This window comes from Pleurodeles waltl, chromosome 6 (genome assembly GCF_031143425.1).
Source record: "Pleurodeles waltl isolate 20211129_DDA chromosome 6, aPleWal1.hap1.20221129, whole genome shotgun sequence".
Taxonomy (NCBI): domain Eukaryota; kingdom Metazoa; phylum Chordata; class Amphibia; order Caudata; family Salamandridae; genus Pleurodeles; species Pleurodeles waltl.
In genome coordinates, this window is record NC_090445.1 from 267,797,811 (window position 1) to 267,869,899 (window position 72,089).

Genomic DNA, 72,089 nt, shown 5'->3' on the forward strand with positions numbered 1-72,089 from the left:
GGCTGCAATGACAGGCCTGAGACATGTTTTTACAGGGATAATTATGTGGGTGGCACAATCAGTGCTGCAGGCACACTAGTAGCATTTAACTTACGGGCCCTTGGTACATGTGATACTACCTTAATAGGGACTTGCAAGTAAATTAAATGTGCCAGTTGGGTACGAGCTAATTCAACCATGAGGAGAGACCACACACACTTTAGCACTTGTTAACAGTGTAAAGCAGAACTAGGAGTTGGGAAGGCAAAATGTTTGGGAGTAGACCACAGTAGTACTGACAGGTTAAGCAACTGTCTATCACTTGCAGGCATGGATGATGCTATTCATGCAACTACAATCCATGTGCACAATACGTTTGAGTTGAAAGGGAATTTCTAAGATGAAGATTTTAGTAACAAGCCTCTCCTAACTTTCTGTAAATACTGAGCTTAACATTGAGGATGGAATTTGAGACAGACAATTTTTCAAAATTCACAAAATATCATTGAGACATGTAGTTGCAACCAATGCCTTTTACACAGCAATCAGCTACAATATGGGACAGACAGGACTAGGTAGTTTTAACAGGATTTGTCACCCGCTCTTTGTAACAGGGTCCAACTGCACTGGTGTAAAAATGGGGTGATTATTTTGTTCAACACATTTGTAGTTGGTATCATATGTTGAAAACATGAAGTCATCTCTATTACTCTCTCTGCACATCCTTGTCACATCCAGTACAAATGTGACATTTTGCAACTGCCAGACATCTTCATTCAAGCCACAGCTTGTGATTTTTCTCTTTTTCAGTACCAGATTTCCTCTCACTATGCCCCTCCCCTACTTGGTGCCTCTCTATATATTGAGAGGCCACTGAAAACCTCCTGGAGTTCTCTGAGCACAGAAGCCTTCTGAAGCTTCAGACTGTGCAAGAAGTGACGAATGTGACAATAAAATGGAGAGAGACTAATAGATATTGTGAGAAACTAGGTCACTGGTTGACTAGAGTGTGAGCCCTGGTCAAGCAACAACCACAATCCTTGCCAGGGTAGAGCACAAGCAACCTCAAATTACCCCCTATTAGCTTGGCACAGAGCAGTTAGGCTTAACGTAGAGGCAATGTGTAAATTATTTGAGCAACACTTCAAACAGTAAAACACCAGACAACAAGGATCTTAAGTTAGTAAAACAGAGTACAATTTAATGAATATAGCAAAATCAAAATGACAAAAATCCAATCAGTAGAAGCGGAGATATGAGCTTTTACAGAAATTAAAGAAAATAATGACAAAAAGCACAAAGCACCAACTTGGGTTATCTGGTCATGCTCGACCAGCTGAAAGTTACAGCTTCAGACTCATCACAATGGCATGCATGTTGGATACAGTCACCAGGTTAGGCTCGCTGAAGTTTACCTTCTAAAGTTTCTGCCAAGAGTCCAGTTCACGTTGAGGAGGGCCACAAAGAGCAGGGAAAACATCACTGGAGGCTGTTGCCAAAGCGTTAAGAGCTGGCCGCTGTCAGGAGAGGGTGTTGCTGAAGTCCCCGTGAGCAGTCGATTGACAGTGCAAAGAGCTGGGCTGACTTGTAGCGTGACCAATGAATTATCGTTGCAAACAGGCCTTCGCAGTCATGTAGAGCCTGAGAACTTGATTTCAATGCCCTTGAGCCACACTATGAGACAAGGATCAGAGAAGCACCACTTGGGGGTTAGGAACTCAATGCAGCTGGGTCCAGGGGCTAGTGCAGTATCTCAGGGAGCCTTTTAATCCTGAAAAATCAAATCAGGAGGGCAGCACACTAGTCCTTGTAGTCACTTTGGATTCCTGGGTTCATGGTGAAGTTGTAGGTCCTGTTCTTCTTCCACAGGCAAAGGGGCAGCAGGTCCGCACAGTAAGGCAGCAGTTCCTTCAGAGCTGCAGACCAGCAGGGTGGCAGTCCTTCAGCAGCAGCAGTCCTATCCCCTGGTAAATATCACAGGTACTGAAGAGTTGGTGTCTGAGGTCCAGTATTTATACACAGTTGTGCCTTTGAAGTGGTGAGAAGCTTCTAGAGTCATGCCTTTTAGGTGAACAGATGCTCTGCCTCCTCTGGCTCCAAACTAACTCCAAGGGGTATAGAGCCCTTTGTGTGGAGGATCGACACAGCCTATCCAAGTATAAGTAGGGCTGTGGCCAGCTTCTCCCTCCCATCCTGCCAGTAATGGCCGATCAAGTCACACCTAGGCTCCCCATTGTGTGTGGCTGTCTAGGAGGAATACACAAAACCCAACTGTCCCCACACCTAGTCATGTGACCCTGAGACAGGTTGCTTGTACCAAATGGCTATGGCACGGAAATGCCAACTTTGTAAAAGTGGCCTTCTCAGAATGACACTTTAAAAGGTCACTTCACTATAAGTTAAGATTTTAAATTGTGATTTCTGAGACACCAAAAATTAACTGGTTAGCTGTTAATATTTGGAATTGACACTTATAAAATGTTATAAGAAAACTGCAATGTTATCCTAAGAGAAAGGTAGGCCTTGCAGCAATAAAAAGGGTTTTTTCACTACCAAGACATGCAAAACCTAAAAGTGCATGTCCTGCTTTTTAGATATATTGCATCCTCCCCCAGGGCTGTTCAGGGCCTTCTTTATGGGTGTCTTATATGTATTAAAGAGGAAGGTTTGGGCCTGACAAAAGGTGTATTTTGCTAGGTCAAAATGGCAGTTTAAAACTGCACACGCAGGCTGCAATGGCCTGAGACATGTTTAAGGTGCTACTTAAGTGAGTGACCCAATCAGTGCTGCAGGCCCACTAGTAGCATTCAAATAAAAGACCATGAGAACAGGGAGTGCTACTTTACCAGGGGGGGAAAAAGTAAATTAATTATGCCAATTGGATATAAGTCAATGCTACCATGTTTCAAGGAGCAAACACAAGCACTTTAGCACTGGTTAGCAGTGGTAAAGTAGGTTGTGTCCTAAGGCCAGCACAAACAAAGTTAGCAACAAAAATAATGTCTGAAGCCAATAAGTTAGATGGAACCCCCGGCAAGGGTTACAAGTCTAACTGAGATTAACTAATGTAATTGAAACGTTGCATCATCCTTCTTTTTCATATTCATTTTTCATGAGGCCATCACAAAGTTACATGCAAAAGACGGAACAAAATAAAGTCACCACCATTTAAAATAATATGCAACCTTAAAAAACAAAGTTTATTAACAAAATATTTACATTGGAAATGAAAAGCTACACCCAAGCTGTGGCCAGAGCAGAATAAACCCAACTGTAAGACCACCACCAAACGTCATTATGAAAGAATAGTAGATAGGCAGACCCACTCAACAGTCCAGAGTACATCCACCAAAGGAATTTCAAAATCTGGATAATAAGGTTCCTGGTTCATCTACTCAAGCCAAATGTCCTATGCCGATACATTAACAGAAATTAAGAAACATCCAAGCGCTGTAAAGATAACCTAGCTTCACTATCCGAGGCCACAATAACAGGCTCATTGCCCGAAATATATTTTTAAGGGGTATGGCCCTCAGCTATGACCAAACATCAAATCTGTGCTCTAAACCCCAGGAATATTGTGGCATGAGGATACTAAGGACAGAATATTGAAAGGTATGTGCATACACAAAAGCATAGATTTACTATTCCTAACTCCACATCTGCCTACATTGAAAATATATATATTCTGTTGGTACGCATATGTGGAGTAAGGTATAGAAAAACTTTACTTTCATGTCAATATTTTGGATTTTATATTCTGTCCTCAATATTCTGTGTCATCAATATTCTGGTGTCGATATTCAGGTGCATACCATGTGATTCTATGTGAAGGAATATGTGATTTTTTTACAGTACATATTAAAGCACACTCACAACTTTTCACAATCCCAACTTCAAATTCTATTAATTAGATGGAATTTAAAGTGCAAAGATGTAAAGTTGTAAAGTAGGTTGACTTTCATCTTTGTGTATTTTCAAACATGCTGAAGCATTATGCAATACCTAGCTTATTGAGTTCTTTTTTCTTAAACAAACAGAGCCCTCCCTCCTCAGGTGGTGGATGGACAGACTCCACACTCAAATTTGTTTTGCTGGAGGATGTCCTACCTGGGGCATTTGCATTAGGAAACCATCAACCATCACACCTGGAAGACCAGAAAGAATACATTTTAGCTCAAGTAAATTTAGGAAAACTTCATCTGCTTATGTGGAGTTTCCTAATTCCAACCAACTTCATCATTGCAGGTTTCACTAAGTTAAAATAACTTTACAGAGAGATTGGAGCAAATCCTATGACAACATTTTGGGAAATTAGCGGGAAAAAGTGTGTTTTAAACATTTTAGGGATGCAACAATGCTGAAAACAAAATATAATTTGAATGCCATTTTACAGGGAAAGTTGGGAAGGTCTCACAATGAATTTCAGTATAAGTTTGTAAAAAAGGTGGATAGTTCAATTACATTTCATAAAAACCACCAATCAAAACTGAATGGACCTGAAGCAGACTCCGACATTGGCATACACCCCAAATAGTTACAGGCACGTTGTACAAAAGGTACTGTACAAAAGGAGCCCTTTGCTGGACATCGACCAGCAAGGCAGATAAGATAAGAATGGCAAAGTATAGGTGATTGATTGAGCCGAGGATGGGTATTTTTGAGGCCTGTGGCCTGGCTGAGGACACTAGTTCCACCTTCAGTTAGAGGAGCCAGGGATAGACAGGCACCTGCACTGTCTCTAATGCTCTGAGTGGTAGTTTCATATTGAATCCAGGATCCTGCGCTAAGATAACATCTCTATCTGATTCTGCTTGAATGGTACCTTCCATTTTGATGCTACAGTATACTACACTTCCAAAACTATTGACATTCTCTACTCTTTCACATGCAGCAGGGTCCTTGCTTAGGACCTACAAGGTGGCACCCTCTGTGTGGCTAACATTGATTGGGTGACCATATACTTTTCTGAGTGGTGAATGTAGAAGGCCTGGAAGCCTACCATGTGTTCTAGAAATTGAAAATATTTACACTAGAAAGCCAATTCACCCCCTCAATAGAACTTGGACTTCTCAACAAGCAGGTTGTACTTTCCAGCGCCTATACCATCATAGGCATGGCAAATAGGCATTAAAAGAGAAGGTTTCACATTTCTCACCAAGATCATAAAGCAATAAGTAATAAGATGGCACCATTGTTAAGCAATTTGCAAAACAAAATGTGAATCAATTAACAGTGATTAGACCTTTTTAGGATTTGGAAACCACTATGCAAGGAGATTTTTGGATCTTACACTAAGATCCTTTTTAGAAAAAAAGAAGGGCAAAATTCACTCTCGTTTAAAATCAGATTGGGCCAGTTGATTTTCAAAAACATGATAAGCCATAAGTTCCACTTAAAATCTGAATCACCAATTCTCTGTATAACTAGCTCTGATTTTACTCCTTTATGCTCACTCTTATTTTTCTATTGTTTCCAATCTTCAAATCTCTACCCCCACTGCCACTCTCAGCCTTTTCCCCATTATCCCTTTCTGTTTGCTACTGCTGTATCTATCTTCCCATTCCTGTCTCACCTACTCTTTTTTGTCTTTTTCTGTGTTCTCCTTTTTTCTCACAATCTTCTCTCCTTTTCTAGAATCTCTTCTCCCTATCTTCTCTTCTATCTTCTCTGTACTTCTCAATCTTTTTTACACTCTTTCTAGCCTTCTTCTCCATAAACTCTGTGTGACAACTAAAACGTTCTCTTGGCTGTGCTTGCCTATTACCAGCACATGCCATCTTTCTTTGACTACTGTGCTTTTAGCTGATCCCGAGCCTTAGAAGCAAACCATCCAGAGGGCCTCCAGGAACTGATGAAGTCCCCAGTGATCATGGAACAAAGAAGTTAGTGCAGTGTGGCCATCAAACCCCTTCAGCCTGCTACCAATTCCTGTTGGACAGGGCATGAGGCTGCATGGTTTTAGTGGATTTAAGTGTTTTAGGGCACACAACCCATTGACATCCATCACACTACTTTTAAAGTATAGTGTACTTTAGTAGGCCTTCAACAGTACTAGAAAAGGAAATGTTTTCAGTAAACACAGCAGAAACATTTTCTTTTCTAAATTCAAAGTCAGCATGGGAGGGAAATGCTTCCCATAAGTCCCATTTCTGATTTTTTGTTTTGCTGTATTGCTCCGCACACTGGTGAAACCAGACCGCGCTAATGGAATCTGCATGGATCTACAAATATCCTATCCCACAGCATTGCTACACTCTTCTTGCTAATAATAGTACCCCATTTGTGTGACTGAGCTCTAGCCAATAAAGGGAAATGCTTTCTATAGCCCTCAAGACCAAGGAAAGATCAAGATTTTGCCTTGCAAATTGACCGATTCAGGTTATGTGGGTAGTTGCAGTATTTAAGCTAGGGCTCAGCTGGCACCAAGAGAAACCTGCCAGGCACAGACATTGCTGAAAACAAGCTAGCTAGTGTTGCCTGGGGTGGTGAAGCTTGTGTGAGTACCTTTACTTACTCAGAATGCCCTGCATAAACCTAACTCTGGCTAAATCACAAATTATCCTCATAATTCTGTGAATCTGTGAGGATCCATACGGTTCCTACTACCAAGCATTCCCACACTCCTCCCAATTACAATACTACCTTAAAGGATTACCAATTATTATGCATTTAGTACAATAATTACATGGGGCCTCATAACAGCAATTTATTTGTTATGAGCAGGAATTAGATAAAAATGAAACAGAATTTCAAAGGTGTCAATACATTTAAAAAAGCAGATTCATGCCACACATATCCTAAAGTACAATACACAAAAATCAGAACATTTTAATTGATGTTCTGTGGAGATGTCTAGAGAGGTCAAATATGTATGCTTTGAGCCTCATATGCCCTTATAATGGTTTCCACAGTATAACCTGGCAGGGTTATCTAGAAATTAAACAGTTTTTGAAAGATAGTCTGTTATAGCACCCCTTTGTGATACAGCAGGATAGATTGGGTCATTTCAGATTCACATCACTTCTAATCAGGGTATTTGCTGTCCTTTGCAGCAGGCACATTAACCTAAGATTTATCTGGCTCCTGCAGACAGAATTACGATCTCTAGAGCAGATACATTTTCAATCAATCAATCAGGAATTTGTAAAGCGCACTACTCACCAGTGAGGGTCTCAAGGCACTGAGGAGGGGTAGGAGGATAATGGGGGTGAGGTGCTCGAACAGCCAGGTCTTGAGAAGTTTCCCAAAGGTAAGGAGGTCTTTGGTCTGGCGCAGGAGGGTGGGAAGAGTGTTCCACGTTTGGCAGTGAGGTGAGAGAATGATCTACCGCCCGTTGTAGTTCTGCAGATGCTTGGGCAAGTTGCGAGGGCAAGGTATGAGGAGCGGAGATGCCGGGTCGGGGTGTAGAAGGAGAGTCGTCTGTTGGGGTATTTGGTCCGGTGTTGTGCAGTGCTTTCTGAGTGCGGGTTAGGAGTTTGAAGGTGATTCTCTTGTTGACTGGGGGACAGTGCAGGTTTTTCAGGTAGTCTGTGATGTGGCAGTGGAAGGATGTCCAGGATGAGGTATGCGGAAGCGTTCTGGAAGTTTTGCAGCTTCTGGTTCCTGCGTAGAGGGCATTGCCGTAGTGCAGTTTGCAGCTTACGAGGGCTTGGGTGACTGTTCTTCTGGTTTTGGTGGGCATCCATTTGGTGTTGAAGCAGGAGGAGGAGATGGCGTTGACTAGTTGGGTCATGGATGGTGAGGGGTCCAAGATGAATCCTTTGTTGCATGCGTGGTTGGTGGAGTCGGAGTGCTTCCGAGAGTGGCAGGCCACCATGAGTCATCCCATGCAGAGGGGGTGGAGCTGAAGATGAGGACTTCCGTCTTGTCAGAATTGAGTTTGAGGCAGCTGATCTGCTCTTCATCCATTCGGCGATGGCCTTCATTCCTTCCTAGAGGTAGGTCTTGGTGTTGTTGAATGCGGCCAAGAGGTCCAGGAGGATGAGGGCTGTGCTTTCGCCGCTGTCCAGTATGGTTCTGATGTTGTCGGTGGCGGCGATGACAGCGGTTTCTGTGCTGTGGTTGCTGCGGAATCCGGATTGGGAAGGGTTCAGGTTGCAGTTTTCCTCGAGGAAGCGGGTTAGTTGTCTGGTGACCGCCTTCTCGATTACTTTTGCCAGGAACTGGAGCAGGGAGATAGGCTGGAAGTTCTTAAGGGCCTTTGGGTCCGCCTAGGGTTTTTTGAGGAGGGCGTTGATCTCGGTGTGTTCCCAGCTCTCCGGGAAGGTGGCGGACTTGAAGAAGCTGTTGATAATCTTCCGTAGCTAGTGTGCGATGACAGAGCTTGCTTTGTTGAGGATGTGGTGAGGGCAGGGGTCAGATGGGGAGCCGGAGTGGATGGTGTTCATGATTTCGATGGTGTTGTTATTGTTGTTGTTGACAGGGTCCAGGAGTGCAGGTTGGTTGGAGGTGAATCTGTAGTGTTGTGTTTGCCGAGGGGGTTTGGGTGCTGAAGCTGTCATGGATGTCTGCAATCTTGTGGTGGAAGTAGGAGGCTAGGGAGTCGCAGAGGTCTTGGGATGGCAGGATGTCATTGGTGTTGGAGCTGGGGTTGGACAGTTCCTTCACGACGTTGAAGAGCTCCTTGTGGCTGTGTGCGTTGTTGTTGATTTGGTCTTTGAAGGCGGTTCTCTTGGTGGCTCAGATGAGTTGGTGGTGTCTGCGGATGGCGTGTTTGAAGGCTGTTAGGTTGTACAGAGTCTGATCTTGGGACCACTTTCTTTCGAGCCCTGGGCAGCTTTGCTTAGATTTGTGAAGGTCAGCTGTAAACCAGAATGCCTTTCTGTTGGTGCGTCTGTTGGAGGAATTCTTGATTTAGGTGAGGGTATTGGCACAGTGGTTGACCCATTGCCTGAAGTTTTGGGTGGTGGTGTGTTGTGAGTTTCTTGAAGGAGAAGTGGATGCAACGGTGGTCTATCCAGCGGAGTTCGGTGGTGTGGTTGCAAGAGACGTGATTGCTGGCGGAGAAAATAGGGTTGAATGTGTGTCCCGCGGAGTGCATTGGTATTGTGACGAGCTGTTTGAGGCCGAGGTTGGAGAGGTTGTCGAGCAGGGTGGTGGTGTTGTTGTTGTTGGTGTTCTCGAGGTGGAAGTTTAAGTCTCCGAGGAGTATGTAGTCAGTGGATTCAAGAGCATTTGTGCTGATGATGTCGGTAATGGAGTAGGTGCACTGTTGTCGTGGACCGAGGAGCCTGTAGATGAGGATCCCTCAGAGGGTGGAGTTTGGGTCAGTGTGGATTTGGAAGTGCAGGTGTTCGGCGGTGCTGAGGATGTCTTCGGTGTTGGTTGTGATCCTGAGGGTGTTCTTGTGGATGATGGCAATGCCTCCTTCTGGTTTGTTGGAGCGGTCCCTGCGGGTGATCTTGTAGCCGTCCGGGATGACTATGGTGATGTCAGGTAATGAGGAGGGGTTCATCCAGGTCTCGGTCAGGAAGGCGACGTCTTGCTATATACACCAAGATATATTTCACATCAGACCAGCGTGGGCTGGAGCAATGTCAGTCAAATATAAGTTGTAACTGGCTTGTGATAACTCTACCCCAGCACAATAGTCTAATCAAACACCATGGTACATTGGAATCTGAAGTTTCCTAATTGGACATTGCTTCTTAATGACTGGTAGGTTCAGGTAGTCTCAACCATTTATGTATCAGGAATAAGAAATGTCATTAAAGTTGCTGGCTTAAGAACAATTTGACTTAATGAATTGTACAATTGGGCAATCTCTTCACACAGCAAATTGAAGTTTGACATATCATATGTGAAAGGTGAGAAGGGAATTCAGCTAATACCCATCGAATTCTTGGCCTCTCAGGTATGATAGTGAACTAGTGTTGATATCACCTTTCATACCTTCTGCTCACATACAACACAGTGGCTCTACACAGGGATCCATCAAATGCCATCTATTATTACCTAAATTCCTCACCAAGCCTGATTAAATCATTTAATCTCACCTGTTACAACTATGCAAATAACACCCAAATCCTTCTAAAAATGGATGATGTGGAAGATCTCTAAAATGTAAACCTTGATGTGTGCCTTTGGGTCATAAACACGTGGGTGATGAATAACAATCTAAAGTTAAATACCGGAAAGACAGAGCTTATACCTGCAGACAATGACAAAAATACCAGCCTACTGCTTTATGGCCAAAAGAATGTGAAATCCCTCCAACAATATCAAGAGAAGTCAGAACACTAGGGTTAGCCATGGGTTCAGATCTATGTTTGATACAATATGGTAAAAACATAAAACAGAGTTCTTTTTACACAATGAAAACAATATGATGCATCCTCCCCTACCTTGACCTTGAATACCGACAGAAATTGCAAGCCATCCTCAGGTCTATATGTACAAAGCATTTTTGCTGTCGCAAAGGGCCCGATTTCTAAAGTCAGGCTGTTTGCAACAACAAAAATGCTTTTCCAAACGTACAAACACACAAACTTTGATTCTCCAGAGTTAGAGATTGGATGTACAAATTGCTATATGGAAGGGGCATGTTTAGGACGTCCCTTCCAAATAGTGATTAAAGTATTACCAAAATGTGGTTGCAAAACCTTCATATGTTACCACTAACTCAAAGGTAATGGTAATACGTTCGCAAATGGGAAGGGGTCCCTTTGTGACCCATTCCCCTTTGTGAAAATTGCAAAATATTTTAAGGAGCAGGTATAATCTTAAAAAATGAAACTTCAAAGTTCAGTTGTTTTCTTTTTAAAGGCAGCCTATTTTCCTTTATGGAATTCCCACATCACACCACACCTCAGGCAACTTCGTTGGATCCCCATGCAGAAGAGGTGCATATTCAAGCTGCAGACCGACACATACAATGCTCTACACAATCAAGGACCTGCCTACATTAGCCATCATCTGAATGTCCACCAAACATCAAGATTACACTTTGATTTCCTAGTGCTTTCCCACACTCCGAGCATCCACTGAGGCGGAAGTGGAGGACACACCTTCTCCCACATAACACCAAAAACCTTGATCAACCTCCCCACACATCTCTGGGCCATCTCCTGTCATCCGGAATTCCATACAGCCCTTGTGACCTGACTATTCGAAGGAGCTGCTCAGACCTGCAGGCACCTGGATACCCTTAGGGGTAATTGGTCTCACTTTTCAATCCCGTTTGATTGAGTGATTGATTGATTGATGTAGATGAGGAGGAACAAAAAGAAGATTGTCCTGAAATCTGCAAAATGGGCTCCAATGTTGGAGGAGAGAACAATGCAATAGTTTTGGACAATGGCAGTCCCAAGACACCAGAAAACTGTGGAATCCATTTTTGGTTTACAGGAGGCATTCAAGTCTGAGTAAGGGATCACTGAATATTGAATAGCAAACAGAAGACACTCTTGTTGTTAACAAATCAAAGTACAGCAGATTGAGACCTCATCAACCAATCACTCAAGTAGAGGAAAATATGCATACTCTCCTAGTGAACACAACCATTCAGAGAAGACAGCACCTTGGTTAATGCTCTAGATACTGCCCTCAACACTGTGTATGGCTGAAAAGCAGAACAATGAATGGATAATGCATATTATGTGCAGCGGATAGTGAAACTTCACCAGTTCTGAGCCAGAGGAATATAGAGTTATGGATCATGCTTACAGGCATATGTCACAAGTCTACAAAACGTATCAATGGAATAACCTTTTGAAGAGACACCATCTTAAAGAAAATACATTTGTTGAAATTATTAAGGGGAGTCACTAACAAGATCACACTTGCAACCTTCAGGATCATGAATTCAATTGAGCATAGTCCTGTTCCTCCAGGCCAGAAGGTACTGTACCTCATTTCTATCAAACACTTGTTTACATAGTCTTGAGGTAAAGGAACCACTCTCATTCTCAAGTTCCAAAGGATGGATATAAAAACTCTGATCAATAACCTAGAGACATCTCATAGATTTGAAATGAAGGTTCTCTGTGCTTCCTGTAGCATTCAAAGATACCCACACCTGGGGAAAAGACATCATGAAAAGAAGATTCAAGCTTCTTTCACCTTGACACTGGAAATTATGTTCTCCCCTTCAGAGAAATGAAACAAATTTGGATTGAGCACTTCCAGAGGACCCAGAGAAATACAAATGGGTATTTTTTTATTTCAAAACACTGTTTTCACCAGCTTCTTCTAACTCTGGGCCGAACAGTTTATGATCCCTTAACGGAAAATGAAGCAACAGGTTCTTCTGTCTAGTGTCATTCTTCTTAGTGCATACCTATTTAATGCTTCAGGTCATTGTTGACCTATACGTTGCTTTGGGTTGCTGCAAGATAAACACTACTTTTGTTACTGAATGAAAAACCACATCTTCCAAAGATTTCACCTGCTGGAATAATTCAAACAATAACTCAGGACAGCCTGCCTCATTTTACATCATGTTGTGCAAAGCAGCAAAATTATTTTTCAGAAACCTTTCCACATTAGCAGAGTAACCTCCAGCAAACAGTAAAAACACAGAGTCCACTTAAATCTTGTTCAGCCCGCTCACCATCTTACAATCCATCAAATACTTAAGCAACATTTCCTGAACACACATGGTCTATTACCATGCATAGCTAGACAACATACCATTTACAAAGAAAGAATCTGCCACACCCAGTTCATCATCCAGGACAGTTTTTAAAATAATTTCGGAAATTATAGTTTCTCAGTGTCCCTTCACTCATGCTAAATAATTGCGTAACAGGTAGGCAAAGATGAAGAGGGTTGAATATACTTATCAAACAAATCCAGGTCCCGAATAGCAGGAGTAGTACAGGAGGGATGCTCACATTATCATGAACATGCACCAACACCAACTGCAATATGTCTGTAGATAAAAGTTTAATCTGGAGAGTGATTCTTAAACCTTCCGGATACCAGACTCCTTTAAAAACCCAAAGACTAGACCTCCTGACATGGTCAGCCGACATAGCTTCCTTAACGGCTATAGCAATCACTGCCTTCAGCTACTCAGGAGTATGAGGTAAAATCAAGCCCTCTAAGGCAGGGAAGGTTGGCTTCACCTCAGTGAGTGTCTCCTGGAGCAGGACCTGATACTTAGGTAGGTCCTGGAGTAGAACTTTACTGCTACCCCTCTCCCCCAGTAACAAGCACTGAGATTGGGGTATAACTTCAGCTCAGTGTCAGGCATACACTCAAAAGGTAACAAATGCAATACAGGTAAAGTGACACTCCGTGGCAACATTACTGCATCATCATGAAGTTGTGTTATGCTAACCCCCACGGCTCCTTGAAAGGACCGACTCAAATGCCTCACGTCAGGCTGGGCTCCAACAGTTGCTCAGATAGAAGAAATACAATAAGTGCCAGAGGGCACAGCCCTATAGCCTCTCTAGCAGTGCCGGCCTTAGAGGTGTGCGAGCCATATGGTCTCACAGGGCCCACAACTTAGGCAGCCCCGAAAATGTCTTGGAAAAATTCACAGAAATTTACCTTCAAAGTCAGAGTGCCTGCCCCTCAACTCTGATGCTCGCATTGGTCAGCGCTCTCAGCTGAAGAAGAGCTGGGCGTAGTCATCAATGAAAGCAACTGAGGATCAAAGGGGCGAGGAGGTGGAAGGGATTTTGTGCACCTCAGAAGCCCTGTAAACTGACACATCCCACAGAAAGCAGGTGGTTTTTCATGGTTTCTGTAAACATCGGCTATGCCACTACTAGCTCCTTGATTGCAGAACAATAGCAGGTAACATAAGGGCACATTGCCTCTTATATTACTGGTGGAACGTGCCCTGTGTGTAACGTCACTGTCATAATCTGCTGCACCACAGCAAGGGTGGCAGCCTCCCCTACATTGGCCTGTATACTTTCAAAAACGCACAGCAGGAAAAAAAGCAGTTGTGTGCATGGTGCATTGTGCATGGCTCCCTGCCAAGGGGCAGAGGGATTTAGGAATGCATGTCTTAATTCATTCATATCCAGTAAGTACACTTTCCCATTATGTGAAACATGAGAAGTTCAAATAACTTGTTATAATGTGCATCACGGATGCCAGATCTTATTGTTTTAACTTGTAGCCTTGGGCGTCACTCATTTTAAAGCACAGGCTGCGAGGGGTCAGCTGTTTCCTGCCTTAGATTAGGAGCTTAAGCTGTTGAATGTGGTGTAGGATCTACCCTTCTTTTGCAGCAGAGCACCGTAGTTTAGGTCCTGCCACCTTTCCAATGTGTTTTCAATGTACTATAGACTCCTCAGTGGAACTCACTAAGACTTCAGAAACACAGACTCACAGAGAACAATACCCATGACACTGCAAGCTTGCATAAAATTTAAAAAGGTCAATTTATTTTATTCTATTACAGGTGCACTTGCATAGTTCAATTTTACTTGTACTTTATAGCAATCTACTGAAATAAACTGATTAGCAATGAAAAACAATTTGACTTGTGTCATGGGGGGGCGTACAGTTAATTCTGCACAGGGCTTAAAATATTCTAAGGCTAGCACTGCCACCAGGCAACAAAATAGTAGACATTGGGCCAAGTTTACTAAAAAGCAGTGCAGCGTGGTGCTGCTCCAATATTTTCAGTGCCATGCTGCATCACTTTTGAAATGAAGGGATGCGCTGTATTTACTAAAATATGGCACACCCCTGTGTTTCCCCCTGCACCAGCGCTCAATTTAACTGCCAATGCCATAGTGCAAGGGTGTCTGCGTTGAGGGGATTGATTGTTTACGTGCAGGAAGGTGTCCCTTCCTGTACATAAACAATCTAAGATCGCAATTTGGCACTTCTATGTGTGCTGCAGAATGAAGCACACATAGAAGTAGCATATTGTCATTTTTGAATGATTGTTTATGTGCAAAAAGGGACACCTTCCTGCACATAAACATTCATTCATGGCCTTTTACTCTATCTATGCGTGCTGCAGAATGCAGCACACATGGAAAAAGCAAAAATGTGGAGAAATTACTGTATTCCTCCTTGTTGTGCCATGCTAACGCCATTCCTGGGGTGGCATTAGTTTTTGGTGCTGCCGCAGATTTATGCCTTCTTGTAAATCTGGGGCAGCGTCAAAAGCAATTAGTGTTGCGGTGGAATGCCAACAGCAAAACCCATTGCACGCCCCTCTGACGCAGATAACTGGGGGCCCTTATATACAAGGCAGCATTAAACCACAAAAAGTGGCTTAACGCTGCCTTATAAATGTGGCACAACGCACAGCGTCACAGGGGCATCACAAAAAGTGACGCTCCGGTGGTGCTAGGGTCTTGTAAATGTGGCCCATTTTGTCTAACCCTCAAAGAAAATTCTAGCGCTCCGCTAAGTAGCCATTTACAAAGGTACAACACATAGGGAAAAGACAAACTCAAACTAGAGGCTTTGAGGATTCTGCTCACAATTATGAAGCTATCCAGAGTGCTAAGCGGAGAGGGTGTCTGAAGAAGAAAAAGATCAAAGGGTCAAAACGATAATTCTCCCAATTTGTGCACAGTGCAACGTGAATTCAGTCTAGTAGTGCTGGCGGCACGCAGACAGAAGCCGCGGAATGATACTGTATGCTAAGCAGTGAAAGTCACCAACAATCAGAGTTGCAGTTTGAATCGATTGAGGCTGGAGCACTGAAACGAAGCGTTATAATTATAACCTCAAACTTCTTCGAATAACAAAGTAGATGACAGGCAGGCAGTTGAATCTAGGAGCTCATTTTTTCCCGCTTTAAGATTACAAACAAAGTCAATTACGACCGAGTGGCACTTGGAACGCACCACGATGATACCGGTTTTATCTGTCACTCTATCAGCCAGAGTAAATATAAAATGTTTTCTCCTTGTTTCGAATGCACGGTTACCTTGCTGAAGCGGTAGGGCAATGGTGTGTGACGTGCATAATCAGATATAAAACCCAGGCCTGTATCAACTGGCAGCAGCAGTAGCTCAGGAAGTGTTCACCCTGCTATGGATCCTTTTGTTGACGGGAAGCCAGTGCAGGTGTCTCAGGTGGGCGGAGATGTGGCTGTTGCGGGGTATGATGAGGATGAGGTGGGCGGAGGCGTTTTGAATTTGTTGCAGACGTTTCTGGAGTTTAGCGGTGGTTCCTGCGTATAGGGTGTTGCCGTAGTCCAGGCGGCTCGTGAGGAGGGCGTGGGTCACGGTCTTTCTGGTGTCGGCGGGGATCCAACGGAAGATCTTCCGGAGCATGCGGAGGGTGAGGAAGCAGGAGGATGATACGGCGTTGACTTATTTGGTCATGGTGAGAAGTGGGTCCAGGATGAAACCGAGGTTGCGTGCGTGGTCTGAGGGGGTTGGTGCGGTGCCAAGGGCCATGGGCCACCAGGAGTCGTCCCAGGCGGTCGGGGTGTTTCCGAGGATGAGGACTTCCGTTTTGTTTGAGTTCAGTTTCAGATGGCTGAGTTTCATCCAATCTGCGACGTCTTTCATTCGATCTTGCAGGTTGGTCTTGGCGCTGGTGGGGTCCTTGGTGAGGGAAAGTATCAGCTGAGTGTCGTCGGCGTAGGAGGTGATGATGATGCTGTGTTTGCGTACGATGTTGGCGAGGGGGCTCATGTAGACATTGAAGAGAGTCGGGCTGAGCGAGGAGCCTTGTGGGACGCCGCAGATGATCTTGGTGGGGTCTGAGCGGAATGGTGGGAGGTAGACTCTTTGGGAGAGGTTGGAGAGGAAGGAGGTGATCCAGTCCAGGGCCTGTCCTTGGATCCCGGTGGAGCGGAGGCGGGTTATTTGGGTGCGGAGGTCGAGGAGAATGAGGGCGACTGTTTCTCCGTTGTCCATCAGGGTTCTGATGTCGTCTGTGACTGAGATGAGGGCGGTTTCTGTACTGTGATTGGCTCGGAATCCGGACTGAGAGGGGTCGAGTAGGTTGTTGTCTTCAAGGAAGTTGGTAAGTTGCTTGTTGACGGTCTTCTCTATGACTTTGGCAGGGAAGGGGAGGAGCGAGATGTGGCGGAAGTTCTTCAGGTCGCTTGGGTCCGCCGTAGGTTTCTTCAGTAGGGCGTTGACTTCAGCGTGTTTCCAACTCTCGGGGAAGATGGCAGAAGAAAACGAGCTGTTGATGATTTTCTGGAGATGCGGGGCGATGATGTCGTCGGCTTTGTTGAAGATGAAGTGTGGGCAGGGGTCCGAGGGGGCACCAGAGTGGATGGAGTTCATGGTGGCTTTGGTCTCTTCCGTGTTGATGTGAGTCCAGGTGTTGAGGGTGATGGCTGGGGTTGTAAGTTCTGTGGTGGTTGGCTGGGTTTGGTTTCCGAAGCTGTTGTGTAGGTCAGAGATTTTATGATGGAAGAAGGTGGCGAGGGAGTTGCAGAGGTCTTGTGAGGGCGTGATGGCGTTGGCGTTAGGGTTGGAGAGCTCTTTGACGATGTTGAAGAGTTCTCTGCTGTTGTGACTGTTTTTGTCCAGTCTGTCTGTGAAGGAGTTTCTTTTGCGGCGCGTATCAGTTGGCAGTGTTCACGGGTAGCGTTCTTGAGGGCAGTCATGTTATCTACGGTGTGGTCCTTGCGCCAGGCTTTCTCGAGGGTGCGGCAGTTTTTTTTTTATTCCTTGAGGGTATCAGTGAACCAGAGAGGTTTTTTGGTGTTGGTCTGTCTTGGGAGGCGTCTGAGGGGAGTGAGGTTGTCTGCGCAGTTGGTGATCCAATGCGAGAGGCTGAGGGCTGCGTTGTTGGGGTCGGTGGAGAAGGTGGGTTGGTTGTCGCTGAGAGTGGAGAGAAGCTGTTCTGTGGGGATTTTGTTCCACTGTCGGCGTGGGATGGGTTGTGTGCGGAGGTGGCGAGTCTCGCTTCGGAAGGTGAAGTGGACACATCTGTGGTAGGTCCAGTGTATAGTGGAGGAGTGGCTGAAGGATACGTGGTTGCTGGCGGAGAAGATGGGATCGAGTGTGTGTCCGTCGATGTGGGTGGGGGTGTTCACCAGTTGCTTGAGACCGAGGTTGGCGAGGTTGTCGAGCAGGGCGGTGGTGTTGGGGTCGTTGTTCTGTTCCAGGTGGAAGTTGAGGTCACCGAGGAGGATGTAGTCCGGCGAGGCAAGGGCGTGCGTGGAGATGAAGTCAGTCATAGAGTCGCTGAAGAGGGCGCGTAGTCCAGGGGGTCGGTAGATGAGAGTTCCTCTGAGGGTGGTCCTGGGGTCGGTGTGGATCTGGAAGTGCAGGTGTTCTGCGGCGAGGGGGGTGTCTTCGGTGGAGGTGGTGACGTTGATGGAGTCCTTGAAGATGATGGCGATTCCTCCTCCTACTTGGTTGGTGCGGTCTCTCCTGGAAATCTTGTAGCCGTCGGGGATGGCTATGGCAATGTCGGGGGCCGAGGAGGCGTTCATCCAGGTCTCAGTGATGAAGGCGACGTCCGGTGCGGTGGAGTCCAGGAGGTCCCAAAGTTCAACGGCGTGCTTGTGGACGGAGCGTGCATTGATCAGGATGCATTTGAGGTGGTTGTTGGCGCGTGGGCTGGCGGGCGTGGTGGTTTCGTGGTGGAAGGTGAGTTTGCAGGTGTGACCTACGAAGGGTCCGTGGGTACGTTTTGGGTTGGCTTGGAAGCAGGTGCTGGAGCGCCCCGGGTTGAGGGCGTGGAGGGTGATGGGGTCGTAGCGGTGCTGCGGGGTGTGGGAGTGCTGGGGGCCAGGGGTCGTGGCACTGGGCACGGTCCAGGCGCGGACGGGCGCAGACGGGCTTGCCTTTGGTGCTCCTTCGGCGCGCCAGCAGCACGGCCGCGCAGTGGCCGCTAAAAGAGGGAGGAGAAGGGGAGGAGGGGTCAGCTGGGGGCGGGGGGCGGGAGTGGGGTGACGAATGGGCTCAGGGGGGGCGAGCAGGAGGTGGTGGCGGGAAAGCGGAGGGTGGGGGGTCAGGTAGAACGGAGGGGAGAAAAGATAAGGAGGGGGGGTTAAAGGTGGAGGGGAGTAAGGAAGAAAGATAGGAAGATAGGGGAGGGGGGTTACAGAGGTGGAGGGGAGTAGGGAAGAAAGATAGGAAGATAGGGGAGGGGGGTTACAGAGGTGGAGGGGAGTAGGGAAGAAAGATAGGAAGATAGGGGAGGGGGGTTACAGAGGTGGAGGGGAGTAAGGAAGGACAGAGAGAAGAGTCAGGAGCAGAAGAACAGAAGAGAGAAGGGCCAAGAAGAAGGTAAAGAAGAAGAGGAGTCAGGAGCAGAAGAACAGAAGAGAGAAGAGCCAAGAAGCAAGGTAAAGAAGAAGAGGAGCGAGGAGTTAGGAGCAGAAGAACAGAAGAGAGAAGGGCCAAGAAGAAGGTAAAGAGGAAGAGGAGCGAGGAGTCAGGAGCAGAAGAGCAGAAGAGAGAAGAGCCAAGAAGAAAGAAAGGTAAAGAAGAAGAGGAGCGAGGAGTCCAGAACAGAAGAACAGAGGAGAGAAGAGCCAAGAGGAAGGGTAAAGAAGAGGGGGAGAGAAGAGTCAAGCAAGAGGAGTCAGGCAGAAGAGGAGAGACCTGAGAAGCAGAGGATATGGAGAACACAGAAGAAGAACACAGAAGAAGGACCAAAGAAGAAGAGAGAACACGCAGGGCGGGGTGCAGGGAAGAAAGAAGAACACAGATGAAGAACACAGATGAAGAAAGCACACTCAGGTCGCGGTGCAGAAGAGAAGGAAGAAACACAGATGAAGTACACGGAAGAAGTACACAGAAGAAGAACACAGATGAAGAACACAGATGAAGAACACAGATGAAGAAAGAAGAAAGAACACGCAGGACGGGGTGCAGGGAAGAAAGAAGAACACAGATGAAGAATACAGAGGAAGAACACAGAAGAAGACCAAAGATGAAGAAAGAAGCAGGAAGAGAACGCGGTGAGGAAGAGGAGCGGGCCGAGGAAGAGCAGAACACGCAGCAAGAGGGCTGCAGAAGAGGAGCAGAGAGCGAAGGGACGAAGGAGGGCGGAGGAGCGGAGAGAGGTAGGAGGGGAGAGCAGAAGGCAGAGGCACAGGAGAAGAGGTGAGTAGCGCGGGGCAGGGCGAGGGGCTGGGCGGGGGGAGTACTTACTGTATTTTCGCAGGACTTGCTTGGAGGTTTCAGGAGCCTGGGCTGGTGGAGCTGCAGCAGCAGGGGGAGCGACCTACCCTTGGGTCAATTTCAGGGTTTTGATGTAGGGGTGTATATTTACCTTCGGTTTCAAATACAACATAATCTAGGAAAATCCTCCATAATTTCTGTGACGAAACTCCTTGCTCATGCAAATATATTTTTGTATAAAGAAAACCTAGCGGGGCGATTGATGGAAAGGAGAAAGCAGGTATATAAATAATAAATATGCATCATTGTTATGGTAAATCAGCAACCCAGTTATGTTAAGTGTATTTGTAGAGCGCAGGACTCACCCAGGAGAATATCCTGGCGCTGTCAATCAGAGACTGATCAGATTGCGTCTGAGGCAGCTCATATGTGGAGGTGAAGTCCTTCCAGGCTTTGGGGAAAAAGAAAGAGAAAGCTCAGTCGCCAGGGGATGCATGTGAGCAAGAGTCCCGCAGATTGGAGGTGTCTGGTAGGTGTTTGAAATCGGGTGTGGGCGTTGAAGTAAGATGGACATAGGTCCTTTAGGAATTTGTTTGTGGAGCCATGAGCTCGAAGAGTGCGCTTTACTGTATTTGGAGTTAGTGAAGGTGTTTGAGATGCGGGGTGATGCGTGTGCAGGCAATGGTAAGCCTAAGTGTTAGTCTGGTAGGTTAGTTATGGTCGGTTTGCAGTGCACTTGTCATTCATATTGACATAGACTGTATTGCTTTACTCTAGATGGTGCTGCAAATGTAGTAAAATTATCAATGCATTAATGAAAAGACAAACACAACAAAGTCTGACGTTGTTCGAACAAAAAAAGTCAATTGCTTTTTGATATCTCAGAAATATGATGTGATGTGGGAAAATAATTTCTTAACCTTGGTGAGCTTTGGAAAGTACCAGATTGGAAATGCATGCCTCCCTGGCTAAAGAGATATTGAGTTGATCTATGCGTGAAATGCCTTGTTGTGAAATCCACCAGATATTTGCAGTTCAGAGACTAAGTAAAACGATTGCTGTAAAATTGAGGTCTTATAAGTAATGTTATTAGCACTCTTATCTGTAGGATTGTGTGTAGTGACTTGAAACTGATTCCATCTTGGCACTGTAGAGGATGATGGATGGGCGAGCCTGCTTAACTAAAAAAGGATGTTGGCAATTAACTGACTTTCTTATGCGTCAGAAATAGTTTTTTTTGTGAAAAACAGTGGTACATTTTTCTTCTGTCAATACATTATCACAATCTATATCAGGGTGCCTGTGCCCTACACATTGAAAGATCTGGATCCCTTTACCAGCTGGACCCATGGCGGACTATGGTGGGTATGACAGAGATAATCCTTTCAGCTCACTGCTATGAACAAAAATCAGTGTCATCTTAAGCATGTTGTTGAGCCCTAGGAAAGACATATATTGGGAGTCCTTGTTTAGAAAAGCTTTGAATTGTATAAAACATTTTTTGTTCATTCAAGCCCACCTATTGCCAAACAAACTTTCAGAAATGGAGGTCACTCAAAAAAAAGTAGAAATGTGCCTTGCTCAGAGCCTTAAAAAATGTTCCATGCCCCTGGGACAAGAGAGACAGTGTTAGAGGTAGGGGGAGACAGAGAGAAGGAGAGTGTCTGAGATACAGAAATAGACAACAATAAGACAAACAGAAAGTTTTTTTTACTGGGTGTCCTTGAAAGGTAGGGTGCTGTGCAATTGTCCACTTCGTCCATGCCTTAAAACATCTATATCAGAAAGCAAGTATGTTTGACTACTATTGGTGGGCAACTCAGATTATCTAGAGCAGGAATGGATAAGCCAGTTGAAGCCCCACTATATATGTTTAATGTTGTCTTCAGTTATACTTTATTTTTTCGAATTATTTTTTAGGTTATATTTTTTCCACTTAATTTGATTAGAAAATGTGATAAAGAAAAAAACATGAAGGAGGCTAAGACTGAAGGGTTTACTTTGATTCCTACCTTATTTTGAATTTTAGAGTGAATACCCGGATACCTGGAAAATGTTATGTGCAAGAAACCTACCTGTTCTGCGTCATCACCCTATATTTAGCATCTTTTTCTGGACTCTATTTTCACAGGTCCTTTACTCCTGTTAACAATGCCTGTGCTCCAGCTATGAAAATGGGTCAACTGGCTTATTCCTGTTTGGCACAGTTAGCTTGCATCTAAGTGCTCAGAATTTCTGTGGAATGTGCACCCAGGGCCTGAAAGGTGAATGTCATGGGTGAGCAGTAGCACCTATCGTGTCATCCACCATAACAATCACTTGTGGTGGGTGGAACTCACGGAGTTTCACTCCGCAGAATTCTGCGGAGTTACATTAAATCTCTGTACGATTTTGCAGAGTTCAGTCCCCCTCCCCCAGCAAACACATGGGCACTAGTCTGAAAGGTAGTATTTCTTACAAAGCATATCAGCTCGCTGCTTTGCCTCCCGGAAATGAAATGCACTGCCATGCCTACCAGAAGGCATTGCCTGACAGCAGCCTTGGATTGTGACCGCCCAAACAAAAAGAGGCTAGGCCAGGCTAGAATGCGCTTCATAGAAGCATATGCAGAGGCAGACGTTCATCAACTGAACCAGCTATCCAGAACGATTTTGCTGAGTGGGGCTACATTGAAACGAATCCTCTAAATAGAACCAGAAGCCCAGAAGAAGTAACAGTAGCAATGATAATAACTATTAAATAGATGTATAGTCCTAGCTCTACCAACAAATTTGAAGCATCAACTGTAGTAAAGAAATATCCTGATTTCTCCATGGCACTGACTCAGCGTACTACATAACAGTTCATAACTTTCTGAAAAAATTCTAGAAAGAATTTGACACAAAGACAAAATAGGTCCAACTCAAAGACAGCAGTATGAAATCTGGATTACACATTTAACATTATTATCAATTAAAACTAAAAGAAAGATGTTAAGAAACAAAAACAGTACACAACACATGTACTGAACAGAGAATTCTGCCACAGTGAAGGCAACAGTTACTACTTTCAAACAAGCTGCAGGGAGCCAACCAGCCTTGCACTGGTACGGTGGGTGCACAGTGCACTTACAGGAGTCCCAGAGGTCTGGCAGGAGGGCGCTGGCTGCCACAATCCACCAGACAACTGGCAGCAGCCAGGGCTGACACCGGGGAAGCCCCTTCATCATGGTCCTTTCAGAGGGGCTCTCATAAGATAAGGCTGGTGACCCTATGCGGTTTGTGGCTCGCTTCTTTGTATCCTCTGGTCTCCCTCTGCATCCCGAGAGAGACCTTGATTCCAGGAGAGGTTGCCTCCCAGTCCCCCAGTCCTGCCAGTGTATGGGTGACTCATGGTTGAGAAATGAGCACTGGAATGGAAAAACAGGAATGTTCAACTTCGCAAACTGCCTGTTATAGACCCAAAGCACTTTTTTTGTCTTTTTTTCCTTTCATCCATAGATAACCTCACCCCTTCCTGTGATCCCTCCAGAGCTAGCCGTTTTTTCAAAGCCACACCCCTACCAGCAATGATCTGCCTTTAACTATTTCAGCTCCTCGCACTGTGCATTTTTTCACATGCCTCCAGCTATGTCACGCAGCATGCGCTTGAATTCTTGGGTGCATGCGGGCGTGGCCGTTTCCCTCCTGATGTTTTTTTAGCCCATTTCAGATTAAAAGTTTGCCACAGGCTGTGAATGAGTGCTGAATCTGATTAATTCCACTGGAGGAGAGGAGCAGCAGAATTTATTAGTGATTCTGCGTGACAAGAGTAACACAGAATTACTAATTTCCTCTGATTCAGGCAGTGGAGTAAAACATTCCACACACCCACATTAGTGATAATGTAAATAATGCTACAAGTCTATGTTGTGTAGCTTGATTATTGCATTCAAAATCTTCAATGTGATTAGTAGGTGTTAGACCTGACAGCCCTATGGTGGCCACTCCTAACTTTTTGCCTGCCTCCCTCTACTTTTTGACACTTTTTTTGCTGGTTTTAGGACTCTGTGCACTTTACCACTGCTAACCAGTGCTAAGGTGCATATGTTCTCTCCCTTAAAACATGGTGACACTGGCTTATTTAATTTACTTGTAAGTCCCCAGTAAAGTGCACTACATGTGCCCAGGACCTGTAGATGAAATGCTACTAGTGGGCCTGCAGCACTGATTGTGCCACCCACATAAGTTGCCCCCTAAACCGTGCCGCAGGCCTGCCACTGCAAGGCCTGTGTGTGCAGTATCACTGCCACTTCAACTTGGCATTTAAAGGTACTTGCCAGGTCTTAAACACCCATTTTTTTTCTACATATAAGTCACCCCTAAGGTAGGCCCTAGGTAACCCATAGGGCAGGGTGCTATGCAGGTAAAAGGCAGGAGATGTACCTGTGTAGTTTATATGCCCAGGTAGCGTAAAACTCCTAAATTCATTTTACACTGCAGTGAGGCCTGCTCCTTTCATAGGCTAGCACTAGGGCTACCCTCATATATTGTGTAAGTGGTAGATTCTGATCTTAAAGGAGTAGCAAGGTCATATTTAGTATGGCCAGAATGGTAATACAAAATCCTGCTGGCTGGTGAAGTTGGTTCTAATATTACTATTTTAGAAATGTCACTTTTAGAAAGTGAGCTCTTTCTATGCACTTAAATTCTTCTGAGCCTTACAATCCACGTCTGGCTGGGTTAGTTGACAACTTGCGCATTTCACTCATACAACCCCAAACAGAGGATGCTCAGTCACACCTGCACACTTCTGCATACTGAATGGGTCTTCCTGGGCTGGGAGGGTGGAGGGCCTGACACTTACATGTCAAAGGACAGTGGCCTGCCTTCACACAATGGACTGCCAACACTCCTACTGGGACCTTGGCAGACAGGATGGAACTGAAAGGGGACCTTATGCACTTCTAAGCCACTCTTTGATGTCTCCCCCACTTCAAAGGCACATTTGGGTATATAAACTGGGCCCCTGACCCTACCAATTCAGACACTTCTTGACAAGATATCTCCTAGGAAAAAAACTCTGAACCAGAACCTGCAACCCACCAAGAGAAGCTGCCTGGCTGTTGCCTGCTGCCTTGCTGGCCATGGGCTCTGCTGAGAAGTGCTCTCCAAGGTCTTGGATTGAGCTTGCTTCCTGCTGCTGCAGTCTCAGGGCCAAAAAGACTTAACTTTCTGCAAAGAAATCCTTGTGCATCAAAAATTCAACACACAGCCTACTGGAAACGATGCACAGCCTGGACCGCAATGAGGAAATCACCGAACAGCCGAACCTGAACAATGCAGCCTGACTTCCCAAGTGAAGATCGACGCAGTGCCTGCGTTGTGATTGGGAATTGGCCACACCCTTGATTGATGCACAACCGAGCCAGAATGATGCAGCATGACTTCTTGGACAGAGAATCGACGCAGCGCCTGCTGTGCGACAGAAAATCCGATGCAACGCGCTACTGGAATGACGTAAGCCTGTGATTTTGCCTCGCACACCCAGGATTTGTACGCATCGTCCCTGGATGCAACGATGATCCCCTCACCGCAGTGAGGAACCCGGATCAAACAACGCAAGTCCCGTGTTGCGGGAAAAAAACAACGCATCGTCTGTGGGCACCGGAAAATCTGACCCACACACTCTCTTTTTCCACGCAACCTCCTCCTCTGCGATCCTCGTGTGTAATCTTTGACACATACCAGGTACTTTGAAAACTAAGCATTAATTGTCTGTTACTTATTGAAAGACTGTCTTTACAACTCTTGAAATTCATATTTCAACTTGTACTTATTGCAAATCTTGATCGTTTTGACCTTAATCTACTCAGATAAATATTCTATATTTTTCTAAACCTGTGTGGTGTATTTTTGTGGTGTTTATATTGTGTTATTCAGTGCTTTAAATGGGCCGGTACTCACCGGTACTGAGTACCGGCACTTCTTATTTTTTTCACTCTGAGTACCGGCACTTCTCTGCTGCCAAGGAGAGTACCGGTACTCATGAAGGGTAGGCTCATTAGCTGCTAGTGCTAGTGAGCACTGGGCTCTCAGAGTTCAACCCGCCTCTGACAGCAAAGGTGCTTCTGTCGCCCTAAACTGAGCCCCGCTGAGCTATTCAGCAGGGATTATGTGCCTAATGTCTGGGTATTTCCAATCACGCTGTGTTTGTCAGAACAGGGTCCATTCAGGCCGTGTGCTTTTGTGTAAACACAGGAATTGAGGCAGCCCAGCTGTGACAACTAAGAAAGCCATGGGAGGAAAGTTTAAAATGGCTTTGATCCCACCTGAGTCTCTTGAACGAGGGTCTACTTATGTATGTGTGTTTGCCTGCTGGTATGTGTGTGTCTTTGTGTGAGAGAAAAGCGAATGAAAGAGAGAGAATCGGGGCACTTTAAGGAGGACTGCGTGGAATGCTTTGAGTGTGCGCCTCTGCTTGTTTCTTTCTGTGTGTGCACGTTCAAGAATATATAGTATTGTGCAAAACAACAGCAAATATGTTTGCCAGTAAGATAAATAGCATTGTGTTTCGCTTACATTTCGTTTAATGAGTTAACTTATTTTGTTTGTTCAAACACATTTCTCATGGGCCTTGACATGTGCTGCAACTAGTATATAAGTCAAAGTATCCCATGTCTTGCTCTTAGCCCCGCCCCTAGCCCCACCCACCACACTACTAGTATATGTTAATGAGTACCTGCACTTATTTTTTCCCATTTAAAGCACTGGTGTTATTGCATGATTTATTGCACACATACTCTACACATTGCCTTCTAAGTTAAGCCTGACTGCTCAGCGCCAAGCTACCAGACGGTGGGCACAGGAAAATTTGGATTGTGTGTGACTTACCCTGACTAGAGTGAGAGTGCTGTCTTGGAGAGGGGTAACCTGACTGCCAACCAAGGACCCCATTTCTAACAGTAGGTCACAGTTATGTTGACCTTGTAGCTTAAAAAGCAGTTGTGTGATATTATTAAGTGGGACAGGTAGAAAATTTATATTATCGTGTCCCTACAGTGACAAAACCCAAAAACTATTTTTACTATGGCAGGCCTATCTGTCCTGCAGAAAACCAGAATGCAGATTAAAATACTAATCCTTCATCCAGAGAATGAGACCAGCTAGAAAAATAAACAACTCTTTTTAATAATTATTAAAAATCCAATTCAATTATAAAGTTGGATTACTAACAACTCTTAAGGAAAAGTAACGTTTAAAAATTACCTTTACCCTTCCTGAATTTCCAGGAGGCAAATTTCCCTTGACTGTTCAGAAACTCCCAACATGTTCTCACCCCCAGAAGAGATGGGAAATTCCTCACAGGGGCACGCAAGAGGCTGATCTGAATGAGCAGAGATGACTCCTTTGAGCTTCCAGGAATTTGCATGTTGAGGTATGTAGGAATTTCTCTGAACCCACAACATCAAAATCTGCCTAGCAGTTCTGCTGAGCCACATATAACACTGTGACATGCTTGGAAGTGAGAGAACATGATGCCAGAACAATTCGGTCTGGTTGCTGAAAGACACTGCTATGGTCCCATCAGACTTCTGTCTATAAGGTTTTTATGGGTACAGTGACTGTTACATACTGGACTTTACTATAGACATGGGTGGAAACAAGTGACTATCATAGTACAATACCCTACACACTCATAGCCCTAAAAACCCGGGTTTAGTAAGGCTGAAGACTTTCACTATCTTGAAAATGTCCTGACACATGACATTTTGGACCAGTTTGCTGTAAGGTAAAGAGGAACTACTAAAAAGCGGAAAGGATTGCCAATGGAAACTTTTACCATATTGTTGGAAAATGGGTTATTGGTAAGGGCAGGTAGGTACCTACACCTAGCAACAAGCCACTAACCTCCACCTAGGTACAGTTAGTTCTCAGTAAATTAATCCCAGCTCAACCCTTGGTAGCTTGGCAACGAGCGTCAAGGCTTAACTTAGGAGACAAAGTGTAAAGCATTCAAATATCACAAAACAGTAATCAAATAAAACACAGGAAACAGTTTAAAAATCCAAAACCAATTTATAAAAATAGTTTATATTTTTATCTTTAAAATGACACCAAAACGAATAAAATCGGATAAAGGGAACCGGAGATATGAATTTTTAAAGAATTATTACTTTTCTAGCGCTTAGAAACAAAAAGCGCCAATCGGGTCATCTGGTTGCACCTCGACCGGGGCAAAGTCAAACTTTCAGGCCGACCGCGATGGAGCCTTGCTCGGCTACAGGTCGCGGGAGGCCTCGGTTAAAAAGTTACCTTCTGACTTAGTCTTTATTTTGAAGATTTTTCTTCAGCGGGACGAACCTGCCAGTCGAATCAGACCTCCTGGAGCCCTTGTCCGGATACGCGATGCTGGATTCCTCGGTGGAGATTTTTACCTTCGGACTTAGTCGTTTTTTCGAGGTGAAAATCCTTCGACCGAGGTAAACCTGGATCTTGATCCGACGTCTGTGGAGCCCTTCTCGGATACGATGGCTGGGAGGTCCCGGTCAACTTTTTACCTTCGGACTTAGTCTCTTTTTCGGAGATTTTTCTTTACCGGGACGAACCACCAAATCAGGCCGGGTCGCGGTTGAGGCAAGCCGGCTAGAATTTCCGCAGCGGGTCGGTCCCTCTATGGAGCTTTTTTTCAAAAATTCTCAAATCTTCTCCAAACTTCTGGGGCTTCACCCAGATGTCCTTTTAAGGTTCTTTTGGGGTCCACAGCTCACCCCAAGGGTCCAGAAGTTCTGTGATGGTCCTTGGGGGGTGCGGACTTCAACTTCCAGAATGCACCTGGGGCAAACTCCTTTTTGCCCACTGGGCAGTGGTCAACTGGTCTCTTTTTTCAGGAGTTGGTGCAGGGGACTCTGGATAGCAATTTTTCACCTGTAGCAAACAGGGAGTCCCTCCTTGAACCAGTTGAAGCCAGGCAAAGTCCTTCTTGTGGTGAAGCCCAAGTGTGCAGCTGGTGCAGTCCTTCTGAGTGCAGGTTCCAGGTGCAGGCCAGGGGTCCAGCAGGGCAGTCCTTCTTCTCCTTTAGTTCTTTTCTTCTTGAAATCTGGCAGGGATCTGAGGTGTGGGGGCAGGTCTGCCAGTTTTATCCTTGCTCCTGGGTGAAAAGCAGGGGGGTCCTGGTCCTCCAATCAGGTACAGGGTCGTCCCCCTGTGATGACCACTTCCTGGGAAGTGTGGCAAAAATCCATCCCAAAAGGCAACAGTCTCTAAAAATCCAACATGGCTGAATCTGATTTTTGGAGGTTACATCTGGCTGAGCCCACCCACTGGTGTGGTTAAAAATCATAAACACACCCCTCTCCTGCCCTCTCCTAATCTAATCAAGGGGGCACCTAATTGTCTGGGGTTGCAGGATGTGGGGGTGTTGCTGGGTGCTGCAAATGTCCTTCTCTGCCTTTGAAGACCAGTTTGGCAGCCCTCCCCCTTCCTGCCTCACCATCTGCTGAGGGGAGATTCTCTCCCCCAAGCACATTCCTTTGTGTGAAGCCAGGCCACTTCACACCTCATCAAGGCAGCCTGGCAGAAGCTGCTGCAGGCTGGCCAATCAGAGCACAGCAGTAAAAACAATGCAGAGCTGAAATTGGCAACTTTTTAGGTAAAGTCTAAACTTTTTACCTGAACAAGTTATATTAAATCTAACAACTGGAAGTTGTGGGATTTATTACAACAATTAATTTGATACCAAATTCTTGGTATGTAACATTTAAGGAGACTTTAAAATTTTAAATAAAGTCTGCCCATTCTAGCCTATGAAGGCTATTTACTTCAATGAGGGAAAAACGAATTTGGCTGTTTTTACCTCACCAGGGTTTATAAATCTATTTTTATAAAGTCCCTGCTTATAGTTACATGGCACCCAGCCCTAGGGGCACATAGGGCACACCTTAGGGGTGACTTATATGTAAAAATAAGGTAGTTTAAGACTTTGGAACTACTTTTAATTCCAAAGTCGAATTTGCATATAACTTTAATTTAAAAGCAGCCAGCAAGGCAGGCCTGCCTTTAAAATGACACTGGGCACCTCAGCAGTGCACCTAGGTGTGCACCACCTATGCTGTGGTCCCTAAACCTACATGCCCTACCATATACTAGGGACTTATAGGTAGGTTAACTTAGCCAATTATAATTAGCCTAATTTGCATATCCATTTTACACAGAGCACAGGCCCTGGGACTGGTTAGCAGTACCCAGGGCACCATCAGAGTCAGGAAAACACCAGCATAAAGTGGAAAATGGGGGCAAAAAGTTAGGGGGCCTCTGCAATCAGCCCTGTTTTCTCACACAAGCCCCCCCCAGCCCACACGCCCAGGAGACTCAGCCCAACCCTGGGAGAGTCTTCCTGGCTTGTTAGGCGAGGAAGACAGTGAAGAAAACTGTCTGTCCCTTTGCAGGGCCTACTCTGCCTTACATCCTCCTGTCATGGTCACTCCCTCTGGGTAGTGAAGCCATCCCAACAGTGAAAGGACCCATCTCAAACTGAAACTTCCCTCTAGGGGGGTCTTCCTCCTCTCCCTCTGCCAACTTGGGTAGTGAGGTGCCCACCTCCCCTACTCCTAACTTTGCTAGGGCAACACCTAGCTTACCCAAAGAGGTCACCCAACACTTGAGCAACCCCACCATGACCAACAGGGTCAGGGGGCCTACTTTGCTATTGGCCCTGGGGTCTGCCTCCCAGGCCAAGTACAGTGCTGCCAGGAAGGCTAGCACCCAGCAGAGGCTACTGACAGCTGTCAGTACCCAGAACCACACCCTAAGCTCTCCACTGACAGGTGGCTGAGCTGCTTTAGGGGCAACTTTGGGGTCCTGGCACCCCTCTTGCTGTCTAGAGTGGGGGGCTACCACCTCCTGTGGCAGACACCCTCCTTCCACTCTCCCTTCTGTCAGTGCAGGGGCAACACCCTGCATCTGGACAGCTGCCTGACTACTCAGGACTTCCTTGGGGTCAGGGGAGGCCTCACCAGTGCCAACTCTGGGCTCCCCCCCTACTGGGGCAGAAGGCCTTTGGCTCCCTGGAACTCTCTTTAAGAGTGGCCTACCCTTCCTTTTCTTCTTTCCTTTTCTTGGGGACCCCTGTCTCCTAACTGTAGGGACTGACTCCCCAGGACTTTGGGTTGGGGGGGCGCCCTGGGCGACCGCCCCATCTGGGACCAGACCCACCTCTGGGAGGTCATTGCCCAGGATACAATCTAGGGGGAGGTCAGCACTGACTACCACCCTAAACCAGTCAAGGATACCCTCCCTCTCTAGGGGCACTATGGCTACAGGTTTGGAGGTGACCTCCCCTGTGGCTATCCTGACTTTCCTTGTCTCTCCTGGGACATACATGTCTGGTGTCACTAACCGGTCACTCACTATAGTGTGACTGGCACAGGTGTCTCTCAGGCCAGTGATAGGGATCCCATTCACTTGAATGTGGTGGAAGTGCCTACTCCCACCCTCAGGGATCACCAGCTTACCATCTGGTCCTGTCTCCCAGCTCAATGGTAGGAGGACTTCATCATCTGAGGAGTCCTCCTCCATGGCTACAATGGACAGCCCACTGCTAACCACCATCTTTGGACAGGCTGCATCTCCTCTGAAGTGACCTGTCTGCTGACAGTCAAAGCAAGCCCTACTGTCCAAGAGCTTTTTTAACCCTGGGTCTCCCTGTCTCTGCTTGTCAGAGTGGGAGTGGGATTTACTCTCCTCCTTCTTAGGGTTCTGGGGTACAGAGGGAGTCTCTGTGGTGGGCTTACCACCTCCCTCCTTAGGTTTTTGGGGACCTGACCCCCCCTTCTTGGAGTCTCCCCCCTGGGACTTGACAACCACCCTGGTTCTCAACCACTCATCAGCTGCCTCCCCTAGCTCTCTAGGGTTGGTCTGCTTAGAGTCCACTAGATGCTGGCGTAACCTTTCTTGGGTACAATTGGTCAAGATGTGCTCTCTCATGATCAGATTGTATAACCCCTCATAAGTGTTTACTTTGTTACCAATAATCCAGCCCTCTAGTGCCTTAAGTGAGGTGTCTACAAAGTCAACCCAAGACTGGGTACTGACCTTCTGGGTGTCCCTGAACTTGAGCCTATACTGCTCTGGGGTCAGACCAAACTTTTTAGTCAAGCAACTCTTCATACTGGGGTACGAATCTGCCTCCTCCCCCCTTAAGGTCAGAAGCCTATCCCTCCCTGAGTTGGGGACCAACTCCCACAAAAGGGAACCCCAGTATTGAGGCCTAACCCTTCTCATTTGGAGTGCCCTCTCAAAGGCCTCCAACCATTTGTCTATATCATCCCCCTCTACATAGGCAGGAATCACCCCCTTGGGTAATCTGGGGCAAACTCCCCCACCCATGGACACCTCAGCTTCTTTATCGCTGCCTCCATCTCTTTTCTCTTTGTATGCCCACTTTTTCTTTTCTAGGGCCAGCTTGTCTGCTTCCAAAGCTATGTATGCTAGCTGGGCCTCCAGCTCTCTTTCTCTGATGGATGGGTTCTCTCCTCCTGAAGGGAACCCCTTCCCACCACTAGCTTTGGATCTGCCCCTAGTGACTGTATTTACTGAGGACCGTTCTTCCTCGTCCTCACTTAGGGTCAGATGCCTTCCCTCCCCTGAGTGGTTAGAGCTAGCATCCTCCCCTACTTCTCCCTCCTCTGGAGCTTCTTCTGACTCTACCTCTTGGGCCTCAGCCCATGCTGTCAGGGATTTGATCAGGATTTGCTTCCTGAGATCAGTGGTTGCAGGCAACCCTCTTTCAATACACAACCCCCTAAGCTGGACTACTGTCAGTGTGGGTAGGCTAGCCAGATCAAGCTCCATGGTTCCCTAGTTTTGTGTCAACAAAAACTTTTTGCAAAAATTGGAAACAAGAATTTAGCAAAATTACAAAAATTCAATAATTGAAATTAATCCAAATTAAACATTTAAAAAAAATAATAATAATAATAATTTTTGCACTAGGACAATTTAAAGGATTTTTAATTTGTTTTACTTAAAACTGTAACGTGATATTGAACACAAGTACAGGATCCCGTCGCTGCTTCCAAAAATGTTGGAAAATGGGTTATTGGTAAGGGCAGGTAGGTACCTACACCTAGCAACAAGCCACTAACCTCCACCTAGGTACAGTTAGGTCTCAGTAAATTAATCCCAGCTCAACCCTTGGTAGCTTGGCAACGAGCGTCAAGGCTTAACTTAGGAGACAAAGTGTAAAGCATTCAAATATCACAAAACAGTAATCAAATAAAACACAGGAAACAGTTTAAAAATCCAAAACCAATTTATAAAAATAGTTTATATTTTTATCTTTAGAATGACACCAAAACGAATAAAATCGGATAAAGGGAACCGGAGATATGAATTTTTAAAGAATTATTACTTTTCTAGCGCTTAGAAACAAAAAGCGCCAATTGGGTCATCTGGTTGCACCTCGACCGGGGCAAAGTCAAACTTTCAGGCCGACCGCGATGGAGCCTTGCTCGGCTACAGGTCGCGGGAGGCCTCGATTAAAAAGTTACCTTCTGACTTAGTCTTTATTTTGAAGATTTTTCTTCAGCGGGACGAACCTGCCAGTCGAATCCGACCTCCTGGAGCCCTTGTCCGGATACGCGATGCTGGATTCCTCGGTGGAGATTTTTACCTTCGGACTTAGTCGTTTTTTCGGGGTGAAAATCCTTCGACCGGGGTAAACCTGGATCTTGATCCGACGTCTGTGGAGCCCTTCTCGGATACGATGGTTGGGAGGTCCCGGTCAACTTTTTACCTTTGGACTTAGTCTCTTTTTCGGAGATTTTTCTTTACCGGGACGAACCACCAAATCAGGCCGGGTCGCGGTTGAGGCAAGCCGGCTAGAATTTCCGCGGCGGGTCGGTCCCTCTATGGAGCTTTTTTTCAAAAATTCTCAAATCTTCTCCAAACTTCTGGGACTTCACCCAGATGTCCTTTTAAGGTTCTTTTGGGGTCCACAGCTCACCCCAAGAGTCCAGAAGTTCTGTGATGGTCCTTGGGGGGTGCGGACTTCAACTCCCAGAATGCACCTGGCGCAAACTCCTTTTTGCCCACTGGGCAGTGGTCAACTGGTCTCTTTTTTCAGGAGTTGGTGCAGGGGACTCTGGATAGCAATTTTTCACCTGTAGCAAACAGGGAGTCCCTCCTTGAACCAGTTGAAGCCAGGCAAAGTCCTTCTTGTGGTGAAGCCCAAGTGTGCAGCTGGTGCAGTCCTTCTGAGTGCAGGTTCCAGGTGCAGGCCAGGGGTCCAGCAGGGCAGTCCTTCTTCTCCTTTAGTTCTTTTCTTCTTGAAATCTGGCAGGGATCTGAGGTGTGGGGGCAGGTCTGCCAGTTTTATCCTTGCTCCTGGGTGAAAAGCAGGGGGGTCCTGGTCCTCCAATCAGGTACAGGGTCGTCCCCCTGTGATGACCACTTCCTGGGAAGTGTGGCAAAAATCCATCCCAAAAGGCAACAGTCTCTAAAAATCCAACATGGCTGAATCTGATTTTTGGAGGTTACATCTGGCTGAGCCCACCCACTGGTGTGGTTAAAAATCATAAACACACCCCTCTCCTGCCCTCTCCTAATCTAATCAAGGGGGCACCTAATTGTCTGGGGTTGCAGGATGTGGGGGTGTTGCTGGGTGCTGCAAATGTCCTTCTCTGCCTTTGAAGACCAGTTTGGCAGCCCTCCCCCTTCCTGCCTCACCATCTGCTGAGGGGAGATTCTCTCCCCCAAGCACATTCCTTTGTGTGAAGCCAGGCCACTTCACACCTCATCAAGGCAGCCTGGCAGAAGCTGCTGCAGGCTGGCCAATCAGAGCACAGCAGTAAAACCAATGCAGAGCTGAAATTGGCAACTTTTTAGGTAAAGTCTAAACTTTTTACCTGAACAAGTTATATTAAATCTAACAACTGGAAGTTGTGGGATTTATTACAACAATTAATTTGATACCAAATTCTTGGTATGTAACATTTAAGGAGACTTTAAAATTTTAAATAAAGTCTGCCCATTCTAGCCTATGAAGGCTATTTACTTCAATGAGGGAAAAACGAATTTGGCTGTTTTTACCTCACCAGGGTTTATAAATCTATTTTTATAAAGTCCCTGCTTATAGTTACATGGCACCCAGCCCTAGGGGCACATAGGGCACACCTTAGGGGTGACTTATATGTAAAAATAAGGTAGTTTAAGACTTTGGAACTACTTTTAATTCCAAAGTCGAATTTGCATATAACTTTAATTTAAAAGCAGCCAGCAAGGCAGGCCTGCCTTTAAAATGACACTGGGCACCTCAGCAGTGCACCTAGGTGTGCACCACCTATGCTGTGGTCCCTAAACCTACATGCCCTACCATATACTAGGGACTTATAGGTAGGTTAACATAGCCAATTATAATTAGTCCAATTTGCATATCCATTTTACACAGAGCACAGGCCCTGGGACTGGTTAGCAGTACCCAGGGCACCATCAGAGTCAGGAAAACACCAGCATAAAGTGGAAAATGGGGGCAAAAAGTTAGGGGGCCTCTGCAATCAGCCCTGTTTTCTCACACATATTGGTTAGGGAGTGTCCAGGATTCACTATCTGGTGCTAGAGGTAAATGTTGCACCCCAATGCAGCTAGACAGGACACAATCTGGACACTTTATTGACCAGTGGAAGGACAGAAAAGGATTGGAACTTCCTTCTGTGATATGATAGGAGCTCTGATGAAATGTACCTGTTCTCCCTTGTATCACGTACAAAAATGTGGATACCTCTTGTGTAATTAGAGGAACACAACAAGCAGTATGGGGCCTTTTTTCTCAGGTTCAAGATGACCAGAAGTAATTGGACCTGGAATGGACCTTGTTTGTGGCCTCTGCAGAAGTGAATCTTGGCCCTTCAGTGCTGCACCTGAGGACATGGGAGCATTGCAAGTGACCCAGAAGAGCTGCTCAAGAAACCCAGAAAAGTCTGGACTTAAAAGACAAAGAGCCTGATTTAATTATTGACAGAGAGGGTACTCCGTCGCAACAGTGCTTGAGTTCCCTCCTCACGAGTATAGTGGTCCACCTATCAAATTAAATTGCAGGTGGCCCTTACGTTTAGTTATGGCAGAGACTACTCTGTATGCAGTGTCCCCAAATTTTTCCACCGGCCCTGGGGAGTTAGGGTAATTGGAGAAATGGCTATATGTCTGCCCGTCCAATTTAGATGGGTTTTTACTATTTCTTTCTGCCGGGTAAAACCTGGAGGCTAGGAGCAATGAAATTATTATAATGCTCCCCCTGCCACGGGAGAAGACTCCCTTGGTGAGGGGAGCATTCTGCTTTTGTTTTTCAAAAAGCAAATCCTGTTTCAGTATTCTCTTTCTGAAAAAAAAATGAAATACTCTGTGCTATATGGCGGCTTCCTGCTGATGCAGCCAAGATAAAATGCATTGACCGGAACCACCATCACAGTGGTTCTTTGCAGTGTTTTAATAAATGATTGTCTGCCTGGCAGTCATGTATAAATCTGGCGGGAAATCCTTCCATCAGAGCAAGGAAGTAATTTACTGTGTTGCCCTGTGAACCCACAGGCCATCCGCCAGGATTTAAATCAGGCCCTACGTCAGTAGGCAAAAACCTTGACTGAAACAAGCCTGGAAGTAGGCCTGAGTGAAATTTAGATTAAGTAATTTTATTAATTTGTCACTACTTGTTATGTGAAATCCCCAAAATTACACCAATACATGACTTTGCATAATTACGCACCATTCACTGTTAATAGTTACTGCAACTGCATGGGAACAGCAAGTGTCTATTTTCAGTCTATTTGTTCAAATGTGTACTCCCGGCAAAAAAAGACGATAGCAAAGATTTCATGCTAAAATAAACAGCAAAGTTATAGGTCACCATTTCATGCAATTACATATAATTTTCACAGAAAGTTTGCCTAACTACGCAAAAGTAAGGTATATGAATTGAACACACCCTTAATTGATTGGGATATCCAACCAGCACACCATTGCGGTCAGCCTTACATTCTGCCTTGGTTTCAGTCTACTGCAACTAAAGAATATCAATGCTTTTTGAAACTATGTCCACTTAAACTTAAAAATTCACATTTCCAGCTGTCCTTATTGGATTTTTGTAATTTTTTCTAATTCAGTTTTACCAGGGGGATTATCTCAGATTCATTTGGTGATTTTAAGGGTTCACTGTGACCGGGGTGCTGATTATTCCTTGTAATGGGCACGAGCCCGCTCCAAATAATAATACAGCTTCTTACATTATTCTTCCACATATGCAATCTGAATATGGAGGAGTCATTTGCCAATTTTGAGATGATGTCCTCCATCAATCAAACTCTAAATGATCCTCGAAATTTTTTGAGGTTTTGGGATGTGTTGCTTTTAATAGTAAAACATTGTTAGACCTGGGATCATTGGTGTGGTCTCCCCTGTCTTTTAGCCTCTGCTTCCCAGGTTTTGGCTGTGTGCTGGACTCTGATTTTGCTTTTAGTGGTACTCTGGGCACTTTAGCATTGCTGACCAGTGCTAAAGTGCAAGTGCTCTCTGTGTAAAATGCATGTGTGATTGGTTAACCATGATTTGCATATTTGATTTACTAGTAAGTCCCTAGTACAGTGCACTAGAGGTGCCAAGGGCCTGTAAATCTAATGCTACTAGTGGGCATGCAGCACTGGTTGTGCCACCCACCTGAGTAGCCCTGTAAACATGGCTCAGACCTGCCACTGCAGTGTCTGTGTGCGCAGTTTCAAACTGCCAATTTGACTTGACAGGTGTACCCACTTGCCATGCCCAACCCTTCCCTTTTCATACTTGTACAGCACCCCTAAGGTAGGCCCTAGGAAGCCCCATGGGCAGGGTGCAGTGTATGTTAAAGGTGGGACATGCACTGATGTGTTTTATATGTTCTGATAGTGAAATACTGTCAAATTTGTTGTTTCTCTGTTGCAAGGCCTATCTCTCCCATAGGTTATCATGGGGGCTGCCTTTTAAATAACTATTAAGTGCAGATTTTCTTTGGGAGCAGATAGAAAGATGAAGTTTAGTGTCTCTGATCTCACAATTTAAAAATACATCTTTTGGTAAGGTTGGGTTTTCAATTGTCAGTTTGAAAAGGCCACTTTTAGAAAGTGGGCATTTTCCTGCTTAAATCATTCTGTCACTCTGCCTGTTTGTGGATTCCCTGTCTGGGTCAGGCCGACAGTTGGGCTGCTTGTGAATGCCCAATAGATAGTGAGACAAAGGGAGCTGGGGAGTAGCCTGCATAATCTGATGGGCCATCTGAGCTACAGTGGAGGGAGGAGTGGTCATTAACATCTGAATGGGCTATGCCTGCCCTCACACAATGTAGTCTCCAACCCTCTGGTGTGTGCCTTGGGCCTGGCCTGGGCAAGGCCGGATCTTGTGAACAACAGAGACTTTCCTTTGAGATTTGCCTACTTGATAGACAGATAGGGGTATAAGTTTTGGGCCCAAAACCCTAGACTTTTAGATTACTTCTGGGATCAAGAGGAACCTCTGCCAAGGAGAAGAGCTGAAGAGATGAGTAGAAGTGCTGCTCCTACCTGTGATTGTGTTTTGGTGGGCTATCCTGCAGTTGCCGCCTCTGCCTGTGAAAGGGGACAAAGACTGGGCATTGTTGGCATTCCGTCCCTGGGCCCTCGAAAGGTGAAGTTGACAGAACAAGGACTGAAGTCCACCATGCCGGCAATTTTCGACGCACCACCTGTAATGTGGCTGAAAAACAACGCGCCACCCTCTTTGCGGCAAAAATCAACTCTCCCCCTGCATTGCAGCTGGAATATCGATGCATCGCAGCTGGAGAAATTACGTAACACCTGCTTGCGCTGCTGAGAACAACAAAAAAAACATGCAGTGCAGTTTTCTAACTTTGTGTGACCGGATTTCTCACACATCGTCCCTGGGCATCAGAGTCACTGTGAACCTGCGTGGATCCGAGGTGCCCTGTCTAGAAATCGATGCATCTATCTAATGCCGGTGAGAAAAAGAACAAATTGCTGACCTGACCGGAGAAGAAACGACACACAGCCTCACTTGCGAGTAAGAAATTGACGCATCAATGACTTTTCTGATGCACGCATGCCCGTTGGCTTTATTTGTGATGCAAACAAGGTACTTTTGGTAAAATCAATGTTTTAATTGTTTTCTATAGAGTAAGACTCTTATTATTCAGAAAATTCATTTCTTGACTTGTGTTAGAAATGGGGTCTTCGGTTGGCAGTCAGGTTACCCCCTGTGCAAGCAAGGACCCTCACTCTAGTCAAGGTAAAGGAGACTCACCATCAGCTAACCCCTGCTTACGCTCTTGGTAGCTTGGCACGAGCAGTAGGCTTAACTTCAGAGTGCTAGGTGTAAAGTATTTGTACCAACACACACAGTAACTTAATGAAAACACTACAAAATGACACAACACAGGTTTAGAAAAATAGAAAATATTAATCTAAACAAAACAAGACCAAAACCACAAAAATCCACAATACACAAGTCAAGTTCTCAAATAAAAACCAAAAAGAGTCTTCATGTAATTATAAACACAACACTAATGCTGTTAGCGTAGACATGTACCTGGGTGCATCAAAAATAACCCATCAGGGGTGAGTGTGCATCAAAAAGGGCTTGTGATGCGTTGATATCACTCACAAGCCAGACTATGCATTGTTTCTCCCTTAGCCGAGTTGGCGTGCGTCATTTCTTCTCTCCGCAGGAGAGCAATGTGTCAATTCAAACCACACTCTTGGGTCGGGGCAGGCCTTGCATCATTTCTACATATCCAGCGATGTTTGTGTCGGAAATCCTATCGCACAATGATCCAAAAAACATGCAGTGCGGGTTGCAAAGTCACCAGTCCACAAAGCACAGGCAGGGCAGCTCTTCTTCCTCAGCTCTTCAGCTCTTCTCCAGGCATAGGTTCCTCTTGGTTTCCAGAAGTGTTCTAAAGTCTGTGGTTTTGGGTGCCCTTCTTATACCCATTTTGCCCTTTGAAGTAGGCCTACTTCAAAGAAAAGTCTCTGTCATTTATGAAATCCCGCCTGGCCCAGGTCAGGCCCCAGACACTCACCAGGGGGTTGGAGACTGCATTGTGTGAGGGAAGGCACAGCCTTTTCAGGTGTGAGTGACCACTCCTCCCCTCCCTCCTAGCACAGATGGTTCATCAGGAAATGCAGACTACACCCCAGCTCCCTTTGTGTCACTGACTAGGGAGAGGTGCATCCAGCCCAACTGTCAAACTGACCCAGACAGGGTATCCACAAACAGGCAGAGTCACAGAAATGGTTTAAGAAAGAAAATGCTCACTTTTTAAAAGTGCCATTTTCAAACACACAATCTTAATATCAACTTTACTAAAAGATGTATTTTTAAATTGTGAGCTCAGAGACCCCAAACTCAACATGTCTATCTGCTCCCAAAGGGAATCTACACTTGAATCAGATTAAAGGTAGCCCCTATGTTAACCTATGAGAGGGACAGGCCTTGCTACAGTGACATACAAATTTAGCAATATTTCACTGTCAGGACATATAAAACATATTACTGTATGTCCTACCTTAACCATACACTATACCCTGCCCTTGGGGCTACCTAGGGCCTACCTTAGGGGTGTCTTATATGTAAGAAAAGGGAAGGTTTAGGCCTGGTAAGTGGGTACGTTTGCCAAGTCGAATTTACAGTTAAAAACTGCACACACAGACACTGCAGTGGCAGGTCTGAGACATGATTACAGAGCTACTTTTGTGGGTGGATCAACCAGTGCTGCAGGCCCAATAGTAGCATTTTATTTACAGGCCCTGGGCACCTCCAGTGCACTTTACTAGGGACTTACTAGTAAATCGAATATGTCAATAATGGATAAACCAATTACATAAACATTTTGTATAGGAGCACTTGCACTTTAGCACTGTTTATCAGTGGTAAAGAGCCCAGAGTAACAAAAACATCAGAAACAGAGTCCAGCACACATCAACAACCTGGGAAACAGAGGCAAAAAGTTAAGGGAAACCACACCAAGGATGAAAAGTCTAACAACTTGTGGATGTTGGATTTTTGTCATATTGGTCTTGTTGGAGTTAGATAAGTATTACCTATTTTTCTAAACTGGTGTGGTGCCCTTTTTGTAGTGTTTTCACTGTATTACTGTGTGTGTTGGTTCAAATAGTTTACACATTGCTTCTGAGTTAAGCCTGTCTGCTCATGCCAAGATACCAAGGGGGATAGTAGGGATTAACCAGGTGTGTTTCTCCTTTGCCCTGACTAGAGTGAGGGTCCTTGTTTGGACAGGGGGAAACCTGACTCCCAACCAAAGACCTAATTTCTAAAAAACATTGAAATTAATATTAGTACATTTAAATAAATGCACATTGTTTATTAGTAGAAATGATGTTGTTTTCTAAATAGCGGATGGAAAGTTATATGTGATAACATTTTAAAGGTCATACAGTGTACGTTGACAATGCAACAAAATCTTTTGATGCCTGCATGTATTACAGAGGAGAAAAAAATGTATTATAGTTCAGTGCTTCCCAAATGTTTTAGAACTATGACACAATTTTCAGAACAGCAACTTTTTGAGAATCACCTTCTATTAAGGTACATGAGGCAGGTGATTTTTAATGTAACTAAAGCATCGTTTGGTAGTGCCAGTCATTTACACAGAGCACATTTTTGTTGAAATGGCAACTAAATTTGCACAAATATACATGTTGCTGATAAAGCTATATTGCACACAAATGATAATGTGTGGAAATCAAAACTTCAATTGATATTTGTCATTTGTGTATCACCGAGTAACGTGTCTTGATTTATTTTGATTGTGTTAAAATCGTTGTTTCCATCATACTTCAGAACTGGAAAAAGGTGCTTCATTTTCATTTTCCTGACTGCTGAATATCTGCAGGTCATTTACAGGTATTTACATTTTGTTGTGTGTTTCAAAAAATGATATCCTTCATCCTGTCCCAAAATTAACTTTATTGTCTTTCTCTGACTGCAAAGTGAGAGGAGTTTGTAAACACCAATCCCCATGTTATAAACACGAGCAGCAATTTGTTAGAAGACATAGCCTGACATTGACCTCTGTCTTTGAAGAGCAGCAAATGTGACAAGATAAATACAAACAACAACATTAAATATAGAGGGAACCCTATGGACAATCAAAAAGAGTCTTTTTGAAAGTTCAGTATATCAAGGTGGTCATTCTAGTTGAACTAGAAAATAATTTCTCTTCTTCTGGTCTATCATGAAATGGGAGCCATAATGCAGTATCAAAAAGCGATTTCATTGTTATTCTTTAAACATTGCAATCCAGCCCAACCAACGTGTTTTGTCCCAAGGAGGACCTCATCGGAGCTGTTATGTAAACACATATAAATAAACATCCTTGAGATTCCATAATAACATTAACTAAATAAAAAACATGTACATGCCATCATGACTTCCCTGAACACCCACAACACATATACAGTGGAAAACATTTTTTATTCAGAAACAAAATATGTGACTCAACTTTAACCTATAGCAAAAATTGTTACAAAAAACTATCATACTTTGTATACACTTATTACAATAACACACACACATTTTATTAAGTTAATCAACACTCCAAATATGCAAAACACATCCAATACATAAAAATGTCCATATCACTACTGGGCACAGTTAAGTAAGACTGAACATGCAGACCAACTGTACAACCTATTACATGGAAGAACTATATCACAATTCACTCACTTGATCAATCCTTATGCATGCTTTTTCACGGTACTCGTAACTTAGCCAAGAAGTAAATATTAATTTTTATAGGGTTTCTCCTAAGTGGGTTCTAAAATTAATATAACAAAGAGCCCTTTAACTGCCGTCCTACTCATATACATTTCATATTTACCCTTCATGTATATTTCAATCTACGCTGTTTCATAATAAATGATTACTAAGGGCTTAAAAGTAAATCAAATATATATGCCAATTTTGGAGAAGCCAATGGTACCATTAGTGTACAGAGCACCTGCACTGGCCGGCAGGGGTAAAGTGCCCAGAATCCTAAAACCACCAAACCAAGGTCAGGAAATGAGGAGGAGGAGGGCAAAAAGTCTGGTGATGACCCTGCAAATAGGGCAATTTCCAACAGAGGGATAGTCCCACACTGAAGAGAAGCAAAGGAAAACATGAGTGGGTTGGCGTTTTTCTTAAACGGTAATCTGCTGGAGAAAGGTTTAAAAGAATTGCCAGTTCTTGGAAAATGCACCAGAAAATCTGAAAAATTATCTTATTCCGTTTGCATCAGATTTCCACTAGCTGCTCCTAATGTTTAATCCCTAAACTTTACTGTACTCCTAAATTATGAACGGAGAGACTTAAATGGACAAGATTGTTCAAGACCTCTTGTGGGCAGCAATATTCCAGGGTCTCATGCCAGTTAGCGGGCTATCGCTCCGTTCTTGTAAACCAGGACTTTGTAGATCAGACACTGTCCCTACATTTTTGCAATTTGAGATCCGAAATCATAGGAGCAACCAGTATTTTGCACACCTGCATACGTCTTCCTGTGCATCCAATAACCGATGAATGAAACAACCAGCTCCTTCAGTTCAGAGAGGCTTCCGAGCACGTGGGAGACTTTACCCTTGATATAAAAATAAATGAAGACTTTATTATGCTGATCAACGGCAAATGTGATTAAAGCATTCTAATGGATTTTTTTTATTGAATCACAGCTGGCAGGTGGCAGCAATTGATATGAATTTATCTCAGCCGCCCGTTATCGTGCTCACTGCCTTACCTTGTTTCCCTTCTAGAAAGATCCCCGCAGTTTTGCTCATTGGATTAAAAAACATCATTACATTTTTTTGCAGCATTTTTAATGCCTGTGGCATTTGGCTGTTACAGTGTAGCACAGTTAAAGCAATAGCTGAAATCGAAGTCTTAAATCCCTAAATTCCTGCAACAAAAAGTCATAGTACCCAGAGGCTCTACAATCCAACTTGGACATTCAGACAAAATATACCCTTTATTATCAACCCAACGACATCATCGTAAACAGAGTTAAATAATAATATGTTAATGAAACTAATAAACTCTCATTCTGCTTTTTAAATAGGATAAATAAATAGGAAAGGTAACATTCTCTTAGCGTTTGCGTTACTGCTCTAGTGACTCAAAACATCATATATACTTCTCCCGGGGGACAAACAGATGCGATGGAGGAAATTTCACTGTGGAAGCTGTTTTAAGCGTAATCTAGACTCATACTGCGCTCAGCCACCTTTGTTCTACCCTCTTGTTAATGTAGGCAAAGGTAAGCGTGGCTTCAGCGATCCAGGGAATAAAACCATAGGTTTTATCACAAAGCCAGATCTACTAAATCTGTATGATCCGGCGTTGCACAAAATCATAACGGCAAGTAAAAGCAGATGCAAGGTAGGTGCCAGGGTGTCATATCACCGGATACACCTACCTGTAGCGTACGTGACTTACTGTAAAGAACGGATCTCACAAGTCTGATCCCTTTGCTTTTGATTGAAGAATTTGTACTGGAGCGAGTTTATCAAGTACAAATTCCAGTGTGTGCTTCCATACAAATGATAGTTTAGACGCTTCTGACTGTTAAATGGAACAGCACACACAGAGCAACCACATTTAGCACATTTAGCCCTGGTCGTTTACTCAGAGGGAAACTCTTATTAACCCTGGTGCTGTGCTATTTTCTGCTCTTGGCTCCATATGGCTCTGCAATTTTGATGCAGCGCTTTGTTGGGTGAAGGACAGAAAAATTCGAGGCGAGAATCAGACTGCTTCCTAGTGGTAACCAAATTTTAAATCAGGACGTCAGTAACCTGTACATTGTACATGTCTCGGTGCTTTAAGCTGCACTGAGCAGTCTCTGAAGGTTTGACTAAAGTCCATAGGATAAAGATGTCACTAGTGGACAAAATTGTACACCCTCAATAATCGGCTGACGTGAATGCGTAGAAATAGGGAAAGGAATGGCATTCCACACTTTGATTCTGGGTAGCTCTGAATGAAAATCTAAGTGTGGGAAAATTATTCATGACTGAATCTATGTCTGTACCAAGAGGGTTTTGCTGAAAGCAATTCTGCTTCAATAATATTAATAAGGCTGGATTCTGATTCAAATAGCCATTGTGTGGTTTGGAAGAGTTCCCCTCTATGGTAAAATGAAAGCCAAGTATCAAAAAAATAGTTGATGTGCAAACCACCGACTGCTCTCAATTGGTAATACTTCTCCACTTACTCAATGATCTTTCAAAAATAGTTGGTTTGCTTGAAATATAGCTATCTGATACATGTAATGGTGTGCCAGTGCAAAAGGTTCACTAAACATATATTGGGGGTCATTCTGACAACGGCGGTCAGAGACCGCCTGGGCCAGGGTCGTCGGGAGCACCGCCGACAGGCCGGCGGTGCCCCGCAGGGCATTCTGACCGCGGCGGTTCGGCCGCGGTCAGATGCGGAAAACCGGCGGTCTCCCGCCGGTTTTCCGCTGCCCATGTGAATCCTCGCTCCGCCGCCATGGGGATTCTGACACCCCCTACCGCCATCCTGTTCCTGGCGGGTCTCCCGCCAGGAATAGGATGGCGGTAGGGGGTGCCGCGGGGCCCCTGGGGGCCCCTGCAGTGCCCATGCCAATGGCATGGGCACTGCAGGGGCCCCCGTAAGAGGGCCCCACTTAGTATTTCAGTGTCTGCTATGCAGACACTGAAATACGCGACGGGTGCCACTGCACCCGTCGCACCTTCCCACTCCGCCGGCTCAATTCTGAGCCGGCGTCCTCGTGGGAAGGATGATTTGCCCTGGGCTGGCGGGCGTCCTTTTGGCGGTCGCCCGCCAGCCCAGGGCAAATCCCAAAATACCCTCAGCGGTCTTTCGACCGCGGAGCGGTATTTTGGTGGGGGAACTCTGGCGGGCGGCCTCCGCCGCCCGTCAGGGTCAGAATGACCCCCATTGTGTCTATTTGTAAGTTTTCTCACACAAATGAGAAGTTCAATTGCATAAATCAAATTTAGGAAGATCGGATGTAGGGTAAAACAAGCATTTGCAAGAGTTAGAGCTATTGGCTTTCTAAATCAAAATGTCTTATTTATGTATTTTGGTTTGGAGTCTAGGGGATGTATGTGGTGTGGAGTGGAGATTTGTGGTTTGTATTTTAATTGTTACTTGTGTAATTGTGCATTGTGGAAGTATGTGGCAGGAGTGTATTTACGTAGTTGAATTATGTCGTATGTTGAGTATATACGGGTGAGAGCTGCACAGAATAGATAGAAAGGAAGACAGAGAGGGATAGGTAGTTTACTTAGGAATTGATGCAAGCGTCCCACACAGGGAAGGTACAATGCAAGCTTCCGTCACACAGATGGTACAATGCATGCTTCCCTCACAGAGAAGGTACAATACAAGCTTCCCTCACACAGAAGGTACAATGCAAGCTTCCCTCACAGAGAATGTACTATGCATGCTTCCCTCACTCACAGCAGATACAGCACAAGCAACAGTGCAAGCTTCACTTACACACAGAGAAGATACAGAACAAGCAGCAGCTTTGCAAGCTTCCCTCACAGACAGCAGATATAGCACAGCAGCAGTGCAGGGGCAGATACAGCACAACAGCAGTGCAAGCTTCCCTTACACACAGCTACAGCACAGCAGCAATGCAAGTTTCCCTCACACAGAGCAGATACAGCACAGGAGGCAGCAGTGCAAGCTTCCCTCACACACAGCAGATACAGCACAGCAACAGTGCAAGCTTCCCTCAAACACAGTGCAGATACGTGACAGCAGCCATGCAAACTTCCCTCACACACAGCAGATACTGAACAGGCAGCAGCAGTCCAAGCGTCTCTCACACACAGCAGATAAAGCACAGCAGTAGTGCAAGCTTCCCTCTCAATGAATGTACAATGCAGGCTTCCCTTACAGAAGTAACAGATACAGTGCATGTAACAGTGCATGCTTCCCTCATACACAGCAGATACAAATAAAACAAAGTTGCTCTGATGTCAAAATTTGAAGGATACATGTCATTCACAGATTTGCCAAGTCATCTTTTGCTTTTCACACGATTTCTAATCTCTTCATACAGGTGAAAAGCTGATATCATATAGTGAACAAAGGCTGAGCTGGAAACCCATCCACAGAGTGGGGTTCTCCGCTCCTTTGTGAAGGTGCTGTACACACATCATCTAATATGGCTTCTGATGCAGCAACCCATGTGCCTGGGGTATGCAAGGCTGCCTCTGAAATGTCTGTTTGTGCTTTAGGGCAGTGGGTAGGAATAGGTGTTGATACAGTGTCCACAAAAAACCCACCCCATTTGTCTGCCCGCACCTGTATGAAGCTGATTAGGTAGTGACTGACTGCAGCCATTCACCAGGGCCTGCTCCTGCATGGCAGCTCACCCTCTCTCGTACAGTACCATTTTTTTAAAGGTTGGCACGTCTGCATCTATTTGAAACAATGGTAAAGAAGCTGTGCTCTAAGGATGGGTCAAAATCAAGAAAAGGAAGGAGGATCATAAATTAAATCACACTGAACTGAAATAGACATGAATGCCACTCAATTATGAGAAAATAGCTGAGACAAATTCCATGATGTATTGCAGTGTTGACAGTAGATCTTCGACAGCAGACAGCTAAAGCAGCAACTTAAAATAATACAGCAAAGGGGCTGAATAGGCATGGTACTGTGCAGTGTCTTTTAAAGAGCAGGGTCCAATGTTAAAAAAAAAATGGGGGGTTTACTTTACAAATAATAATAATTGTTTGAAATGGGGTCTTTGGTTGGCAGTCAGGTTACCCACTGTCCAAGCAAGGACCCTCACTCTAATCAGGGTAAGTCACACACAATCCAAATTATCCTGTGCCCACCCTCTGGTAGCTTGGCACTGAGCAGTCAGGCTTAACTTAGAAGGCAATGTGTAAAGTATTTGTGCAATAAATCATACAATAACACCATATAGCACCACAAAAATACACCACACAGTGTTTAGAAAAATATATATTTATCTGGGTATTTGCAGGTCAAAAATGATAAAAGATGCAATAAGAAATTGTAGAGATATCACTGAAAAGTGATATGAATTGTCGTAAGTCTTTAAAAAGCAAACAAAGTCTCTTTCAAGCACAAAGTACCTGGTTTGGAGTGAAAAATCTCTGCAAAGGGCCGCAGAGGAGATGTGTGGAAAAATGGTGTGTGCGTCGGTTTTGCCCCTTCACACACAGACTTGCGTCGTTATTTCTCACGTGGGGAAGACGTTGCGTCGATTTCCAGCGTGCGGACAGTCTCCTCTGTGGGTCACGGGGTTTTGAGATGCCCCGGGGTCTGTGCGTGAATTCCTGAGCTTGTTGTCCGGCCGCGGGTCGTTCCGGTGGGTTGTGCGTGGAGTCTTCTCCCTCATGGCAGGCGTCGCGTAGATTTCCTCTCTGGCAGTCGGGCGGCGTTGTACCGGCGGGCCGTGCGTCGAAGTTCCGGTCGCACTGCAGGTGTTGCGTCAATCTTTTCCTTGCGGGGTCGAGCGGCGTCTTTCCGGATCGGCGCGCAGTGAATTTTTCACCGCGGATCAAGCTGTGCGTCAAATTTTTGGGCGCACAAGGAGTCTAGTTGAAAGATAGAAGTCTTTTTGGTCCTGAGACTTCAGGGAACAGGAGGCAAGCTCTATCCAAGCCCTTGGAGAGCACTTCTGCAGCAAGGCAAGAGTTCAGCAAGGCAGCAGGCCAACAGCAAGGCAGCAGTCCTTTGTAGAAAGCAGTCAGGTGAGTTCTTTGAGCAGCCAGGCAGTTCTTCTTGGCAGGATGCAGGTTCTGGTTCAGGTTTCTTCTCCAGCAAGTGTCTGAGGTGGTAGGGCAGAGGCCCTGTTTTATACCCAAATGTGCCTTTGAAGTGGGGGAGACTTCAAAGAGTGGCTTAGAAGTGCACCAGGTCCCCTTTCAGTTCAATCCTGTCTGCCAGGGTCCCAGTAGGGGGTGTGGCAGTCCTTTGTGTGAGAGCAGGCCCTCCACCCTCCCAGCACAGGAAGACCCATTCAAAATGCAGATGTATGCAAGTGAGGCTGAGTACCCTGTGTTTGGGGTGTGTCTGAGTGAATGCACAAGGAGCTACCAACTAAACCCAGCCAGACGTGGATTGTAAGGCACAGAAAGATTTAAGTGCAAAGAAATGCTCACTTGCTAAAAGTGACATTACTAGAATAGTAATATTAAATCAAACTTCACCAGTCAGCAGGATTTTGTATGACTATTCTGGCCATACTAAATATGACCTTCCTACTCCTTTCAGATCAGCAGCTACCACTTCAACAATGTATGAGGGCAGCCCCAATGTTAGCCTATGAAGGGAGCAGACCTCACAGAAGTGTAAAAACGAATTTAGGCGTTTTACACTACCAGGACATGTAAACTACATAGGTACATGTCCTGCCTTTCACCCACACAGCACCTTGCTCTAGGGGCTACCTAGGGCACACATTCGAGGCGACTTATATGTAGAGAAAGGGGAGGTTTAGGCTTGGCAAGTACTTTTAACTGCCAAGTAGAGGTGACAGTGAAACTGCACACACAGGCCTTGCAATGGCAGGCCTGAGACAAGGTAAAGGGGATACTTCAGTGGGTGGCATAACCAGTGCTGCAGGCCCACTACTAGAATTTAATCTTCAGGCCCTGGGCACATATAGTGCACATTACTAGGGACGTATAAGAAAATTAAATAGTCCAATCAGATATGATCCAAGGTTACCATGTTTAAAGGGAGAGAGCATATGCACTTTAGCACTGGTTAGCAGTGGTAAAGTGCACAGAGTCTAAAAGCCAGCAAAAACAGTGTCCAAAAAGTGGAGGGAGGCAGGCAAAAAGTTAGGGGTGACCACCCTAAGGCTATCAGGTCTAACAATAATGATAACTTGTTTTTTGCATATCACTTCAGAATGTATGTATGCTATTTTTTTAGCCCAGTAAGTAAAAGATGATACTTGTACCCTAGGTTACCTAGGAGACATAAGAACCATTGTACCCAAACCCACAGAGGGAAACATGAAGGTAGACACTTTTTGATGCCACTGCCTCTTCCATATCTTGGATTCTAGCAAAAGGGTGTCTCAAGTTAAATTTGATGTTGCTATATTTGCAGGTCTGGAATGAGCCTTTACTTCATGCTCAATATCGACACTGAGTTGCCTGTGGCTGAAAGGGAAAGGAGAGGGGGAGGGGTCATAAGTACTGGGAAGCTAGAGGAAGGACAGACAGCTAGCATTCTGCCACAGGAGTACGGTGACCTGCCCCCTTCCTGCTCACAGAGCTTTTTAAGAAGCCTCTGAAGGGAGGGTTTTGGGAGGGGCCAGGGTGTGGCGTGGGTTTAGGGATCCTGGGGACAGAAAACAGCACATGTTGGTAGCTGGCTCATTGCAGGCAGCGTGGGCAGAAAGGTGGGAAGGGTTTACATGCTGTTTTAATGCTCCAGTGGCTCCCCGTGCCAGGACTGGGCCTCTGACTCAAGCATGGCAGTGTCCCTTAACAACAGCAGACTTCATATGAGCTACTGGCAGCAAAAACAATTAAAACATGAAGCGCAGTGTCCGTGAAGGCGAAGCTGTGCTCATAAAACAAAAGCTTGTACAATTAGGACAGTACAAGTATGTTTTTAGTAAAACACAAGGTATTAGTATGCACCAGACAAAGAACCATAAGGGAGAGGATGTGGCCTAATGGCCAGCTTCCGACTTTGGAGCTGGGAACACAATTAGAATCTTGGTGCCGGCTCAACATCCTGTGATTTTGGCAAATTAGTTAGTCTCCCCTTGCTACCAAATACAAAAGTTTCCTTGTGTGATGTAACCGGTAATCATATAAAGCACTGGAATACCTATGTGTTGCATTCGCGCTCCATATAAGTGCCAAAAGAAAAATTTTGCCATGAGCGCGAGCAAACAAATGCGTTCAACATGAAGTATGAAGCATGAAATGCCTGCCTTTCTGACACATGAGCAGAGGCAAACTAAAAAAAATAGTGCGCACACATAAATCTAAATTAAAAAAGAGTTAGCTCACATGTAACAGGCGCAGTCTTCATGGGAGGTACAAAAGTGCACAAGGAGGGAGTAGCAAGCATTTGCACCTATCAAAAGCTAACATCTAGGAAAGAGAATCAAATGACCCAATTACATAGATGGGCGGAACATAAAGCCTATATTCTAAATACAACACGGCTCATGTGTTGTCTAAGCAAGACATAAAAAGGAGACCATCCTTGGATTGTCCATCTTCCACTGCCTGAGGAGTGACAACCTGTGTGAGACAACGTCTCCTGCTCCGAGACTTTTGGAAAGACTGTCAGAGCTGTGAAAAGTTCCCTTCTGTGGATGGCAAGCCTTCAATCCTCTTCCCTGCACCCAAGACATGTGTATGTGGCAGGGAGCCAATGGCGGAGGACTTCCTGAAGCGTCATTTATCTGAGCCATCCATTACCCCTCTGACATTTGCATGACAAAGAAACTTCAACCAAACCCAGCCTATCAATCTAACAACACATATGCATCAAAATCAGCCTCCAAAGACTTTAAAAGTGTGAAAAAGTTCAAATTATGCACAACTTGTTTTGAAGTGCTAAAAGGCCTCAAGTTATAACTTCGCCCGAAAAGCATCCAAGCCCGTATTTATGCAAAAATATCTCTACCTGTGATGACGCAGAAAAAGAAGGTCCGACATATATTCATACATATCGTGTAATCAATACATATAATGAAGTGTGATTTTAGTAAAGAAAATAATGTACGAGGGAAAATTGTGCCCTCGGGGTAGTTCGCCATCATTGTAAACGAGCTTTATTAATCATGAAGTATTGAAAATGTAGTAATCCGTCATAATTGCAAATGTATGCCATGATTTCTTGTTTGAAAAACTGTTTTGCTTAGCTTAAATTTAGTACAGGCTTTGGCCTAGTTGCCTGGTTTCAAATTCTAACTGCGTGGTTTTTTTTCCTTGAACTAATGAAACATATATTCTTGCTTGAAGTTGTATTTTTTCAGTAGAGCTGACTGGTACACTTAACTCCAAGGTTTCGTACTAGGCCGGTTTCATCCCCTTTGATACAAGGTCAGTCTCTGCAGGTGCGGACAATGAAGGTACAGATAGTAAAATAATTGGCAAACCATGTTACAATTTGTGTTCCAAGGCTCCAAGGACAGTGTATGCATAAATGAGCGCTAGTAAAAGACAATTTTGATTGGACAATTTGAAGCCAACCTATGAACCCTCCAATGGAAGACCCTGCAGAACTTGGAATGTTTCTTACTTAAACCCACCGGACAAAGAGAAGTCAGCCATTTTCCTCGATGCCAGTTTGAAGCCTGATGCCAGACTCCATTTTGGACGACACCCTGATGCCCTTTTCTCTATCTGAGAGAAAGAGGCTTTAAGAATTCTCACCCTAGAGACTTTAACTTTGATTTGCCCCGTCTTGCCCATGCAGTAACTTTGCCCCATTCTCCTTGCCGCTGCAAGGAAGCTTGCCCTTAACTTTGCCCCTTTGAAACTTGCCCCATGCTGATCAACCGGTACCTGAAGGACGAAGACTTTTCTTGAATGCTGATTGTATTTGGTAAATATGAAAGGATAAATGTATTATGCATTGTGTTTTTCCTTTTAGGTACCAACTGCTAATTTTGATAGGGTCCTAGCTAGAAGTTTTCCAAATTTGTGTTGACTAAATTCATTTTGCATGAAGCCCCACATGCCGATGCTAATTAGAGGTTAGTCGAGGTATTCATTCAATGTACCATGCTAAATTGAAATCTTGTTATGCTGACCAATGTATGCAATTAGTCAAATACAGTTAATATTGGTGATTTGCATTGCGATAACAGAGTGTATCATTATTCAGATGTTGCGTAGATTGCGTTTCTTCCGCCGTTATGGACAGCTAGTAATGTTCATATACATATATCAATTGGTTTTGAGACATATATACACCGTGCTAGCTTTGTTAATATAGGGAAATAAATTCACTAACTTTTAATAAACTGGTGTGGTTATTCATGACTGAAAGGTCATGGTGCGCCGAAATACCAACTGTTATTAATTTCTGATGTGCTATATTGATCTATTAATTGAGTATTGATTACCGACTACAATAGTTATTGATTATTGATCTGAGTGACTCGACTATTTTAGGATGAGGAGAGCCCAACTCGGTTAAAAGATTCACCGACCTCCAACGTGTCCAGGTACAGGTAATTTATAAGGGCTGGATGCGTTATCACCTGCATAGAACTATTTTTAGGACTGGGACATGTTGGGTTTTATTTAACATATGCCTTCAAGGGCAGCTTATTTGGGCTGCAGAATAATTCTAATTGTTCCTTGTTTGGGGTAGTGAGAAAGCAGGTCTGCCATTAAGAGGGCTTTGTTACAGAGACCAAGTTGGCGAAGCTATGCAATTGAATGAATATACTCACGAGCTGAGGAAACAAGGTTAGAAATATCCAACTGCCCCATTCCTGGAAATAATAGAATACCGATCTGGGATGCTTTTAAATGTATGTCTAGTCTGCATGTATTGGAATAATTTTCATGGTTCTAAAATACGGAATATTCATATGCCGAACCGCTGCAGTAAGGAAGCCAACATATAGAAAGCTCTGATTAATTTTGATTCATTAAAATGCTGCTACAGTTGCAATATCACTGTCAGTTATCTTTTGATCTGCACTGGTTGGATCCCGGGGCGCCATCAGATGCAACTTGTTTACCTCCTTTTAAGAGAGCCCTCTAGGAGGACGGAAGTGAGCCAGCCGTGGCTGCCTACGAAGAGGAGTCAGGAAGTTAACATTTATTTATTTGTACGAACACAGGAGACACAAGAGTGCAACAAAATGATGCCTGCAGTCATTTGTAACTTGTCACCGTACGCGCAGTGTTGGCCCTTCAGAACAGAATGTGGCTGTGCAGAGTGGGGGCGAGTGAGTTTAAGTTCAGTGCTCAGGAAAGGGATGGGAGATGGGAGTTTTTAACAAGATGTAACTCCCGAACGTATTTTGGTTGTGCCCACCACCCCACGCCCTCTCCCATTCATTCCATATTCCACTCTCTTGTACACACTTTTTGTAGTTTTTGTATCTGCCTGTCCATCAATCTGCACACACACACACACACACACACACATTCTCTATCTTCATCCCGCTCTTCACAAGCGCTAGTTATCTGTCTATATCCGCGTCCCTGTCTACAACTCAGTGTGCACAGTCATTGTTTCAGTCTCTGTTAATACTGTTCTAGCCAAAAGGGGGAAGGATTTGTAACCAGTTTATTTTTGCTTCCCTTGCCACACTGCGATGCTAAAGATTTTTCGGAAGCGCTGCTTTGGCTTGAGGCCTGGTCAGAGACAGGTTTCAGGAATCGGTCACAGTGGAACCCGTGAAAAGAACAGAATTGCTGATAACGTGTCTGCAAAGGCCCATGTGTCTTATTTCTTGCGTTAAAGGGCAGACACACATGACAGGCAGGCATTTACAGGCAGAGTGCAGACAATCCGTGTATGCACGCTACACAGGCAGTCACTGCATTACCCAAAATAGGAAGCTACTCCACGGAGGTAGGCAGGCTGGCAAAGCAGCCGGAATTATATAGAAAACAGGTTGTCAAAAAAATAGACGCGTGTTGGTATTGCAAACATTTACAGCAGACCTTGCAGGCAGGCTACCGTGGCAAACACTGAATGCAGACTATCTCCGCTTGTACACACTGTATGGAGAGGGTGTATTATTGAGTGTGACATGTTTATATCTGCGTTTTTTGTTTAATGTCTTATATTTGCACTACTACACCGTATATTATTACCCGTGGTGGCTGAGGAGTTCGGACCACTCAATATCGTACAACTGCTCGGGCAGAGGTTCACCGTGCCTATCACTGGGCGAATGCCACAGGTCAGCAGTTAATAGCATCACGCCGAAGCTACTGACTTGGGAGATGGGGAAAGCGGGTTCAAATCTCGGCGCCTGCTCAATAGCCTGTGATTCCGTGCAAGTCACTTTATCACCCCTTGTTACCAAAAATAAAAGTGTCTGTGTAACTTAACCGGTTACCATACAAAGCATGTAATACCTTTGTGTCGAGTTTGCGCTCTGTAAATGTGCCAAAATACTGCCGTGCCGTGAACAAAACAAAAGCGTTCAACATGAAACATAGAGTTCATGAAGCACTCTCGTTCTAACACACGAGCAGAGTCAAACTAAAGCACCGGATTGCAGGCAGGCACACTCCAAGGAATGGTAGGAGCCAGGTAGCTAATGTAGAGGGTGCAGAGAGCCCACAAAGTCCAATTGTGACCAAGATGACAGCCTGATTTATATCCTTGTTTACAGCTAAGCTAAACTCAGAGCTAGAATGTTCTCCAAATGAAAAAGGCAGCTTGCCCGAACAGGAGCAGGAAACAAAGCAAAACAGAAGTCCCCTACAGACCAGATAAACAGAACAAAGTGTAATTTTACAGTAGTTGGTGCCTGCTCCCACACATAAGAAGGAGGGACAAAGAGACATGACTGACCACTAGCAAGCAAGGATTTTAAAAAGACACTCAAACTAATGAATGAAATAGCTTTAAGCCCAAGGTAAGTATACTAAAAGTATACACAAGGTCAAATGCTTATGCTAACTAACAAATGAAATAGCTTTAACCCCACAGTAATTATACTAAAAGTATACACAAGGTCAAACTCTCACGATCGACCTAATAAGCCCACATTAAGTATACTAAAAGTATGCAAGAGGTCAAACGCTTAAGCTCGACCTAAAAATGAGTGAATTTTATTTCCTACCAGATGAACAAAAACACAGCCCTTTTTTGTTGTAACTAACTGTAACTAAGCAACTGTGTCTTAGAAACTCAGTGTTTCTCCACTGGATTTTAGAATGTGCATTCCAGAGAGCAGGCAGCTGTTGGGCTGCACTAAAATAAACTGGTTTACTTCTACTTATTGTGTCCTGGTGTCTTAAAAATGGCGACGAGGGTGTGATGCCGAAGCCAGGACGCTGAGCTACTACTAAGATTTTTGTGACTTGTATGGAGAAGATGAACAACTCCCAGTTCTCAGCTCGATTGAAATAAGTGTGAAGAATTTACTGCCTGGAGAGTAGCCTGGTAACATGCATAGACACCAGAAGATTACAGGTGATATTTGAGGAGATACTGTATAATTTTTTTAACAGTACGAAATCTTCAACACAAGCAAGTGAGAGCATTAGCCAGGGAAGCTGCAGAGTTCACTTGTCAGTGCTGTTCAGGCGCCACTTATGGGAGAAAGGTCTCAAGCCTAAGTAGTGCAGGGAGTTTAACAGGATTCCATGCATCCTACATGCCTAGCAACGCCGGCACTGAGCAATTTGCGTGTCACTTTTCGGAGGCAGGTCTCGAGCCTCAGTGGTGTGGGGAAGTTAAGGAGTTCTGTGAACTTCCAGATGCCTGGCAACATGGGCATTGAGCAGCCTGGATCCCTGAGTAGTGGTGGGTTGTGGCAGCATACTGAAAACGGCATTCGGGAGCATTCTTGTTGTGTTGGAATGGCGTTGCACACACCGTCTTAAGGTTGTGAAAAAGGGCCTCTTTTGTAATGATAGCCCCTCACTTTTTGCCTGGAAAATGATATGGTTTCAAACTGTAAGTCCCCTGGGTCCCTGCTAAACAGGTTCCTGGGCCAGATCTTTTCCCCCAAACTGTCTTATGTATTGTCATTTCAGCCACCCTTGTAAGCCCCTAGTAAATGGCACCCCTGGTACCTAGGGCATGGGTACTAAAGAGAACCCCTCAGAGGTACAGTACCATTTGTGCCACTCTGAGAGGCCCCACACCAGCCTCATGCAGAGAGCCATTGTAATTGCATGACAAGGTAAAAATTAAATTGCAAACTTGACATGGCGTTCACCCAGAGTGCCATTCCCACTAACACTGCATGCAATACAGGTAAGTCACCCCAATGTCCTACCTCACAGGCCTAAGGTAGGGTGCACTATAATGCATGTGAGGGCATATGTGTCCATAAGCAAATATGCCCCTACTGTGTCTGTGCTAAACCTTAAGACAATCTAAGTGTACAGGGGAGCCATTGCCAAGGCATGTGCTGGACACTGGTCATTACGAGTTTCTGATCCTCATGATGGCCTCCCTGAACCCTGGGTTGTTTGGTAACAAACAACTCAGAATAATAAACCCACATTGATGCCAGTGTTGGATTTATTATAAAATATACCCAGAGAACACGTTAGAGGTGCCCCCGCAAAACCCTGGCATGGTTGCTGACTGGCCCTATACAGTTTGACACCACCAGACACAAGAGTGTACTCCTGGGGTGAGAGCCTTTTGCTCCCAGGAGCCAAAACACAAACCCTTTCCTGGGTGGAGGAGTTACACCTTCTCCTCCAGCATTTACCACCTCTCAGGTATGGCACACGATGTGACCACTTCATTTCATTTTCCTCCATCTTGGATGGCAGGGAAATAGCCTATTAGGGTTAGGGATATGACCCCTCCACACAGGGAGTGGGCGTTTAGTAGTGTAGCCACCCTAAGTTAGATGTCCCATTGGTCACTAAGAGGTACTCCCCCTAACACCACCTACATTCAGTACATAGTGGGCATCCCTAGACCCGCATATGATATTCAATGGACCCAAGAAGGCCAGGAACAAAAAAGACGTGAAGCCTGAGAACAGAAGTCCTGCTTCAACAAGAAAAAGGTGCCAAACCCCGCCTGCTTCTCCTAGGAGTCAATAATTGCCAATGAGGTGTCATCTGGACATCAAAAGGACTCTACAAGCCCCCAGAGGTCCTCCAGCCTTCTAAAAAAAACACCAAGAATCTATCTCAGAGTGAGTGTATCATTCTCCTGCAACCTGCAAGCAAGGAACCAGTGAAGTTCAGTTCACTGACTGGCCACTGACCAATGAACCAGACCCATAAGCCTTACTAAAATCTAAACAATGGACCTGAAGAACAAAATGCACCAATGTGGAAAGTTTGGTGGCACTGCAACTTTCAGTGCATGAGAGGTACCATTGCCCTAGTACTAGACCCCCAACGTCGGACACCCAGAAGCAAAGTCCACTCTGGACTCTCAAAAGCCCGGAAGCAAGCACCAGTCGAGGGAATTTAGAACACCCAAGAACCACCCCCCAGAGTGGCCCTGATGACCTGGAACTTTCTTCCAATTGACCTGCTCCTGGCTCCAAGGACCCCCTGATGCAAAACTCTTGGCTGACTTATCTGCACTGTACACAGCCTCCCTGGTCCCTACAATACCAAACTAGCTATGCTCTAGGGGTCCCTAAACCCATGCAACCTCCATCCTCCAAGAGGACCAAGCGGACTTAGTTTTAAGACCCCTTCTGTAGTGTGTTTCCAAGTGGTCCCCTTCTCCGTTGTGCACAAGCTCCAGGACTGTCAGTCGCTGCTCCTGCATGAACTATGAACCACCCAAACTATTCTGGTTGGCCTACAGGACATCTCGACAACCTCAACCTAGAAGGTGACACTTGAGGGACCATTGCCTGATTTTATATGCAATTTAATTTTTTTTCCCATTTATTCCTTTGGTGCATAATTACACACAAAAAGCATACATTTTCTAAACTTTGAAAAATGGTAACAAAAGAAGTACTTACCATATATTGATGATCTTGGTCTTAAAAGTTTTAGAAAAGTTTGATGTATCTTTGTGAGTTGGTCTCAATGTATTCTTCCGAGTATTTGTCTACATTTATTGATAATGTGGGTACAACAAATGCTTAGCACATCTCCAAGATAAGCCTAACGGTTCACCCACACTACCACAAAAACATAGCATTTTGTGGTCTGTGTTTTTTACCTCTGGATACCAAGGTGGGATTGCTTGGACTGTCTGCACAGTGCACATCATTTTTGTGCACTATATAGAGAGACAGCCTCCTACAAACATTGCTTGCACTGTCTTTCTGAGTTCATGCCGTCTGATGTGTTGTGAAGCCCGTTAATGTGATTAGTGTATCCTAGCAACCGAGCCACTCATTTTGTCAAACATGCTTAGATGGCCTGCCAGCATGTAACGCAGCTTAATTTAAGCATTGGGCAGATCTGAAGAATTTGGAAAACTAACTCATTGTGATGAACATATCCTTGAAAAACGGTCAACGGTGACGACTTTGTTTATTTCAATTCATTATTTTAAATGTAGTGGGGCATAGCACATTTTCTTCTTTTCTGTGCATTAATATTGAATATGAATGCATCATCGATTATTGTCCCTCCCAAGTTTTTACAAAATCCAGGTATTCCTGTCATGGTGTGGAAGGAACTGCACATATCTTTTGAAATGTACCTGGGAGCATTTGGGGGAGACTTTTGGAGAATCATGAAAATTGCCATTGCTAAAACACAATCTGGGTGTTGGGGGCAGGACAGCTTTGAAAACATTGCCCAATGTTACTTGAGCTACTATTCTTGAGCTACTATTCTAATTTAGAGGGTGAAGGGGATGAAGGGTTGAAGTCCTACATTAATATAAAGAGGCTTTGAAAGCCCTAGAGGACAATTATGAAAGGAAAACAAGAGTAGTAGTAGAAATGCAGACCTATTTTTCAGGAGCTCAGTTACCATGGGAAAGGGTGGAACAATACTGGGGGTCATTACGAATCAGCAGTCTCATGACAGTATGTTGGCGGTGGCAGTCGTTCTGTCAACAGGCTGCTGGAGAAGACCGCCAAGACTGCAGCTTGGAGGAGACTAGGTTTCCGCCAGAAAGGGTATGAGGCTGCACACCGCTAAGGTTTCTGCTGCGGTCACACTACCAATGAAACCCTGGTGGAAACTCACCTTTAGGAACACCTACTCATCTGGAGCTGCCATGGAACCTGAACTACATGTCTTCCCATTGCTCCTGCTCACCCAGTGACTCCCTAACCAGCAACAATGACAACAACAGCAACCATAAGTACACACAATTACCTTTCACTGTTGCAAAATTCCAATGTACCTACGCACACACAACATACACATCCAGAACGGGTGGGGAGGGTGACACACACACGTAACCTCCCACTGACATGCATACTCACAGACGGTCACATACACACTTGCACATACATAGTACACACACACACACACACACACACACACACACACACATGCCTAAAACACACACCAACCCCCAGATACACAACATGGCACAGTCACACACAACAACACACAACACCAGGAAATGACACAACTACACCACAACTGCAACACTTCAAAAGCACCGTTAAACATCCACAATACACACCTCCACTTGACAAATTATACATACAACACAACGTAACAACATCAGAGAAGGAACATACACAATAACACATCCATACAACAAGGCATACGTCATCCCCCACAAACACACATTACAACGGATTTGACATACTAATCACCACACACCCACTCATGCACAGAGTACAACCACACAAAGGCACACAACACTGCGAATAACACTCATCAACACAATCACAACACACAATACCAGCACAAAGACATCTCCTCAACTTATACATGCCCATCACACAATACACACTCATCACTGCGGGACAAATGCAATGCACACACCCACACATGCTGCACAGACACAACTAGTAGCACAACCACCACACACACATAACTTACTCACATACAAACTAAAGTACCCAAGACCAAAACAGCCCTAAGAAAAGAAAGGCAGGACAAAGATGTAACCTTCAAACCAACAACAGGTTTGCCCATATATATGTCAATAAATAAATACATATATTTACAGAAATATGTACAAAGATTAAGGCAATAGGCCAATCCAAAAACATATGTGCAACATGCACATATGGCACTTTCAAGTGCCCCAGCTTGACTCCTGACTGCCATGTAACATCCACAGGTAAGGGGCATCCAAGGGGCAGGCAGGCACCTCAAGTGTTGGGGCCTGGAGGAGAGGTTTGGACTTAGGTTTGGGAGATGGATCTTTGGGCTTGGGCTTGGGAGGGGGGCTTAGGTCGAGGCTTGGGGAGGGCTGGGAACTCTTGAGACGGGTTGACTTCTTGGCAGGGGGAGGGGCATGAGAACTTGCAGGGGGGCAGAGGAGGTCTTGGAGCTGGAAGGGCTGGACTTGGGGGGGACACAGAGTATTTTGGGGTATCACAGTGTGGGAGAGGAGAAAGGAAAATGGAAAACATGGAGAGGAAAGCCTTCTTTGACACATGGGGACGGTCATGGCAAAATGGTTTGGGAGTGGAGGGAGAGGGAATGGTTGTAAGACGTGGTTTGTTGGATGTCTTGGGTGCATGTGTGCGCGAGGTATGCTTGTGGGTGCTGGGAGTCTGTTGGGTGCATGAATGTGGGCTTTTATGTGTCTTAGGAGGAGGGGGTGGAGGCTCTGGAAGATGCTGTGGTGGATGGGTGACTGTCTGTTGGGGTGGTGACTGCAGGCATTATGGATGTGCTGCATGTAGGTGGGTTTGTGGTTGTGGTGTCTGTGGATGAGGTGATTGGGGTGGATGTCTGAGGGCCTGCTATTGTGCTGACTCTGGGTAGGATAGGAGTTGTTGCTGGATCGGTGAATGTTGGTGGGGTGTCTGCCAGTGTGCCCGGTGTTGTGTCTGGGATGCTAGGGGTGGTGGGGGAGTCAGTGCAGTAGTGACTCTTGGTGTGTCTGCAGGTGGGTGTTGTTTGTGTATATGCTGGTGGTGGGTCTTGCGGTTCTTTTGTTTGTCAGTGGTACCCTTAGAAATTGAGGTGGATGCATGCTTGTCTGTTTGTGTGCTTTGGCTGAGTCGGGGAGGGGGGGGTTTGGATTGGGAAAAGGAGGGTGGAGGGAGGACGGAAGACAAAGGGTGACTGGCTGTCATCAGTGTGGAGGCCAGAGCCTGAAAGAATCTCTGTAGCCCAGCCATTGCACCGTGTATGCCCTCCAGGAACGATTGACCCACAGAGATAGCCTCCTCACTGAGGGCAGCAGGGCTGACAGGGGCAGGAACAGAGGTGCCTGTGGCAAAGAAGACGCCCACCCTCCTGATTGTGCGGGCACAGGCAACTGGGTGGGGAGCTACAGGGAGGGCCATGGTAGTAACAGTGGGTGGCGGACAAAGATGGTGATGGGGTGGTCCCAGATGGGTCCGCCACCACCAGGGTGTGTCCACTGGAGGAGAATTCTGTGGATGATGATGATGATCCTGTCCCCACATGGCAGTCCCCTTGCCCTCCGGGCTACTGGGTCCCTCGCTGTCAGTGGTATCAGCACTCTGGGTCCAATGGCCAGCAGCATCCACACTCACCTGTGCCCCATCTCCTTCACCTGCTGATGCCCAAAAATAGAGAGAGACAGAGGGAGGGAGAGAGAGAGAGGGAGAGAGAGGGTCATAAAATTCTTCACATACACACATTACAACATGCACAACTGTAGGTATACATCTACTGGCAAGGCAATCTCATACAGAAAACCACATATTCTACATCATGTCACAACATGTTACTTTATGTCATCTTTCTCGCCGACATCATAATCCATGTAAGGTAGCACAACTGGAGCACTACATCACATCACCTGTGAAGCTATGTCAGCATGCTCATCATGCCCTGGCTAAAGCTAAAATCCTAATCCTGGTCATAATTCTCCATACTCCTATCACCTTTAGGAAATGCAGTTGACTGATCACATCATATCATGCATGTGCAGATCAGGTGCTGTGTCGTCTGTGAATAGAGTTGTCTTTACTTGCATGGGACATGACTTATGGACATGGAGTGGTCAGAATCTGACTAGTCCATGTCCATAAGTCATGTCCTGTGCAAGTAAAGACAACTTTGTTCACAGATGACACAGCATCTGCCATTCCAATCACATGCCTAGCTGTACCCTCTGTACATATATACCATAATGGATACAGTCTCTGATGAAGACACAACATGTGGCAGTCCCATACAGGTGGCATCTGATATTTAGAATCTATGTCTGGGGACCAACCATGTCATTACATGTACCAAATCCCAGAGGAATATCTGCAGTCACTATACACAGATGGACCACACCACATCACACATGCATGTGCTGCTACAGTGGCCTACATAGCACACAAGACACCAACTGACAATCACAGAGAGTAGTGCAAGAACAACTAAACAAACACCAGCCAACTAAATCATAATAGGGCATATAACATTCCACCTGACATACAGATACAGTTCCACGACATGACAACATAAGTAATCAATATCGCTCACACCATTCCCGTCATGTGACTACCTGTACTTGAGCCCAGACAACACACATATCCTACTGAAAAGACACCTACACATGATGTACACATGGACCTACATGACTGCCATTGCAATGCCAACATATCCCACAACAACAACACTTGTATGACAAATAGTAGTACAGCTAAACCATGATATCTTGAATTGTGAGGTTAGCCAATACCAATTCCTGTCCAAACTGCCAACGTCAGCTAGGCTAAGTGTAGCAATGATTGTCCCACTCTGTAAGATCTGCCCCAAGTAACCATTGAGAGATGATGTAGGCAGCTAATATCATATGTTGCACTCTGATTGGTAGGGCATTGGCACATATAGCATGGACATTGCATGTTGTCAAAGGATAGGACCGCCTAACCACTTACCTCCTTTACAAAACGGCTTTGGGATAAAAGTGATCTATCCTCATGTCGATATCATGGAAATGCATGTTAAGGGCACAATCAGATACCCATAGTATGAATATGAAGGGACAATGAGGACAGCTCCATAAACCTATATTTATAGTCGTATAATGGCCAAATATGTTAACTTTTTGAGATGCCAGCCTCACATGGAGTCAATACCTGTACTAGAACAAAAGGTAACTAGGCCCTGTACCAAATATGTTAGGCACTCAGTAGCAAATACATGTGATCTACACAAATGGGAGTGGTCAGACACCTTAGAGCTACATATTTACATATTCAGATGTATGGACCTGTGTTGGACCTGGCCCTTTTTGCAGGGTCATCCCCAAACTTTTTGCCTCCTTCCTCCTATTTTTTCTTACCAGTTTTAGTTGGGTTTAGGACTCTGGGCACTTTACCACAGCTAAATAGTGCTAAAATGCATATGCTTTCTGTATAAATTGTATTGGTGACTGGTTTATCCATTATTGGCATATTTGATTTACTAGTAAGTCCCTAGTAAAGTGAACTAGAGGTGATCAAATGTAGATCAAATGCAACTGGTGGGTCTGCAGCACTGATTGTGCCACCCACATGAGTAGTCCTGTATACATGGCTCAGACCTGCCACTGCAATGTTTGTGTGTGCAGTTATAAACTACCAATTCGACCTGGAAAGTGTGCTCCCTTGCCAGGCCCAAACCTTTCCTTTTTATACATGTAAGGCACCCCTAAATTAGATCCTAGGTAGCCCGATGGGCAGGGTGCAGTGTATGTTAAAGGTGGGACATGTACTGATGTCTTTAACATGTCCCAACAGTGAAATACTGCCAGATTTGTTTTTCACCTTTGCAAGGCCTATCTCTTATAGGTTAACATGGGGGCTGCCCTTAAAATCCTTTAGATGCAGTTTCCATTTGAGAGCAGGTTGAAATGAGGAGTTTGAGGTCTCTGAACTCACAATTTAAAAAATACAACCTTTTGCTGAAGTCGGTGTTTAAATTGTCAGTTTGAAAATACTACTTTAGAAAGTGGACATATTCTTGCTTAAACCATTCTGTGACTCTGCCTGCTTATGTATTCCCTGTCTGATAACCATGCGGTCAGATTTCACATGCATTGTCGCTGGGCATCTAAAACATTGTCAACCTGCATGGATCCAAGGTGCCCAGTTCAGAAATTGATGCATCGTTCTCTTGCTGGAGAGAAAAATGACACATTTCCTACCTGACCAGAGTAGAAACGATGCAAAGCCTCACTTGCAAGTAAGGAATCCACGTATTGCTGAGTTTTCCAATGCACGGTCGCCCGTTCGGTTTTATTTTTGACCGAATCCAGGTACTTTGTGTAACAACAGCGTTTCCATTGTTTTCTTTCGAGTAATACTCTTTTTTACTTTAAAAATTCATATCTTGACTTGTGTATGTAGTATTTTTCTCATTTTGGTCTTGTTTCATCTAGATAAATATTGCCTATATTTGTAAACTGGTGTGTCCTTTTTGTAGTGTTTTTACTGTATTACTGTGTGTGTTGGTACAAATACTTTACACATTGCCTTTGAGATAAGCTTGACTGCTTGTGCCAAGCTACTAAGGGGGTGAGCAGGGGTTATCTAAGTGTGTATCTTCATTGCCCTGACTAGAGTGAGGGTCCCTGCTTGGACAGAGTGAAAACTGACTGCCAGCCAGAGACCTATTTCTAACAAATATATCAATTCATAAATAGAACCAGCACTGTCAAAATTCAAGAGAGGGTGTTAGAACTGAAGGACCCATTGTTGCAGAAGACTATGAACATAGCAAGATGCAAAGAAAATACATCTAGATGTGTGAAATAGCTTAGTAGTGACCAATGTAAGACAAAAATGATCTAAACAAAGTGAACTTACTACATAAAGTTAAAGAGGGTGACAATAATACTTGGTGGTTCCGAAGCCTAAAGACAAATGTGTATGTTATAGATGGGGTAGTATTAAACATGCAACCGATGCAGAAAGATGCCCGGCCCAAGAGCAACATGTTTAAAATGTAAAAGATTGGGACATTTCTCATGCATGTGTAAATCGGAAGGATGACAAGGATGGCAAAAGTCTGTAAATGTTGCGAAGGTATATAGTGAGGAATATCCTGATGAGGAGGAGGATGAAGGAGACAAATATTAAGGTATTAGTAATTTATGACCATGAGGTGGGTGAAGTAAGGAATGGTATCATCCACCCAAATGTACTATGAAGATCTAATGTGTCAGTTTGGGCACATTCGTGCTCCCCTTATACTATAATAAGCAAGCCAATGTGGGAAGAAGTAGGAAAATGTAAACTGCTTCCTCCTGACATTGAACCCATGGTACTGTGGGTTCAAGCTACCGCTGATAGGATATTTCAATTGGAAGCTATCTTACAAAAACAGAAATGCCAATGGATGTATCAGGTGAAAAAAGGGAGAGCACTTCTAGGATGGAGAAAACAGAAACCACTAGGAATTATCCTGTATCCTAATCACCGTGAACAGGTATTGCTTACAGAAGAAGCTGGAAGGGGGAAATGAATATCAAGTAATTTTCTTTAATAGATTTATCTAATTCTTTCCACCAATGCGATTGCTTGCAGAATCGATAAATCTCATGTCATTCATAACACCTGAAGGTGAATTTCAATTTATACGTATGCCATTTGGTTTGGCATCCGCATCAACAGTTTTTCAAACAATCATGAGTAACATTTTGAGAGGAATAATGTACTAGTTTTCCAAGATCATATTTTAGTTTGAGGGGCAGATGTAGTAAGCCATGATGGCATATTGAATGAAGGGTTACACATATCTTAAAAATAGGGATTGACTGTGAGTGTGGATAAATGTAAATTTGGAGTGATGCAAATAGATTATTTGGGACACACATTGTCTGAGGAAGGTGTAACACCAAATAATAATTTACAGGAACCTGTAGAATGTGCACCATCACCTTCTGACAAGGGCCAATTATGCTTTTTCCTCAGTCTCAGTATTCTAAATATGTGCAACATTTTGCTGATAGAGTACATTTAAAAAAAAAAAAAATGATGAAACAAGTATGACATTTGAATGAGCAGGTGAACATCAACAAGCATTCAAAAGAATAAAAATGGAGATTACAAAGGCTGTAGCCCTGACACCATTTGATAGGGTTATTGTAGTAGTGAATGCCAGTCCAAATGTATTGAGGGAAGTATTAATGCAAAGGAAAGGTGAACAGGAGTGTGTCGTAGCATTTGCCTCACATACACTTAATCGGGACGGAGGCTACATACTCTGTCAAAGAGAAATAAGCACTGGAATGCTGGCGAGGTATCACGTTATTTCAAACTCTATGTATAGGGAACCAATCTAAAATTGACAACTGATCACAGACGAGGGAGTAAGAACATGAATGTGGATTGTTTTTCAAGACTACCATTACAAAAGCAAGATGAGGATGAAGACATTGAGGAAGGCGAAGAATGGTTGGTAGGAATCATGTATAGAAGCTATAAATATAGAAGAATAGAAAAAAGCTATTTTGGAGGATGACATCTTGGACCAATTGTCTAATACCACAGGTCAGGCGGACTGTACATGTACAGCGAATACAGAAGGGTGTGCTTAGGCTTGTCTGTATTAGATGGTATTTTGAGAAGAGGAGGGAGGTTAGTGTACCTTTGGGATTATGAACGGGATTTTTAGAATTTCTGCATGAAGGACATAGTGGCATGTCCAGTAAGAAGAGTAGAGCCTGCATTGATTTTTGGTGGCCTGGTATGGACAAAGAAATAGAGAGGTGTGTTCGGAATTGTTTGGCTTGTATGTGTAGTGACAAATCTCACAGGTAAGAGGAAATCCCCATAAGGGCCACCAGGCTGCCAGAAAAACCATGGCAAAAAGTAACAATGGATATTTGTGGACCATTTGGTGCCAGAGGTACAGAAACAAATATGTCATTGTGTCCAGGTCCTTGAACTCACAGGGACTTGGTCCTCTTGTTTCCTTCTCTTGAATGCCCATTGTCTGGTCGAGAGGGCAGACAATAAGCAATAAGTGTGCCTGGGTTGTAGCCAGGCTCTGTTGGTATTTTATAGAAACACACATACGTGTGCATGGCCACACAGTCTAGCATCCACACACATGCAAATGCATATGTCAACACAGACACTTTCTTGCATGTATTTCATCTTGATTACGCTAGCACATCCCCTAGCCTAAGAACTGCAGGCTTTCGTTCATTAGACGAGGTTCCCATAAGCAGTTCAGGAATCTCTGTTAGCTTCTCTGTTGGTTCAAAATTAATTAAACCAATTTGCAGGCTTTATTCCTCTGCAGCGCCAGGCAATTACACACAATACCAAATTATCATCATCCATTAGATAGCAGTCCTCTGAATTACAGATTGCTTTGCTAAGGAGAGATAGAGAAGTCCTGCGAGAGTTTTCAGCAACAGCAAGCTATGACCTTTTCCAGTGAAATCGCTATCAGATCAATTCGGCGAACTCTTTGCAACCACTTAAAACTTACCGTAGCATTTCCCCTGCAGCAAAGATGGTGCTGAGCTTGCCAGGGCCAGTTATACATTTCAGAGTGGTCAGTGCTATCTTAGGCTATTACAGACATATTCTTCCACATAATAACTAGACAGTCATGAATTGCTAAGGAGTGTTACTTTTGCTATAGTGCCGAGACCCCACATTACTAGTAGAATGTGCACTGTAGAAATGGCTCTAAAATATCTTAACATTGCTCAGAGACTACTATGAATGTGGCTAAAACGATGTCATAATGTATTTTAAGACAAACAATAGGGAGGGAGCAGGAAGGAATGTAAGGGTGGATGTCAGTTGAGGAAAGACATTGGTCTAAAAAAAAAGAGGGAGAATAGGAGATCTAAAAGACATACAGCGAGGAGAACAGAGAGACAGGAAGAGCGAAAGGAACTAAAGAATGAGTTCACGGAGTCACAATGGGAAGAACAACTTCTCGATATAAAGTATGCATATACTTGCTGGTAAACCAGAAATCTTTGGCATGGTATTTTCCAAAATTGTTTGCTATCGTTCCCTTACTTTGCTGAACTCGTTTTTATTGGTGTTAGAACACTGTGGGGGTCATTCCGACCCCGGTGGGCGGCGGGCGCCGCCCGCCGGGCGGAGACCGCCAGAAGACCACACCGCGGTCAAATGACCGCGGCGGTCATTCTGACTTTCCCGCTGGGCAGGCGGGCGACCGCCAAAAGGCCGCCCGCCCAGCGGGAAAGCCCCAGCAACGATGAAGCCGGCTCCGAATGGAGCCGGCGGAGTTGCTGGTGTGCGACGGGTGCAGACACTGAAAATCTGAATGGGGCCCTGTTAGGGGGCCCCTGCAGTGCCCATGCCACTGGCAGTGCCCATGCCACTGGCATGGGCACTGCAGGGGCCCCCAGGGGCCCCACGACACCCGTTCCCGCCAGCCTCTTCCTGTCGGTGTAAACCGTCAGGAACAGGCTGGCGGGAAGGGGGTCGGAATCCCCATCGCAGCGCTGCTTGCAGCGCCGCCGTGGAGGATTCCCTGGGGCAGGGGAAAACCGGCGGGAAACCGCCGGTTCCCCTTTTCTGACCGCGGCGGTCAGAATTTCCCCAGAAGCACCGCCAGCCTGTTGGTGGTGCTTCCTCCGTCCCCGGCCATGGCGGTCCATGACCGCCAGGGTCGGAATGAGGCCCTATGAACCTTAATCCTGCTAACCAGAGATGATAAAGTGATTGTGCTCTCTCCTTCAAATATGATAAAATTGGACTACACCTACTAGGCACATTTCATTAACTTGTAAGTCACTACTGAATGGTATGTGTTGGGCCTGGCCCTCACTGCAGGGTCACCCACAAACGTTTTGCCTTTACACTCCACTTTTTTGCTGAATTCATTATTGCTGGCCTTGGGACTATATGCACTTTACCACTCCTAACTGATGTTAAAGTGTGTGTACCCTCTCCTTAAAACATGGTAGGATTGCATTATACTCAATTGGTATACTTACTTTGCTTATAAGTCTCTAGTAAAGTCATACTACATGTACCCAGGGCCTGTAAGTTAAATGTAACTAGTGGGCATGCAGTACTGATTGCTCCACCCACTTAAGTAGCCCTTTAAACATGTCTCAGGGCTGCCATTGTGGCTTGTGTGAGCAGTTTAAGCTGCCAATTTGACCTAACAATGTAAACCTTTACCAGGCACAAGCTTTCATTTGTAATACATAAAGGTCACTCCTAGAACAGGCCCTACACAACCCAGAAAGCAGGGTGCAGTCTACTTAAAAAATAGGACATGTATTGTTTAAGTTTTACATGTCCTGGTAGTGGAAAAGTCTTAAATTCATTTTCCACTACTGCAAGGCCTACCTCTCCCATAGGATTACATAGAAGCTACCTTATTAGTACATTTTATAAGTGTGATTTTCAAACCAGTTTATGTTTGGTGTCATTGGAATCCTAATCTAAAATCCTAACGTATAGTGAAGTCATATTTTAAATTACAGTTTTAAAAATGCCACTTTTAGAAAGTTGCCATTTTCTTCCTGCCTTTGATATTTAGGGGAAGATTTATGGAAATTGGCGCTGCACTCAGTGAAGTGCCACTTTCCCTGTGCCCCTTAGCACCCCTCTACTGCCACCATGTGTGCACTGTATTTCAAATATGGCACACCATGGTGCAGGGTAGGGAGCAATAGCGTCACTTCTTATGTTGCTATTGATGTACTCTGCAGGAGTAGTGCCAAACTATTGGTGCTACTCCTGCAGAGTACATAGGGTTCCATTCTAAAGAATGTAAGACCCCATTTAACACCTGCACTTGAGCAGGCATTAAAAGTGCTGTAAAAAATGGCACAAGGAAATCTCATAAGTTTCTTTATGCCATGTTTCCGGCTCGACTAATGGGGGAACCCCCCTTTGCATACATTATGCCTGGCATAGGCATAATGTAGCGCAAAGTGTTACAGAGTGGCTCGATGCATGGGTTGCGCCACCATGTAAATACGGGTCGAGGATTTTGGCCTCGTTGGGCCACATTAACATCTACAATAATTATGTTAATGTGGGCCTTAGTGCCTGTAGCCTGTCTCTGGTCACATGACTGGGTATAGCTTACATGTGGGATTTGTGTATTACTCCTAGACAACCATACACAACAGGGAGCTTACATGTGTCTGGATGGGCCATCACTGGCAGAATGAGAATAAGGAGTTGGGCACAGCCCGCTTTCTACCTCAATAGGCTGTGTCCTTCAACCACACAAATGGCTGCATACCCAATATAGATAGTCTGGAGCCAAGACAGTGAAGGCAGGATGCCTAGGGATGCCAAAGGGAAACCTCTGGAACATTCACCTCCACTTCAAAGCACAACTGGTTATAAATACTAGACCTCAGACATAAACCCTTCAGTACACTTCTGAACCTGTGGATACTCAACCAGAAAGAAGGACTGCTTAGCTGATGAAGGACTGTCCGTGATGATCAACCAACGTGAAGCTCTAGCGAGGACCAGCTGTTCATGAGATACATTGTACATTGCCTCTAAATTAAGCCTGACTGCTTCTGTGACAAACTACCAGAGTGTTAAGCACAGGTTCATTTCGTGACTTTTGTTGTTCTCCCTGACAAGAATTGTGTTCAGTTCCTGAGTGTGTCTTCTACCTCTCTCAGCTAATATTCCAATTTCTTACAGTTGGAAAAAAAAAAAATGTTTATGTTTATGTAATGCAATGCTGACCTACAAATCTATTTATAGGGGTTTATTTATTGATGTGGCATAAGGATGACAGAAGTTGTAGGACAAGATTGCTATTCACCACTGACCTTAAGCACACACCAGTTCAGGGGAGAAATAACCCACCTCAAATTATAATCACAATCTTTGTCAGTGTGAACCATAAATATCAATAAATAATTCTGTGTTTAACCTTCTGGTAGATCAGCACATAGCCAGTCAGTCAGTCAAAACAACTTTGTTTTGTTTGAAAGATCCTAAAAGTACACATAAACAAAAAATCAACACTCAATTGTAAACCAAACATCACAAATAAATTTGAAAGTAGAACCAGGCATGTTAAAACACAGCAATCATAGGTAGGGAATACTACTATCCAGGTGCAAACGTGCCAGTACAAAATTAGCAAAAAACATATAACACCATGTGTTAGAAAACAGGGGGGGGGGCTCCGTGCATAAAGAACCTAGTATGGACACCAGAAGGACAAACAAAGTTCCCCAGGAATGCCACAGGGCTTCCTAATGACTGTTATATCAAGTGACTATCAAGGTCACCATCAGACACCATCTGGGTAAGTCCGTGGGCCTGGTTATTTAACTAGTACACATTGCTTAATTTGTAAATAAAAACGTGCCGGTGCTCAAAGCCCTCCTCTTAAACATGCGTCTGCTGCAGTTAAATGTGAGAACACGCAATACTGAGGCAGCGAAATCCTGAAGCCATCTCGGGCCTCTTCAATCTATC